Source organism: Chlamydotis macqueenii, chromosome 3, assembly GCF_036417535.1.
Source record: "Chlamydotis macqueenii isolate bChlMac1 chromosome 3, bChlMac1.mat, whole genome shotgun sequence".
Lineage (NCBI taxonomy): Eukaryota > Metazoa > Chordata > Aves > Otidiformes > Otididae > Chlamydotis > Chlamydotis macqueenii.
In genome coordinates, this window is record NC_141558.1 from 72,238,257 (window position 1) to 72,308,954 (window position 70,698).

At 46.4% G+C, this 70,698-nt stretch overlaps 2 protein-coding genes and 1 long non-coding RNA gene across 4 annotated transcripts; 1 reads left to right on the plus strand and 2 right to left on the minus strand.

Annotated features, from left to right (window-relative positions):
* Positions 1–9,529: 9,529 nt before the first annotated feature.
* On the plus strand, positions 9,530–28,210 carry ACBD3 (acyl-CoA binding domain containing 3). The gene is made up of 8 exons (XM_086744135.1): positions 9,530–9,828; positions 17,524–17,665; positions 18,702–18,842; positions 19,604–19,762; positions 21,745–21,919; positions 25,107–25,299; positions 26,321–26,605; positions 27,505–28,210. The coding sequence occupies exons 1-8, from the start codon at positions 9,567–9,569 to the stop codon at positions 27,714–27,716; spliced, it is 1,569 nt and encodes a 522-aa protein (XP_086600261.1). The 5' UTR covers positions 9,530–9,566; the 3' UTR covers positions 27,717–28,210.
* On the minus strand, positions 13,841–16,105 carry LOC147601306 (uncharacterized). Its single transcript, XR_015258092.1, has 2 exons — positions 15,973–16,105; positions 13,841–15,173 (listed from the first exon to the last, which is right to left on the minus strand). It is a non-coding gene; the product is annotated as an uncharacterized LOC147601306 (long non-coding RNA).
* Positions 28,211–61,326: 33,116 nt separating the features above from the next.
* On the minus strand, positions 61,327–67,305 carry H3-3A (H3.3 histone A). 2 transcript variants are annotated; one of them, XM_086743618.1, is made up of 4 exons: positions 67,150–67,304; positions 65,580–65,734; positions 63,982–64,135; positions 61,327–61,964 (listed from the first exon to the last, which is right to left on the minus strand). In XM_086743618.1, exons 2-4 carry the CDS (start codon positions 65,705–65,707, stop codon positions 61,836–61,838), a joined length of 411 nt encoding a protein of 136 aa, XP_086599744.1. In that variant the 5' UTR covers positions 65,708–65,734; positions 67,150–67,304; the 3' UTR covers positions 61,327–61,835. The 2 variants fall into 2 exon arrangements, with proteins under 2 accessions (XP_086599744.1, XP_086599745.1); XM_086743619.1 differs by lacking the exon at positions 61,327–61,964 and adding an exon at positions 62,118–62,374 and having other exon boundaries at positions 67,150–67,305.
* Positions 67,306–70,698: the final 3,393 nt, after the last annotated feature.

A 70,698-nucleotide genomic window follows, 5' to 3' on the forward strand; every position in this document is an offset into this window, starting at 1 on the left:
TGTTTCAAAAAAGAAAATTAATCGAAAACTTGGATCCTTTTGCAATGAACATGATGCTAAAGCTGACACCTTGTTTCTTTCACTTGTTGTTAGAGAAATTTTCTTCTTCGAATATTCAGGACTTCCCAGTCCTCCTGAAGGATTTTTCTCCTTACTGCTAGATGACTGTTAAAAAAATCAAAATTGTTAAATTATTAGATATTTTGTGATGCATTAAATTAATTGCCTCTAAATAAGTCCTAATCAGGACCAACCCCTTCCTGATATGACCGCTAAAGCCTGGGGACTGGATGATTCTGTTAAAGTGATCAACAGTGAGATAATTACATTTTGCACACAAAATGTAGTGAGGGGGTTGGAAGGAGTACCCACTGGCCTGAATGGCATTTTGCTCCACAGCAACAAGGTTCAACAGCAAAGATTGCTACTGCCCTCTTTTTGAATAGCGAGGATCAGCAAGAACCGGCTGTCTGTCATGGCTGACAGGTTACTGGGAGGTACTGGGCACACTGCTAGTGGGACTCTGTCTGGCAAGCAATTGCCTTTCCCAGGTTTTCATCTGGAAAGAAATGTCAGTTGCTGTTGCGAATATCAGAGCCTGTTCTCTGGCTGGAACTACTGTTGTTCTGCCGTTATATAAAGGCCACTCAGTGATTACAATGATGGGCACTCTATGGAGGCCTGTAATGAAAGCAACACACAAACGGAGATACTACACCCACATATTTCTGAGCCTAAGGGCTTGTCTGTACTAGAGATAATTTTTTTTTGCTGTGAGTATCTCAGTGAGGTTGAAGATGCACTCTTCCTGCCTATGTCCGTGTAGCTACATCTAAACGAGGGCTTTTATCAGCATAACTATGTCAGCGAAAGGCCCAGATCTTAACTCACGTAATTGCACTGGTAAGGCTCCGTAAGTGGAGGCCAGCTTATACGGATTCTGCAGACGGAAGGAAGCAAAAGAATTGCTCCTTTCATCATGATAGCGTTTTATCTCAGGGGCCTAGCGCTGACATTTTGAGTGTTGTTAACCTCTGCTATTTTAGGACTGGCATGTAGGAGCGCATCACCATTGAATCAGGCATTCAAATACTTCTCTCCTGGGAATATGATTCACAAATCTGGCTGGTAAGATGTAATCAGCTTGGTTAAGCTTTTCCTTTGAGAACTCTTGCCCTGTTTTTCCCCAATGAGACTCCCTTATGTGCCAGCCATGCCGGACCCTGTTTTACATGAGATACTTGATGAGGTCCCCGGTGGATGACTCCATCACTACTTTAAATTATATGTTAATCTGTCATCCCCCTCCTCATTCAAAGATTTCACTATCTTGCAGCAAAGCATGTGAAAAGAAGAGGATTCACGTCTCCCTGTATTGAAGAGGAAAACCATATGACCTGTTCAGCAGCAATTCCTCTCAAGCATCAGCAAGATATGGACCAGAAGGTGTGTTAATAAACTGTAAACATTTTAGGATAAATGTGCCTTGAACTCTGGCTTGATGAAGTGAGGGTCTGGCAGCTTAAGGAGATCCTGCCTGCCACTCCCTTTGCCATCTCCCTCATTCACCCTCCTCTCCTTGCAGCCCTCAATTGTTTATGGGGCTGGGCTGTGAAGCAGATCTGGGAATAAAGCCAGTTTAAAAAGAGAGACGGTGAGATAAAAGGAAGAAGGCTGCTTGCATTCCACTACAAGCCAGAATTGCCACTGAAACCCCATTGTACCAAAACACAGGCTTCTCCAGCGATGGGGAAAGGAGCCACAGTCTCTCCAAGAGGAACATCTGCAAGCCAAGAAAAGGCACAGTTACTCGTGCAACCCATACACACACTTAGATTTGTGACTCTGCCTTGCAACAAAGGATCTGGCATTACTTTTGTAAGAAAGGATGTTGCTGCTTATCTCCTTTGAGGACAGCCTACTTATGGATAAAGAGAATGGGAAGTCCTGTCTCAGTAATTTGTCCTGTGCTGTCCATTAGGAAACTGGAGTGAGGAGGTTTTAGCTCACCTCGCTCTGATTTTATTATCCTTGATGAGAAAGAAAAAAAAAAAAAAAGAAGAAAATGATGTCAAAACACTACTGCCAGTTTGAGGGGACCTGTGTGATTCTCAGCAGTTCTGCTGCGCAGTAGATTTCTGTCTATGGTTGTTGCTGCTGTGAACAACTTCCAAGGTCCACAAAAGCCACAAAGGAGTGGAAGTCAATAGATTTAGTCCCGCTGCGCAGGATCTGCCTCTCCACTAGCAGTCCACAAATCAGAAGAGGTTGAAATCACCTGCTGGAGTGCAATTCTGCTCACACAGAATAAGTGAGATAAAAATACACTTCCTGCACTGAAAATATGTTCATTAGAGCAGAAGAGCACAGGTAGGGAAGCAAACTATCTAGTGATCTGACTATTCCAGTAACAGTGGGGTGGCTGGATTGGTGCAGCTACTTCTTAGGGTGCAGGCTGCTATTATGCATGAGCTCATCTACAAGCTAGTTGCTGTCCATGTTTCCTGTTCGCGTTGCTTTCCTTACATTGCATCTAGTGGCTGGGTAGCCACAGGGCGAATCTGTTCATCTGGCTGATAACAGCAGCAAACTAACCATGCCATGCCATAAAAATGAGTAGTTTTCAGCCAGATCAGCCAGCTGAATCAACTCACCCTGACGCCACTCCATTGTTAGATTCATTGCAAAGGAAAGGCCAGGAGAATGCAGCTGGGAGCAGCAGTGGATTGCGACCACCGCTATTTGGCATCAGCTCATGGCTCTAACTGCAAGCTGCCCCAAAACAACAACCTGCTCCTGTCCTCTCTTCCCTGCTCCCAGCAGCGTGTTCCTGCTGCCGCCAGTGCTTTCCTGACCCCTCGGTGAACCAGGCCAGCTCTCTAAGCCAGCAGAGAACTAACCCATCACCTAGGAAGCAAATAGTTTTCTGCCTGCTTGATAAAGTGAAGGAGACTGCTGAGAGGTCCAACGAGCGTAAGAGCTGGCAACTAGGATGCTGATGGGAGTCTGCGGTGTGTTGCTGGGAGCAGACCAGGGCAGCTCGTTCTGACAGCACTCATTTCATGAAACCTCATTCTCAATTTAACCCAAAGCAGGAAAAAAAAACCCAAACAACAACATTAAAAAGTGAGCTGCAGCTGAGCAGATGGGAACCAGCTGTATGCTCTCCATTAAAAAGAGTGCATCACATAATTAGATGAAGAGAGACAGGTTTAATGCATGTTTTTGAAAGGTATGTTATACTTCTGTTTGCTGAATGGAAGGAGTGATGTGAATAGTGCCACGTATTGCGCACATAGCCTTGCTTTTCCCAAGAGACAGGCAGGAGGGTCAGCAAACAGTTTTGCAAAGACCTATTGTTTTCCATGCCATTGGGCAGCTTGGGGGCCCAAAGGCAGATATCATTCCTTTGAAAATAAAGCCAAAAGGAAAGGCCACAGGAGGGAAGAAGCTGTGTGTATGTAGCACAGCGCGGATAAGGATGCATCTGCAACATCAGAGCTCAGGGGCAGGGGTGTGCCATCTCTGTCCTCTTTGGGGACATGTGCTAGCCGGAGTCAAACTCTGACCCAGAGGTACCACTCCCTTCTGGAGGTGTTTTAAAAGAGCATCCATAGGTGCTCTGAATTTACATGGATGGAAATCATTCATCTGGTTGTTGATTCACAGTTGTTTCCTGGGCAGATAGCCAAAAATGCAAGTGCTGATTGCATCAATTTCCATGTTCTCTCTTCTGTAAAATCACTTTATTAGAGGAATTGGTTAAATTCCGGAAGTGCTCAAATTCCCGGCCGTGTCTTGTTCAGCAAAGACTTCTTGATAACAGTGCGGTACTACCTCTCTCAGCTCATGTGCCTGTAAAAGGCGTGATGGTTTGCAGAGGTACGCTGCTGCAGATGCAATCGTATCAGCATAAGATATATTAAACTGGTATCACTTATTTTATTAGACTGAACTGTTCTTTTATGATCACCGGTAGCTGGTACAGCTGTGTCCATGCTACAGGATGTTTGCTGTCTGTCAAAATGAGAATAGTGAAGATGGACTTTAGCACATGTATGTTTCCTCAGAAGTTGCTTTAGCACTCTGTCAATAAACCTGTTTTCAGTAGTGTTTGCTGACACGGCTAAAAAGGTATTGCCAGACGCTACATCCAATTAACTGTCATTCTACACCTCGTGTAATAATTTAGAGAAGTCAGTGTGAATGTCACCATAAATTACTACATAAATGCATGGCAGCAGCGCAGTGTTAGCTTCAAAGCAGAGACGACTCTTAGCCACCCCGCTGTAGAGAGGTCCCAGAATTTTGCAATTTTACAAAATTGCAACCGTACTGCCGTCTTTCAGCGTTTTCCAACAGGATGTGAAGCACACGACACTGTTTGCTCTTGGGTGCAAGGCATGATTAGTGCATGCTTTAAAGGAGACCTCTTGAAGGAAAAAGAAAATTGAATTGTGGTTATTTTCAGGCATTGACCAAAATTGCATACAATTTTCTTCTTGGAAACTTACCTTTATCTTTTTTTTTTCTCTCTCTCTCTATTTTTTTAAGCTTTCATTAGTTCTTAGCAAATCTTAAACTATTCAATCTAAAGGAGACCATGGTGGAGGTCTTGCAGAAGTGGACTCAAAGTGTTCTCTTGCTTAACTGAAAAGTAGAAACATAAAATCTTGAGTTGGCTTATTTTTCTCCACAGACATACGACATTTGAATAAACAAGTAGTAATGAAAAAGGAGATATTTAAATGGCTTAAGAGAATTTTCTCTCAATGAATGCTGTGGTGCAATTATACACTTTGTTGTCCCAGATCTGCCAACCCCAGTAAGTCCAAACCCAATTTCCTGTGCATGCACAAATGGTTGGAGTGTGATCCTTGAGTTTAATGTGTCCTGAACATCTAAGGAGTTACAGAGAAGATCCCCTGTTTGTTGCATGTACAATAGGGTCACCCTGGGCTCCTAAACTTCAGGCAAACCAATAAACAGCCACAAAAAAAAAAACCCAGCTTGGTGGTAGGTTAGGTTGAGTGGTCACCAAAATGGGCAACACTGGCAGATTCACTGTATCTCCTGTGACAAATATATTTTCCAGTAGGCTTCCAAAAAAAAAAAAATCAATTTCTATAAAATGACTATGATCAAGAGAACTATAAGGGGAAAACAAAAATATTTACATATACTCTTTAGTCTGGATTATGTCAGCCAGAGCAATGTAGAGACATAAGCACAAATCAAATTTGTTTTCCTTCGTGTTGCTAGCAGAACTGGGAGTCTACTGTACCATAACAGTGCCTCCATGGGCGGTTTTTACAGTGTAAGGTCAGCTCCTAACCAAACAGCTTGTATCCACCCTTTAAGGAAAAGCAGGCAGACAAAGAGAAAGCCTGCAATTTAAAGTAAAGGAACTTGAACACTTTCTTTCTTGAACACAGGTCCTAGTCTGTGCCAGGCAGTACAACTCCCATGAATGCAAAATGAATATAGTAAAAACAGGAACAGAACTGTCATGTTCTGGAAAAAGGTAAAGCCTGTCACTACTCACAACTGCGATTAAATTGCCAAACTTCAGGGAATTTAATTCCTCCATTAACCTGGTCACCCTCCCAGAGCCTTTCCTTCCAGGCACTCCACTCCTCTGTCCCAGCTACAGGAGCTCTGTAACACCAGGGCTGGGAGCGATGTTCACACCTAGTTTATTTAACATAGCCATTCCTGAGAAGCTGATAACAATATTTTCATAGTGAATGATTTGCATTTCTGAGGCCATAGCACAGTGCCAGACCCAGCTGCTCGGAGATGTTCATTTGAGATAATCAAATATTTAGCAGCTGTTGTTCCAGCAAACACCGCATTAAGCCACATCATACAAAGCAGGGCTCCTTCCTCTGTTAGCCAGCGCTGCGCCAGTGGAGCTCCTCCAAAGGGCAGCCCCCACCACAGGGAGCAGACGAGTTTCACCCATGGGTGCCTGGGAGGAAGGGCTGACGGTCTGGCACTAGCAAACACCAAGAAGAGTAACAGAGCTGTTTGTTTAAGTGAGACCAGTGCTCTATGAATGTTTTAGTGGTCCACTGTATAATTGCAATGAGTAGGTTGGTATTTTCAACTGTTAAACATTGACCAGCTTGAATTAAATAATTGATTTATTCTATATAAAGTTTCTCGATCTACATTTCTTAGTGGAGGGCACTGTTGCTGGACTAACCTACCTCTCTGGGACTTGTATTTCTTCTGTGTTTCTTTTTCCATGCAGAACCAGCTGCTACAAGAAATAAATGAATAATTTACTGGCTAAACTTAGCATTTTCATCTTATCTGTGAATTAAGCTAAATTCTTTCTCTTTTCTCAAATACATAAACTACTGGGAACTCTTTGTCATAATCCTTTGGGAAATACTTCTTCATTTACAGGATTCATGAGCAATTCACTGAAGGTGTTAGGAGTCATACCAGCTGCATGCCAGGCAACAGCCAGGGCCGGCTGCTCCCTGGGGGCCAGGGAGCCAAGGGGGCTGAGAGCGTAAGCCAGCAGGTCGAGGTGCAGGTGAGGATCTGGGGACCTGTGGCCATAGCTCAGGTGAGGGCCAAGGACAAGAGCCTCACCTGAGGCCGCTGCTGAGGGCCAGGGCTTGGTGCAGCAGTGGCCTCCCCGCTGCGCTGCCTGGGAGCGTTCCCCATGGCCGCGAGTGGGCCTTGAGCCCGGCAGCCAGACCTCCAGCAGCAGGGAGGATGTGCTTAGGGCCCAGTGGCTGCCTGGGCATGTAGCTCTGGTTAAATCTCTCTTTTATATCAGATAAGCCAGGATTCCACGCTGTAGCTCAAATAGCCATCTCTGCAAAGTCAACTTTTTCTTCTGGAAAAATATTTTGTCATTTGTTATTACATTATCCCAGATCAGCAATTTCTGACTCCTCTCAAAATCTGTGCCTTCATTTTTTTTTCTAATATATCGTCTCACAGTTGTTCCCTTTCCTCTACCAGATCACGCACTCAGCTTGTTGCACATCACGGCATTTACTGACACTGCAGTGTAACAGCAAGTTTCCCTGTTTATAGGTAAGACTTAAAAGCAGCATGAAACAGAGGAGGGTCGATGTAACATATCTGTTCTGCACCCACCAGACATCCATGCTACAGGGAGGGCAGGTGGAGAGCCACTAAGAGCAGCTGTGCACTGCCCACTGGCTCTCTGAACAGCGGCAAACCAGGCTGCAGCGCTGTGCCTTAACCATGCCTTGGTTGGACACAGTGCTACCAGAGATGTCTCGCTTGGACTCACCAGCTGGGACCTCTCCAAGAGACTACGCTGCACTTCATGGAGAAACCTGCTCTGCTGGCGCCAGCTCGCATGCCTGGTGCATGGTATAGCAAAGCTGCCAGGAGGAAAAGGAATAGCCTCACGTTTGCTAAATGTACCAGACATTTGATACAGGAGACAGCCTGTCAGGAGACAAATCTGTTTTCTGTAATTATTTCCAAAATCAGCTTGTCAAGCAAGATGCTTGTGGAGCATCTTGGATTTAGCTTGGCCTCCAAACACACAGGCAAACTAAGGGCTGCCTGGTTTCGGGCCAGTCTCCTGTCATGAAGCAGAAACATCTCTGGTTTTGCTAGTGTATAAAATGAAGTAAATATTTCCTTCAATTTGGATGAAACATAGCAAATCCAGGAGGGACCAGTCAGAACTTCCGTTTCTTTCACTCTAAGGATGCATTTTAGGATAAAGAATTTAGAGTTTCTTGAAGCAGAAACATTAAGATTAATCTCATGACAAATCAAACTGTAGAATTAATGCTGTAGAATAGAGAACAGCTATGAAGCACAAAGTCCGCAAGCCAAGCAGGAAATATGTCAGATCAAAACTTGGAAAACAGACGTTTTAATACAAGTGATTTTATAAATGAACTAACAAATCTTGAAGTGAAGCTGGATCTGATGCTGAAATGACAGACTTGTAAAGTAGGGTGCAGGCTTGTATGAGGAGATAGAATCATCCCTTCTGCTGTTAGTCTGGTCCATGATATAGCACCAAATAGACAGTACAGAAAACTGCGCACTGGAGAGCTCCAGCCATCAGGAGGGCGGTACACCCTTGTTCTGCAGTCTTTGGCAGGAAAAAGCAAACAATAGTGCTACATTTGATCCTCAATCAAAGAAAAAAAAAAACAACTAAACTAAACTAAAAAGCTAGTGAAGAAGCTACAAAGGATTTCCAATTGGTTGTAAAGCTTCTTTGGAAACTTAGATGACTCATCATCTGAATCAAATTCTGCCTCGTTTGTAGTAAAGTGCCCTGTGTGGCATTCACTCTCTCTTGAAATACTAACTGAAAATGAGCTACTTAAATTTAAAGCCTTGCATTTCTTCTCTCTCTCACCCAAAGGCTTCAAAGCACTTTATAAGTATGACTTAATAGGATCTCTTCAGCATTCCTGAGAGATCAGCAGACTGATGTAAAACTACTTCAACAGTAGGCGATGTGAGCGACTTCAGGGGATAACCCCAGAAATGGGCGGCAGGCTTCAAGCCCTGGGGACAGGGTAGGGTGGGGGCTCTCACATGCACCCCTGCGTTTCAGGAGGTTGCAGAGCTGTGTGGTTCTCTTCCTTTGCATCAGCTTCATGAAACACCAGATGCTTCCCAGGCGTGCAGTCTGCGTCTCGGTTTGGGTGAGAAAACATGACCAACAGCACTCCATGCTAATGTGTAAGTCCTGTGAGGTTGACTGCTTGTGCTGGCAATAAACCTCCTTAGCTGTGATGGGAGCAACTCTCTCCTCTTGTGTACCACATGGTAATAGTGTCACTGTGAACAGTGTTTCATGGTCACACAGGAGTGAGCTAGTTGCAGGTATCTTGGAAAGTAATTGGCTTGTAGTTTTTTCTTTCTCAGGCTCATTTCTTTCCTTTCCTGTGTGAGGCCTGAAACATGTTTCCTGAGAGAGGAGTGAGAGGTGAGTGGCAGACCCCACACTGGAGCAAACGGCTTTCAACCTGTGACATCAAGCTGCTGAAAAAATCATTATTCCCTTCTATAAAGCAACCACAGAGCGCATTAAGCGTTCAGCGGCAGTTCCCCCAAACGCTGATGTACCCTCCTGCGCCCTGGGAGTTTAGCCGAGGCTGCCCTACCTCCAGCCCGGGGGAAGGGGGCGAGTCTGTTTTCAGCCCCAGAACCAAGGGGCAGGAGCAGGCTGCCGCATGGCGGGGGGGGGTAACCCCTGCCCCGAGAGCCGGGTTTAAAGCCCCGGGAGGACAAGGGGTCTGCCAGGCACCTCACGGCCTCCGGCCGCCACGGCCGTGAGGCGAGCGGGCCCCGGCAGGGTCAGGGCGCCCCGTCCTCCGGGGGCCGGGCCGCTCGGGGCCGCCGCCGGCCCGAGGCGGGGGCCGGGTGTCCGCGACACGCGCCAACGGCCGTTGGCGAGGGGGCGGGGCCTCCAGTTGGCAGGGCGTCGTGGGCGGGGGCGCGGAGGGGGGCGGGCCCGGCGGGCGGGGCCGGAAGTTCCGGGTCGGAGGGAACAGGAAGTCGGGACGTGGCCGCCGCAGCGGAGCAGGAGGCGGAGGATGGCGGCGGTGCTGAGCTCGGACCGGCTGGAGGTCTCGGTGGACGGGCTGACGCTCAGCCCCAACGCCGAAGTGCCGCACTGTGAAGCGCGGTCGGGTCAAGGGGAGCCCGCGGCGGGGCGGAGCCGAGCGGGCCCCGGCTCCCCGGGCCAGGCGGAGGCCGGCGGCGAGGCGGCGGAGGAGGCGGCGGCGCTGAGCCCGGAGCGGCGCTGGGGCTTCGCGCTGGAGGAGCTGTACGGCCTGGCGCTGCGCTTCTTCAAAGGTGAGGCCGCCCGGCGACCCGGCCTGCATAGCCCCCGCTGGGACCGGGGCGGGGGGGCGGGAGCCGCCGCCTCCCGGGAAGCCCCGTGCGGCGGCATCGCCGGGCTCCGGGGCGCAGGCGGGGCCCCGGGTCCCCCGAGAGCGGCGGGGAGGCGGCGCCGTAGTGGGGCAGGCGGCTGTGCCCGCGGCCCCCGGGGCTCGGTGTGCTGGGGGTGGCGGCCGGTGGCGGCTTGTGGGGATGCGCTTTTCCCGGGGCTGGGGAGCGGGAGAGGAGCCGGGAGGCTGCCACGGCGCGATGTGCCTGCTCCGCGGGGCCGGGAAGGGCGTTTCCGAGGGTTTGTGCCACCCGACCGAAAAACGGAGTTAAAAAAAAAAGAAAATCCTTACTTATGACACGTGAAGAAAAACCTTGCAAATATAGGTGAAGAGCACTCACTTTGAGTGTTGTCGAGTCTGCTTGGCAGCCTGGGTACTGGCGTGAGGTGTTGTGCCGTCCCCGCAGGATGCGAACTTCAAGTCTGGCTTTGCCGCTTCGCTTCGTGTGCTGTCGTGACTCCACCTGGCAGCTGTGCGAGGGAGCCGTGAAACACCCAGGGTGCAGACCTGGAGCACTTGTCCTGGGATCCCCTGTAGCCAGGTTTGCTTCTGCAGTAAGCTGGAGGTACCTTGCCACACTTGCTTTCCTCAAGAGGAGGAAATTGACTCTGGTTTTGGATGAAGAGCTGCATTCACTGTAGTGTTACATTGCGCCACAGCGTTGGAGCACCTCGCCGTGATGTGTTGCTTTGCTGGCTTTCAGGCGGCTGCCGTTCAACGTGGGGCACAGAGCAGGGAGTCTAGTAAACTGCCTGTGCTGGGAAAGATACAACTCTGTGCTTGGAAAGGTCAGTCTTGTGGCAGTCAGTTATTAGATGGCCCCCCAGGAAAGCTGCCTCTTCTGAGGGCAAGCATGCTGGCAGGTAGAAATTGTACTAGAGAGAGAAGTTGTCTTCTTTTCTTTGCTCTGGCTGACTTGCACCCTGATAGTTGTTAGGAGCATGTAAGACTCTAAGCAGTCTTTTTGAGCCCTGGTTCTTTGACCCAGTTCTGATGCCCTTCCACAATGCGATGTTTTTGTTAGCATGCTAACATACAGAGATTTTTTTTTTAAAGCTGTAAGAACCATAAGGGATCATAAGTGTAATTTTTCTTTTTTTTTTATTGTTTTTCTCTTGTGTTGGAAGCTGGTGTGACCAGCTGTCAGGTTGGAAGCACTGTGATTTCTGTCTCCTTACCCTTTCTGTAAAACAAGCTGCTTGAAAGGGTTCTGGTTTGGTTTAATGAGTATTTGTTCTTAAAACATGATGATGCAGAAGGAAATGTCTCTGCAGTAGCAAATTCCTTGTCTCAAGTCAACTGTGTTCTTATTTTGTATTGGGTTTAATATTCTACTGGAACCAATATTGACAGTTTAAAACTTATAAGCTCATTCATAGCATATCTTATTTATAACATCTGTTATGTCTCATGTTTTAATGAGACTTGGACTCTACATTTATCTCCTCTTGGATGCTAAAAAGCGTCTAGGTTCCAGTTCATTGTGTTCTGTTGTCTCAACAGTGGGTTTGTTGTTGCTTTCCTTCTATTAAAACTTAATTTCAACGTTTCATCTTACTGCTGTTTTTTTTTTTTTTAACCTTCTGCAACTTCTTGTCATGCATGGTTTTGCTCATAAGAGGAAAATTTTTACACATTGTGTGGAGTTGTCAGACCTTCCAAATGAAAGCCTTGTTCCTCTATTCTTACAGCTGGAATAAAAGTCACATGAAGTCATTGCCCGTATTTTCATCTGGTAGTTTTTGCTGAAAGTGACATAACATGAGGGATTTTATTTATAGATGTGATGGTGAGTTACAGGAGCTTGTAATACTTGGATTACTGATTCTGCCAGCTTGCTCTATATCTGTATGGGTCTGAAAATAATTGGTCTAGTTTACAAATGATTTTTATACATCCACAGTCAAAACAACTGTGGGAGTAGTCATGCTTGTTTAGCAGCCTTGTAGATGCCAAGGGACACATACAAATTCCTCCTTTACCTTTACTTCAAAGAGCAACATATGAGGATCTGAAGGTTGACCCATGTTAGCAGGTCAATGCTGCGATCTTGTTTCTAATCATTCTTTTAAAAACTACTCTGATTTTGGAGGTGGGAGGTGTCTTTGAAAAACTTTGTCTTTCTTAAAGGTAGCTGATAACCATGCCACAGTGTGTATTAGCTACTCACACGGCTACCATGGAACAAGCAAGTGATTTGAGGCAGCACTTGTTTGGGAAAACAATGGTATCAGCATTAACTGTGGTTATTGGGATGGAGGAGGCTCAGGTCAGGATGCTAGAGGAGTCTCTGGGTGAGGTCAAAGGGTGATCACTAGTTAAGCAGCTTCCTTTCTGCTTCTGTGTGCAGACTGAGTTGTCTGGTTGTAACTCATGATGTATTTGCTTCCTAGAAGATTTGAATCTGATTAAAATACTTCGAATTTGCTTACTGCAATGACTGCTAACACTTGTCTGTGGTGGCGTATTGTATGTAACAGAATTGCTCTAAGACAAGATGAGGGGAGTGTGCATATAGACAATGTGAAAAACATAACTGAAACTAGGCTAGGATATTAATGAGATTCAAAAGCTATTTTATTCAGTTTCTGATAAAGACAGAAGCAGATCTAAAATGCTTGACCCTGGATCACTTCAATTGTCAGGCCTTAGGCCATGCAGGAGATGTGTGCTAGCTTTTTTTAGCATCCATAATGGCTTGTGAAGGAAGCTTTTCAGAATAATAGAGACATGGAAAATAGATGGTTAGTAGTGTTCCAGTCCATTTTTCTGTGAGAAACAAGAGCCTTCCTTCAATGCACGCTCTTTCCCTTACTGCTCTGTCGAGCCTAGTCCAGGTTGACTAGCATTTTGACTGCCATTAAGAAGCTGCTCTGCAGTGCTGGATCCAGCGTACACTGGAGAACAGTCATGTTGCTGAAGTGGGTGCATTTCTTCATTTCTTGGTCTGTCTGTAACTGTGTGCCCCAGGGCAACTGGCAGAGTAGATGTGTCTCTGACAGCTTGTTTTGCTTGTTGAGCTGCTACGAGCTCTGCTAGTGAAGGTAACTTGTTTAAGGTGTAAGTTGTGTCCTGCAGTAGGACGAGGTGGCTCGTGTAGCTCTGCCAGCAAATCTCTTCCAGTATCAACCTGGTTTTATGGTTTTCCACATCCTGTCACTGAAATACCATTGTACCCAACCTTCAATATATGACAGTCCCTGAAGTGTTCCTGTCTGCCTGAAGTGATTCGCAGTGCAGTGCATCTGGACAGTATACAAACTGTATCATTTTGCTATGTAAAAGCTCTCCTGGTATGTTAAGTACTATAGTTTTGTTTGGCTGCTCCGAGTCATTTCCTCTTATCCTAACAAGAATGCATCTTCAACCTCAGCATACATCATTCCAAATTAATTGTTTGACCTAATATTTTTTTCTTTTGGAGGCCTAATTTGATGGCATGATTGTAATTCCTAAGTTCAGCAAGCTGTTGTTTTCAAGACTAGGAAGATACCTAAAACATATCTACGTTTGATGTGAAGCTGAGCTTTGATCACAGTTAATTGGAAGGGCTGGTTGGTAACTCTTCTGTTGATGCAGAACATCTTCAGGAGAGGAGAATTACAAGTGTGAAAGTGTGTGCTGGGATCTGCAGGCACTGATTCAGTTCGTGTGCTTCTCAGTTTTGGTCTTGCTCATTAAAACTCTCTGCAAATTAATAGCACCAACATATGTGACTTCTGCTTTCAAAAGCTATGAGGTGAAAAATTGTACTTCCCAAACTGTGTTCCAGCTTCTTCTAGATGACTCGACTGGGTGCTCTCCCGTGGGAATTGGGCGTTTAGAGTGTGTGCAGTAGGTGGAGTGGAAGCTGCAGCATATTGTGCCATATTTCTTAGAGGGAAAAAATAATGTGAAGTTGCATGGGAGTAACAGTGTCTTGCATGATACAGTTTATTTGAAAGCATATTTCTTGAACCCCCTTGGGTCTGAATTTGCAGTTTTATACACATTCATTTCAGTGGTGCAGTGCTGTGTAGTGACATAAGCCTCTGTTACCTGCTTTTCATTACTAGTTATAGCTTCATCTTTCTGTTGTGTTTGCATGCCAACACAAACAGGGGTCTTCAAGCGTACAGTTAATTACTTGTAGTGCAAGGAGGGTCGTTGGTGTTCTAAGTATCGGTTTTCTGGAGTACTTAACTGAGTTGCCCTCAGTGTATCTCAGTTCTGCAGGCATCTAAACAAAGTAGCCACTGTCAAGGGGAGCAGTAGTCTGAGGAGCTGATACTGGGTGTGCAGGGATTTCCCTTCCAGGGGTGACAACACAGTAGTGGTGTGCTGTGGTTTCATTGCACACATTGAGGCCTGAGCTTCCTTAAGTGGGAGCCAGGCTTTTTATGTGTTCTGGGTGATCTGTTTCATGTAGTCAGTGAAGCACACATACATATGTGTGTTCATAGCGCTATATAAATATATATATATGGGCCCTTGCTGCAGAATGCCTGTAGCATTGTAGATCCATAGCCTGCCTTTTTTGTGTAACCATCCCTTTAACAACTACTTGATCTGTTAGTGTCTGCTGCTTAAGCACAGAGTTTAGCTGACTTGAGAAATTGCCATTTCAGGTGAATGATGGGTTGAAGTATTGTCAGGAAAAGTCTCTTAATCCTCTGTAAGAAAGCTGAGCCTTTCTCTGGCACTGTTGGGTCAGGCATACCAGTGGCATAGGGAGGGTTGTATAACTGCTGTACTACTGCTGTATGCATCTTTTGGATTTCTCAGTGTGTTCCCTAGAGTTCTTTGTTCTTCACCTTTCTGACAGCTGTGTTAGATGTGTGGCTAATACCTACTTAAGTGGTGCGTTCATGGATGCTTGAATAAATATTGCACTTCTACTTGTGTGGACTCACTAATGCTCTTTTTTTGGGCATATTTGACTCTGTAGATGGCTTCAGGTTCTGTGGTTCAGTTTAATGACAACAATTCCAAATCTTTGGGATAATTGTACAGTGGTTCATGCTGAAGAATTCAACTGAAAAACAGCTAGTATACAGCTTTGCTCTCTTCACCGGCTCCAAATACTTTGAGAGTTTGCTTCTAATCTGCATTATCTACAAGTCACTGAACACTTGTCACATATTTTTCTCATCTGTCTGTTTTCCTGTCTTATTTAGCTTGTTTGTTCTTCTTCCCTTGGGTCACCATTCTTCATAAATGCAGATTTTGTCTTCTCTTGATAGTTAGGGCTTGAGATTTGACTTCTCTGTTCTCTGAAAATGCAGGCATGCTGTGTATAGCATGGGAAATGATGTTTTTTTTTTCCCTTAACCCTCTTCAGGAGTGAGCTCAAATACTCACGATGTTAGCTGGCTTAGATAGCAGCCTAGTACAGCAAATAGCTATGGTTTTTGGCAGACAGCTGTAGGTATACAGGTTGTGCAAGGTAAACTATGCTGTAGGGACCCGCTTGAGAAATGTACTTTGCTCAGAAGCCTGGCAAAATTTCAGTATTGTGCCTTTATCAATTTACTTACTTTTAAGCATGCTACCTCAGGGTATTAAATATGACTTTAAAGTAGGTGCTGTTTATTAAGGCAAATGGAAGTGCTTGCTACTTAATAAGCAAATTATGAGTTAAATATGAAGTGTGAAGAATTGAGGAAAAGCCAAAGAGCTCTTTGGGTGGCCTGAGAGCAGGAGACCTGAGATCCAGGGAGAGCTTACCAGGATGTGGTGACTTGCATCTCTCAAGGATCACAGACTTGTTGGAGTGAGAAGGGACCTCTGAGGATTGTGAAGTTCAGCTCTCCCTATTTAGGTCAGGCTTCTCAGGACTGTGTCCATTTGAGTTCTGAATATCTCCAAGGGTGGACACTTAAAACCTCTCTGGGCATCCTGTTCCAGTGCTTGATCACTCTCACAGTATATTTAAAAAAAAAAGCCATCTCTTATGCTTAAGTGAAAGGTCCTATATTTCAGGTTGTGTTTGCTGCCTCTTGTCCTTTCACTGGATACTGCTGAGTAGATTCTGGTTCAGTCTTTACATCCCCCGACTTCTTCACCTCACCTGGTATTTTTGGCAGTACATATTTTGGTGGACTAAGGCTTCGGTTTTTTTGAAGATGGAAGAGAATTGCTGTAAACTTGTGGGACACTGGGAGAAGAGCAAAGATGTGAGATTCTGGAAGTGTGAAGTGGACCTGTAGTAATGGATAAGAAGTGATTAAATGTCTGTCTTCCTAATTCTTTGATTCTGCCTTCAAAATTAATGGCATGTGTGTAATAGTACCCTGTGTGTTTTAACTGAGTAAGTCCAGTAATGTGCTGAACTTCCTCTATCAAAAATACAGCTTCTTGTTGTGACCTGCAAACACTTTCCCTCTGGGGTTGTCTCTAATTCTCAGTTTTCAAAAGTATTTGCTTTTGCAGTTTCTCAATAAGCTATAGCAGAGGTACTCCCTCCCCTCTTCTGCTCTGAGATTTGCTTCTTTTCCTGTTAATAACTCTCTTTACAAGCATCAGCCAAGTAATTTTGCAATATGTAAATTGGACTGTTCAGTTTGGGGCTGTAAACAACTTGTTCCAAAGTGACTTTTACTGTAAAAGTGGAGCTGGAAACTAGCGGCAGGTCTGCCTGTGGTTCCTGACTACATGGAGAGCAGTTAGTAGTACAGTCATATGAAATGTCTGTTGTTTACATACGATAGTGGCTGTCTCATTTCAGCCCTTTCAAAAGGAGATGATGCCTATTTATTTGTTTTCCTGTTCCAGACAAAGGTCTCTTCTTAATAAGCAGTGTAATTGTGTATAGCAATGCCTGTTTCTTTGGTTTGTTTTGACAGTTTAAATGTGCTGAGGTAAGTCCTAGCTGACTGATTCATATACTGTTTTAAATCAATGCAAGTCTCCTCTTCCCAGTAAATGTGTGGTGGGATCTAACCTTCAGGAGGTGTTGGTGTGGAGCCATTGGAATTCTGATTATGTTCAGGCTTATGTTGTCTGCACCTTATGGCGAGAGCTCTCTGTTTGTGCTGATGAGGTCACCTCTAAGGCTTTTCATTGTGAGGGGTTATTCCAGCTGTCTTGGCAAAGTGCACCAATCAAATTCCTTCAAGGAAGACTTTCCCTTAACTCTAATTTTTCCTCTCTGCAGTTTTCATTGCCTTAAACCTTACTTGGTCTGCTTTCATCAATAAAAGTTAACATCACATCTTTCTTTGTGGAAAATCTTTCCTATCCACACTACAATAGACTTGACAGACACATTTGAATTCAAGTTAAGGTTTTTAAATATTTCAGAGATATAGATCCGTAGGTATGATGTTCAACTAATTAACATAAATATTTATATGATAACTTGCTAGCTAAGATTCACTCTAGATGGTGTGATGAAAACCACTTCACAATTAACTTTCAGCAGTTGAAGTAGATGTATTTCTTCTGGACAGATCTATACTTGAATAGAAATGACTTAATTTTGTCTAGCCTTTTGTGACTTACCTTATTCTCTTTTTTTTACAGAGGAAATAATGGTAGTGGTTGTACAAAATACTCTTTGCTGTTCTGTGCTTAATCGATGAATCACAACAGTGAAACTTTCTTTTTTTTTTTCCTACAGAAAAAGATGGCAAAGCCTTTCATCCAACATATGAAGAAAAACTCAAACTTGTGGCACTGCACAAGCAGGTTCTGTTGGGACCTTACAACCCTGACACTTGCCCTGAAGTTGGATTCTTTGATGTGCTGGGGAATGACAGAAGGTAAAAGGGCTGATGCTTTTGTTGATCTTAACTCTGCTTTTCCCGTCTGAAGAAAACATAATCCAATTTCTGCAATAAGAAGACAAGCGTGTGGGTTGCGTCAATGTGTGTGTATAGTAGTGGAGAATGAGAGTGGCCTCTTCAAATGTATCTTGGAAATCTGAGTCACAGTTCAGTAAAGTAGCTAACAAAGTTTTTTCAACCACGTTAGGTGTTGTGGTGACAGTCCAGTTTCTCATAGCAGTTTAAGACTAGGTTAGCTCTGCGTTAATGTGTAGGCCCATGTTTCATCCTAACTCCACACCAGCAGGCCAAGCCTTTTGCCAATGGTAGAAGCATTCGCTATAGCTTTTGTTAATATCAAAGATAACTTCTGAAATCAGATACCTGATACATTCAAACTCTGAGTAAACTTTGAGATCTCAGGCCTGTCTCTTGTATTGCTTGTTCAGGCTGCACTTCTAATGTTCCTTGTTGCTATTTCTAGTGTGAAGGCAATGTGCAATGAAGCACTGGCTTCTTGGAGGTGGACCTGGAGCACTGCTTTTGCCCAAACGGACATAGCCTTCTTTTAGGAAGAACAGACTGTTGCATTCAACTAACTCAAGTGCTATAATCAATGATTGTTACTATGTTTGTTCCTAGAAGAAAATATATGCATTTTTTTCCACAAACTACAGTGGAAGAGGGGTAAAAAAAAAATTAAGGTTAATTTGTATCTGGGAAATTTTTGGATGTAGTTCAGAATTTGAATTAGAGTCGAGGGTATGTATGATGCACTGAGTTATGTCTGTGAGTACTGAGTTATGTCTGTTTGAAAGAGTTACTCTGGTGCAGGTAGAAGAGAACTCTGAAACCTATAGGTTTAAGGTCTATCTTTGAATGGGAGAGAGTTGTTTGTTCTCTGAAACTGCTTATAATAAAGTTTTTTCCCTGGTCTCCCAGCGTTTTTTTTTTTCTTTGCTGGGTTCTGGGTTCACCATTGATTTGAAAAGAGTTGAGTCTTCCATTATTTCAGCTTATTTCTCTCTCTCAGGAAGGAATGGGCTGCCCTTGGAAACATGTCAAAGCAAAAAGCTATGACAGAATTTGTTAAGCTCCTGAATAGATGTTGCCACTTGTTTTCGACATATGTCACTTCCCACAAGATAGAGAAAGAAGAACAAGAAAAGAAAAGGTAATGTTTGAGTCCTTTGGTGTTGGAGTGCATCGAGTGTATAACTCTTGGCCTGTGGACAGTGTCATAGCTAGCTTAGGTTGAAGTTGTCTTGGGAAGAGAAATGCTTGAAGTTTAGATGGCTGTGGTACCATTTGATCTCTTTAAGCCTTTTTACTTTGCTGGTAATGAATGATTGTTTCTGAGGTGAAGACACCTAGAATGTAAGGGGTTTTTAAAATTTTGCTGATAATGTAATCTCTTTAAGAAACACATGCTTCACAGAGTCTGCCCTGATATGTCTGTGGACTAAGCGTGTATAGAACATAAAATTGTCAGGTGCTTTAAACTCCTCTTCTGCTATGGGTTAGCAACTTGACAAAGGCTGTCTTCTACTATAATTTACACATGTGATTATTAAAGTAGAATATCCATGTAATTATTGAACATATGTTAAGGCTTGAAAGACGTGTTTAAGGCTTCCAGGCAATTTTTCTACTGCTCTCTCCTAAGAATGGTATAGTAATAGTTCTATGTAGATTAGAATGAACACCATAATACAGAATTTACACTTCTCATACTGCACAGGGCATTAAAACTAAACAGTAATATGTTTTCTTGTGTCCAGTAAGACACTTCTCCAGACAAATTGGAAGTTGGAGGAGATGATACCAAATAAAAAGCTTTTATCAGACAGGCAAGAGGCAGGTTACAGCATGTTGAAAGTAACTCATCCTAGGATTGTAGAAATGCTGAAATAACTTGTTGAGTGGATGTTGCAGAAGAGAAGAGGAAGAACGAAGGCGACGTGAAGAGGAGGAGCGTGAGCGTTTACAAAAAGAAGAAGAAAAACGTAGACGGGAGGAAGAGGAAAGACTGAGAAGAGAAGAAGAAGAGAGGAGGAGAGTAGAGGAGGAACGACTTCGGATGGAACAACAGAAGTGAGTGGCTGAAACAAATAACACTTCAAAGAAAATAACTGCCTTGCACTTCAGACAGTTGTATCTAACTTCTTACATAATTATGCTAGAATTGAATACCTGAAGTTCAGAGCGCTCAGGTCTGGCAGTGACATTTGCATCCTTAGTTGAGAGTGACACAGTTTGCAGAGAATAATTATCCTAATGTATTATTGTATGCAGCCTTCTCCAATGAAAGTGCCAGAGAAACTTTGTTTAAAGAGAAGCTCTGGGGGTTTTGGGGTTCAAGGCCTGCAGCTCATGAGAACTTGTGACTCTGCTTCTTACATGACTAATGCTGCACTGAACTGAGCAGAGTGAAGTGTCCAGCTGGGAGTGTTTGAACTGTGACTTGAAAGCTTCTGTCCTTTGACAGAAGGAGTCTTGAGAAAGGGTAACTGCAGTTCCAGGGGGTGTTTTGGATGCATGACTGAAATTGTCTAACTTGGTAGTCTAACACTACCTCCTTAAAGGTGCTCTCTTCCTAGGAAGTGTAAAGTGTCTGCAGATCTCATTTATACGCTGATAATCGCTGGATTTTAGAACCCTGCTAAGGGGAGTACAAAATTTGTGCACTTAATCTCGGTTTGTAGCCCACATTAAATTGTTTACTTTAGAATATACAGCTCTGGTTGTATTTCACTGTTCCCATCACATCCAGATGCTGAAAACATAGATCTAGCTTTGCACACTTAAGAGAATAGTAAATCATCAAAGTTGTTCCACATCAGTCAGCAACCATTTTTCATAATTAAAATGTCTTTGCAGGAGATGTCTCTGAGATAGATCCTGTACTTGCTATGTAGTGTTTTTGAGAAGGGAGCAAATAATTAATCCACGAGTTTTACTGTTTATTTAACACTCTGAGAGCCAGAAGAGTATAAAATAAAGACATAAATTAACAGAGAGTACAATGGAAAAATGTCACACAGTGCTAAGTAACAAGTAGTGCGGTAAGCCTTGAAATTGAGATTACTTTTTTTTACATGAATAGCAGTGTTTATTAAGTGCTTGTTAACAGGTTATGGAGATAATTTAGGTAGAAAAGGAACGTGGATACATAAATATAGGCCAAGTGTATCTAAAGTCACATTTTTTCTGAAGGAGTAAATCTTGCCCTTTAGGATACAAACCAGTCTAATACTGGAGCTTGTAGAGGATGATTTTGGGGGAAGGAAGAAGAGCAGGAAGCAAAGTAGTATTACATAAATGCAGTAGTAATTCTTTCTTCCTCTGAATCATTAATAGCTGGTCACTGAATGTAATGTGAGACAAAATGAACTCTGGATCTAGTTAGGTTTTTACTGTATAGCTTCTGTTAGCCCCCTCTGAGAGAGGAGGAAAAGTGAGCTTGTGCATAAGTAATCCATGTGTTCCTCCTGAAGTTTCAGCAGTTGCGTTTATTGGAGGCACAGATGCCCTATGTGGCAGCATTTTTTTCATTCCTGAATTAAACCACAGTCAGTCATGCTTTTCATATGTTTGCCTGCTGTCTTGGGAAATTAAGACAGTAATGTGGTGTGCTACTCTTAGATTTACCAGAAAGCATTGCCGTGCTGCACCACAGCAGGTCTGCTCTTGTCAATATTTACAGAAGGGCTATAGAAGGATGGTTTATGCATATTTTTTGGAGGACCCAAATGTGGGGTTTTCCCCTTGCTTGTTTGAGAAAGTTAGTCATGTGTTTTTCTAGCACTACGTCTTTATCGGACTACAGATTGGGAATTATGTAAGAGCTCTTATTTTTTTAGCACTTGATGTTTTTAAACATTGGGTACAAATTGTTGCTCTCTTCTTTGTTCTCAGCATATTTTTAGGGCTCTGCTCTATTATATAGATTTGTTTTAATTGGTTTTCGAAGGAATTGAATTGACTGTCTTTGAGGCCACTTAAATCACTTACAGATATTTTCCCCAATACCCTCAACTGCTTGTAATCTTCATGCTCTCCTTCCACCAATCTAGGCAACAGATAATGGCAGCACTGAACTCCCAGACTGCCATTCAGTTCCAGCAGTATGCAGCCCAGCAGTATCCGGGCAACTATGAACAGCAGCAGATCCTCATTCGGCAGCTCCAGGAACAGCATTATCAACAATACATGCAGCAGTTGTATCAAGTCCAGCTTGCGCAGCAACAGGTATGGCTGACCAGCTGAGAAACTTAGATTTTTGTGTCCCAGGCTGTCTCTGGGAGATGTTAACTTGTCTGCTGTTATCTCCTTGAAAAGATAATCACTACAAGGAGAGATGGTCTCCTAGTGACTAATGCTGCTTCAGATTCAAACACCAAAGCCCCTTTATTTAATCTTTTTGACTGGTTTCCTGAAACAGCTGTTGGTTAAGAAAATTCTAAGCCTTTACTAATTACTTGGTTCGATATTATTCTTGGAGACCAGATGTCAAGTGCTCTGCTGCAGCATCTATTGTGTGTGTAATTTCATGGGGGTACATACCAGCACATCTGAGCACAAACAAACCATTCAAGTGACTCTCTGTGCAGGTATCACACCTGAGGATCTGTGCATTGCAGCAGGCTTTGGTCAGCCATGTGTTCCCAGCTGAACATGCCTGCAGCACTGTTACATCACTGCTGGGTTTGAGATTGCTCCTCCCTGTCAGCTTGAGCAGTACTGACTTCTCTCTCCTCTTGCATCTGTTGTTTGATATCAGTATCTAATTAAGTTGCTTGCCTGCAATAGACTGCTTGTGATCTGGGTGGGAGGACAGACTTCCATATTTCTGGTAGCAATGGATGGCAGTACTACATTACTACTTTGCCAGGGTTTTGTGCCTGGGCTCGAAAGGCTACTTCTCTGTTTAGGAGAATCTTGCATTTCTGGCAAGTGTGCTGTATTCACACCTCAAGCTGTTCTAAAGTTCAAGGATGCCCATCTGTAACTGTCTTAAACACATGTAAGTCAGACATCAGACTCTAGTATATCTGACCTCTCTGGGCGGAACCTGAATCTTGAAAGGCTTATAACTGCCACTCTGAGATCTGTTGTTCTTGAGCTAAAGACTTAAAGTTCGGTAACTAATTTCCTGTTAAGTCACTTGTGTTTTGGTGAGATTTATGCCCTCAGCAAAGAACTGTCTAAGGAAGGAAGCCATATGAACGTCATGAAGTTCAAGAAGGTCAAGTGCAAGGTCCTGCACCTGCATTGATGCGGTCCCCAATATCACTACAGATTGGGGGATGAATGAATTGAGAGCAGCCTTGTGGAGATGGATTTGGGGAACACTGGTGGATGAAAAACTGGATATGAGCTGGCAGTAGGCACTTGCAGCCCAGAAAGCCAATCATATCCTGGGCTGTGTGAAAAGAAGTGTCCAGAAGGCTGAGGAAGGGAGGTGATTCTCTGCTCCAGTAGGACCCCACGTGGAGTACTGTGTCCAGCTCTGAGGTCCCTAGTACAAGAAAGACCTGTTAGAGCAGGTCTGGAGGAGGGCCACAGAAATGGTCAGAGAGCTGGAGTCCCTCTCCTTGTGAAGAAAGGCTGAGAGAGTTGGGGCTGTTCAGCCTGGAGAAGAGAAGTCTCCAGGGAGACCTTATAGCAGCCTGTCAGTATTTAAAGGGGGCTTATAGGAAAGATGGAGAAAGACCTTTTTACCAGGGCCTGTAGTGGCTGGGCAAGGGGCAGTAGTTTTAGTCTGAGAGAGTGTAGGTTTGGAATGGACAGAAGGAAAACTTTTTTTTTTTCAGACAATGAGTATGGTCAGACACAGGATGAGGTTGCCCAGAGAAGTTGTGGATGCCCCATCATTGGAAGTGTTCAAGGTCAGGTTGGATAGAGCTTTGAGCAGCCTGATCTAGTGAAAGATGTCCCTGCCCATGACAGGCAGGTTGGACTAGATGATCTTAAAGGTCCCTTCCAAGCCAAACCATGGTTGGATGGAGTTGAAGTGGTACAGGAAAGTCAGAGTCTTCCTGCCCTGTTACCGTTACTCCTGAAGCTTAATGACACCTTGGTACCAATGTTTTGGTGTCATAGTGGTAAGCAAAAGCTACCTCATCAGTCTTGTCCTTGATGCCTTCTGTAATAGATACTACTCCCTTGAGACTGAGGTGTCAGAGATGCTGCTGCCAATTTTCTTCAATGCCATCGGCACTGCTCCTTTCAATCATGGCTGTCTGCCTTCTACATACAGAAGACTAATCCCCTCCAAGACCCAGGCAAAACAGCCTTTCCTTTATAGTGGCTTACAAAATAGTAAGTCTGCCAGGCAATGAAGCTGATCTTTGAAATCTCTGCTTGGACAACTCTTGTAGAGGAAAGGATGAAAAAGCAGTGTGTAACAGAGCTAAAACTATCTAATTCTGCTTTGGACTTTCCTGAAAGCTGAGGTAGCCTCCATAACACTTCTGAGGAATCTTTCCTTTCTAATGCCTGTAATTTAGCCACCTTAGGATCTATTAGGGTGGTTTAAAAGTGCTGTTCTGTCATAGTTGCTTACAGATCAGCTTGTGATACAATTAATTTTGGGAAGGGTGTATGCAATAGTTTTCTAAAAAAGTTCTCACCACTTTATGTTGTCTCAGTGCATGGAACTGCTGTAATAGAAAGTGGATCTGGGCAGCATCTGTACAATTGCTCACAGAGGAAATTTAACTGATGTTTGACTATATTATCTTCATACTCCTTCAGGAAGCCTGTATTCCATTCATTCATTAAAATCATGTGCTTATTAGGTTATTCTTTAAAGAATGGTACTGTCAATTATGTCTTTTCCCTGCCCCAACAAGAAAAGCCTCTGTAATCTCTCTGTACTGATAACTAGGGGCAGGGGAATAAGCCTTGATGCTAAAGGGGTAATGCATCCTGCTTAAATCCAAAAGGATGGGTTTACCTTGTATAATCTCAGTTTAGGTGTATTTAAACCTTTGCACAGGGACAGTATGGTAAATTCTATCTAAAGAGTTTCAATGTACATAAGTAGTGTTCTAAAAGCAGCACCTCTGAGCTTTAATTCCTCCCAGACCACTCGCAGTCCTTGTGGCTCTTACGCTTCCTGCTTTCATATTAAATAACTGCCCTTGTCGGGCGTTTTGGATTTGATAGAGAGCCCCGTTGGGCGAGTTAACTCTCAAATTGGCAAGTACTTAATAGACCTTAAGTACTTCCAGCCCTTTTTAGACCTAGAGCAGCTCAGGCCAGAACCCTTTCCAGCCCACTGGTAAAAACCACCAAACAAATAATCACTAAGCCTCCTTGTAGGGTGCAGGGGGAGACTTTTTTTCTTTAAAGTGTCTTTATACCTTCTGCTGGAAGAGGGAGACACCTTGGGAGGTTTTGATTTTACCTGACTTAATTTCTGTCATTTTAGGCAGCCTTACAAAAACAACAGGAGGCGGTTGTGGCAGCCACAGGGACACCTCTGACTGCTGCATCAAAGGTGAATGCACCTGCCCAAGGGGACACCCCAGCTATTAATGGGCAGGCCAGTGCACATGCAGACAGCCCTGAAAAAGAGCTGGATCCTGAGGCTTTGGAAGAAGCACTGGAGAATGGACCAAAAGGTAGGACTGCTAGATTCCTTAATTGAAAATAAGTCGTGGAAGTCTTTCTTAGGATTCAGGTGTCTTAAGTTTGGTTATTATGACTCTCTCTGCTTGGCTTCATTGGGCTATGCAAGAGCCAGGTTTGATTCCCGAGTCCAGTTTCTTTCAAGGGAGATCAACATTGCACAGACAAAACTCAGCTTTAGAGGAGGGAAAGAGGAAGCAGCAAAAGCATTTCAGGCAAAGTGGATGGGATCCAGAACCTCCTTTAACTCTTAACTTGAAGGAAAGAAGCGTAAAAGTTCTGGCAGAAAGCTGTTCTGTGCAGAAATATGTTTAATCTTATTTGAACTCAGGTCAAAACGAAGTTATTTAGCTTTGCAGATTAAAATAAAGCCAAATCTTTCTTAATGTCTGCTGAGTGCTACCTGTGCTGGACTGCTGTCGCCTCACATTTCCCACCTTCCTCAGACAGCTTCTAGGAAGCTGTGGAAGTGGAGCAGGAAGAGTAGCCTCCCAGCAGCTCTCTCGTCACTGGTATTTCTGGGTGTTACCTCTACGTTTTCATCCATAACCAGTAGTCTCAAAAGGCTTGCTTGAATCTCAGTATGGAACCAACACTAGCACGGTCTCGGTCTGCATAATGAGATCTTCAGTTATTTTAGTCAATATATGGTGATTTCTAGACAAATCTACAACCTCTGGTTCTGTCACATTAAATATCTTTTCAGTGAAGGGTTCTGTGCAATGTAACCCCATCACCTGTAGCAGGTGACCTGAGTCTTTTCTGTGTAAGCACTGACTTAAATGTGATGGATGGGTGAACTGGCAGGATTTAAATGTGCAGAATTTTATGTAAACTTGCACAGTTGACACTCGCATGAAATGTAGTGTAAAGATGTTTTTTCAGTTAAAAAAAAAGTTACTTGAAAGTAACACTGATGCTTGTGGTCCTCACGAGTCCCGAAGGCACACTTAAGTCCGCAGCATGAATAACGGAAGCAAAGCTTAACTGGAGTATTTCCTCCCCTCTCTCCAGATTCTGTTCCAGTGATAGCTGCCCCATCAATGTGGACACGACCCCAGATAAAAGACTTCAAGGAAAAAATCCGGCAGGATGCAGACTCTGTGATCACAGTGGGCCGCGGAGAAGTGGTTACAGTTAGAGTACCAACTCATGAAGAGGGGTCTTACCTCTTTTGGGAGTTTGCTACAGACAATTATGACATTGGTTTTGGGGTGTATTTTGAATGGACAGACTCCCCTAATACTGCAGTCAGTGTGCATGTCAGCGAATCCAGTGATGATGAGGATGAAGAAGAAGGTAAGCATGCTTGTTTATATGAACTGCCAATCCTGCAGAGCTTGCCATGTGGGAAAACTCAACTGACTGTCTTGTGTAATCTCCTAGTTCCCCCAGCTTCCATCTAGCTGGAATCTTTTTTTCAATTTTGAATAGTAAGTGCAATTCTGAAAGTAACTTCAGTCAGCTCATTTGGTCACAGATAGGTTAAAGCAGTTGAGAGTGGAGAAATCCTTTTCTTAAGTTTTACTTACTCTTGTCCAAGTCAGGTATTCAGTACGCTAGATTGAAACCTGTGCCATAATAGAGCATAGTGGATATGCACACTGAAAACCTTAAGAAAAAGTCTTGCCTCGCTGTTCATGAACTTTTTTAGGGGAAAAAGTTTCCCTGAGGCTTCAAGAAAACAGCTTAAAAGAGCAATTCCTGATAGTGGCCAGGACACAGATCACAGCCTTTACCTACAGAGGTGTCTAGCATACCATCAGGAAAAAAATGGTTTGAGTTGATCATATGGTTTGCTTTGGAGGAAATGCTCTGACATAAGAAGCAGTGGCCTTCTGGATATTACTACTAAGTAATCAGTAGTAGTGAGTAGGTCAGATCAGTAGCAGTCAGTTACTGTGAGGTAATAGCAATGAAAATCAGAGCTTGGCATCTGTACAAACTGACCCAGCTGTGCTGGGGGGATTAGTATGGTGAGTTTTAATACCAAACTGTAAAAGTTAATGATTAAGTGAGCATGCTTACTGTTCCTTCTGCTTTTGAACGCTTTAGCCGCAGCCTTGGTATGAACCCCTTCAGTCCATCTGATTTCTAAACTAACAAAGAGTGCCTTGTCCACTACCGATCAGTCTGACTTTCTCTTGTAAAGAATCCACCCATGTTAACTGACACCTTTTTTTTTTTTTTCCTTGCAGAAAATACTAGCAGTGAAGAAAAAGCCAAAAAGAATGCCAACAAGCCTCAGCTAGATGAAATAGTGCCTGTGTACAGACGAGACTGTCATGAAGAAGTGTATGCTGGCAGCCACCAGTACCCAGGGAGAGGAGTTTATCTCCTTAAATTTGACAACTCCTACTCTCTATGGAGGTCAAAAACAGTTTACTACAGAGTTTACTATACTAGATAAAGGTGTGGCTGTGTCTGAGGCTGGGCTGTGCAGAAGATGTCATTTTATTTGGAATTTTCTTCAAGCATAATGGATCCTTTTGAGTCTGTTTTATCCTGTCTGTATCTGTATGGTTTGTGTGAACTTTAACAAGTAGACACTGGGATCTTCCGGCTCCGTGACACTAATGCATATTGCATTGGGCTTAACACAGGATCTCCCTAGCTCTTTTGGGTATTGGAGTTTAACCAATGGAAGTCATTGGCTCCAGTGCTAAGGTCACATCAGTTGCATTTGTTAAAGCCTCATGAAAAAGGGGGAGGGAGTTATTGGCTCACTGGCTGGGTGATCTGATGTTTCCAGGTCTGGATGCTTTGAATAACTTGTTAACGGTTAATTTAAAGGTCCCATCAATAACTGGTAGGTTTGGATGCAGTTTGCTGTGTAGCAAGTTTCTCTTAAATGTAACTGAATGTCAGATTTTTACACCATTAAAACTTGAAATTTTAAGTTGATGCAGTTTAGAAACAAGTTGTCTTGCTTCTGTCCTCATCGAAGAAGAAACATTCAGTTCCTTAAACCAGTGCAGTGGCTAAGACAAGGATGAAGAGCATCCTGAAAGTACAGCAAATAACCTCTTCTGAAGATGTAAACTGAATGGCGGTTAAAAGTATATGTAACAAGAATCTTAATCTTTCTGCCCTGCTACTAACCCTAGGATAAAAAAAAAGTCATTTTTTGAGGTAATTGACTTTGAACCAGGGCACAAACTATTTCTAAGTTTGGGTTTTTAATAGGGTAGACTTAAAAAAAAATGTACAAACCTGAAACTAGTTTTCTGCACAATGTTTGGTTTGTCTGTTTTTGTAAAACCTGAATAAGCACGTTGTGCATCTGAAGAACAGTAAGTCACTTTGATAAAGTATAGGAGTTAATGTTGCACTAATTATGGAAATCACTGCCAGTCCATTTTAGTCTGAACTGGTGATACTTGTGTGCAAGCTTTCTGCTTTAACCTGAAACCATGGAAAGCCAGAGTGCACATACAGATGCTTAATAATGTAGCTTTAATCTCAACTTCATATGATTTGGCTGGGGCATTTCATGTTTTGTGTAGTGGAAAAATGCAGGTGGCTACTTGACTTGAGGCTGCAGTAAGAATCTGCTCTCCTTGGAGCCCTGCACCCCAGGGGTGATGTCTCGCAATGATGACTTGTGTAAGTGCTCTCTGCATGGGTAACGCACTTTGTTACTGAAAGAAAATGGTTACTTTGAGTCTCTCAGATGAGTTCTTGCAGTGAGATTTCCATTGATTAGCTGCAGCATGTACAGTTCCATGGCAAATGATGTTGAGTTTGTGGGGTTTGTTTGAATAATCGGTTTGTACATACATGATAATTTACTTTTCTCATACCAACCATGGAGATATTTCTCCTAGAGTGCTTAACTTGTCATCTTGCATTTGGTTCAGCAACACCGTACCAGCTTATAGCTAGTTAGTGCTGCTTTATCCAAAAACACTGTACAATGTTCTGCTCTTGTGTACATACAGTATATAAACCATTAATTTAGAAAGTACCTTGCTTTTAAAGAAAACTGTATTTAATGTAAAAAAAAAACCCAACCTTTTAAAAAGGCAGGCACTAATATATTTCTTCCAGTCTTCAATTTAAATTTTTTGTTCATACAAAAATGTTATGACTTTTTCCTCTAAGAATATCTGTTCTTGGGAGTGGTGTTTGTCGCTTTAAATGGCAACACTTACTGTCATGTGTTGGATGTTAGAACTTCTACGTTTTCAGACTTTTTTTTTTATTGCCTCTGGCTGTTGATTAGTACAGTATAAGTGCGATTTCAAGATACCTTGAGATAGTATTTAATCCTAATTAAAATACATTTATCTGTAATGCTGTTGACTTTTTATTAATTTGGAAACCATGGAATTGCTGTGTATGGCTATTCAGCTAAGATAAGCTTGTCATTTTCCCTCTCATTTTAAAAAGTTCAGTATCATGCTAATACTGTGGTTTTAGCAGCCAAATCACTTGGGCCAGAGGCTCTGCACAATAATGTTACTAGCTCAGTGGAAGAGGCCGTCTGTCAATATGGAAGAGCCCAGCTTGAACAGCATAATCACTTTGTTTTTTGAAAGTGATCTTCTGTAGCAGAAAGGGTTGGATGTGGGCAGCCAAAAGTTACAAGCCATTTTCTGCCTAGGAGAAAGGTGCCTGCCTTTGCCCCTGCGGCTTGATGAACCCAGCCCCAAGGAGCAGTAGGGGCTGGCTGCATTGTCCTGAAGAGCCCTTGGCGCAAAGGCCAAGGGACAGGCACAACCATGCATGGTTTAGACTGAACAAGAAGAAAACCAAGAACCTAGAGGCAAAAAGGCAAGTTATGCTAAGGTTTCTGTTAGCCAGAATCACTTTTTACTGCTTCCCCACTACTACGAAGTAGCTTATCCTGGAGCTGAGGCCAGAAGAGGGTTTTGCACTAGTTTGATCTGTGGTCCAGGTCCCATTGGCCTAATCTGTTTGCATAGACAACGGCCTCTCAAGCTGGTGCTTCCAGATCCCATTGGGGGAGCAGAAGTCTCTTCAGTGAGAACAAAACAAGTGCTGTGCTGTTAGAAGCAAGATGCTGAGAAGTTTCACATGAAATGTGCAAGTGTGTTGAAAACCAGAGTAATTACACCAGCAAGCCTACCCCAACTCGACCTATTTTACCTGTCTCACACATGTATTAAATTCCTCTTTCTCCAGCTAACAGTGGAGGACTGTACTTCTCACAGCTCACTTAAGGCAACTCTCTTGAGGAAGAGAGTTATTGTAAAAGCTTTCTGAAATGAACTGAGTCACTGACAGTAAATCTAGGTGATGCAACATAAATGAGTTGACAAAGCTTGGTTCCAAAAATATAGATCCTTTGAGAAAAGGTAAATAATCAGAGGGACAAACCGTTGCTAGAAATGATGATGTTTTCAGAAGCACTGTCAACATGGCTGTTGCTTGTGCAGCCTCCTCTTCGAGGTGGTTGTGTGGGAGACACCAAGGCAAGGGTTTCCTTGACTGCTGTCCCAGAAGAATAAGCAGTGCAATTGAAACAACTCGCTAAGTGGCTGGTGTATGAAATTATCCTTGCCTGCCTTCTTTGCTCTCCTTCCTCACTCCTTGGCTTTCAGTACTTTCTGCCTCGTACTTGCTTTGTAATTCACAGATTAAATACTGATTTAGAGCAGCTGGGGGCAGAGTCCTACTGTAATGGGCAGGGTTATAAAAATCAGTTGTTTCTTGTCAAAGGGGGTCTAAGGGACAGTTTGGCCATTTAACCTCCTGTTTATGCAGTTACTTTAGAAGTTGTAAGAGTAGGCTGCGTAGACCTGTTAAGTACAAAGAAGCAAAGTAGCCATCCTTCACCCAAGTGCTAACCGCTTCTGCAGACTGGAGAGAGGGCAGTTGTTAGCATTACGAGCCTCACAGCAACGTGAAGGCTGCTCTCTGACAGCTCGGTGCTCTCTTCTTTCTAGCACCAGATCCTGTGGTTCCCTATCCTTTCCACACTCTGGTACATTTGCAGTCAAAAGACTGCAAGGGGAAGCTGCAAAGAGCCTGCTCAAGACCCCACTCAAGACCTATAATCCTTCCCAACCTCTTTGACTCATGTTCTCGGCCTCTGGGTTCAGGGCCTGCAGCTCCTGCCCTTCCTTGAGCTCCTCTGCCGCGTTTGGCTGCCTCATCTGCACACTACGGGGGCTGCGCCAGGGCCTTCTGTACACGTGGTGCTGCTCAGAGGTGCCAGCTAGAGCAAGAGCCCAGCTAAAATGCAGGGCTCCAGGATTCGTGGCAATTACAGTTTCTCTCTTGCAAGCTCTACTTCCCAGCTATTTCTGCTTTGATCTTGCCGGTTCCACCTTCCCCCAAAACAGTTCAAATTAATAAGCCCAGCTCCTGCTGTCAGTTCATTTGCAGATCGAGCTCAGTGGCAGGAGCTTTCAGCTTTCGCTGCCAGCCTGTCTGTGCTTTCACCCCTGTGAAAGCTGTACGGGGAGGCAGCGTAGGAAAGGGAAAGCTTTTGGAGTGGGGTCCCTGCTTTGCTCTGTGCTGGTGGGAAGAGATTTGTTTGAGAGATGTGCAAGTGCCTGTGGTAACAGTGGTCCCATGCTCTGCAGCAGCAGCTTGCTTGTGTTGGGCTCAGGTGTGCCAGCGGTGTTTGCACCAGCAGCTGGTTTGATAGGGGAGGTTACGAACATGAGTACGTGCTTTTGGGTCCATTGCTTAAAAAAATAAAACTTCTCACACCACAGCTACATCCAGCACCACGTACTGGAAAATGAAGCAAAGTGTGAAACAATATTGCAGATCTTTTGCAAATACTGCTCATCTAACACCTGCTAATTGCACATCAAAGGCCTTTCAAAGGTGTTTCATTGAAACAATGTCAGATTGGCTTAAAGAAGTGTATTAAACCACTGGGATTGGTATTGATACAGATATTGGAATCCAATGTAGATATTCCATATGCACAGTTATTGTTTGGTGTCCTAAAAATAAAAAACTTGCATGGAATGAGGAAAAACAAGGTGACATTTGTTCTCTATAACAAGTTCTCCTTGTGGCCTCTATTGTATTCATCTTGTACCATCTCCATTAGAAAGCTGGTGAGAAACCACCTCCTTTTAATTGGGCTCAAGACTGGCACACCTAACTGGTGGTCAGATTTGGGGAAGTAATCCCTTATTTCAGCCTACACTTATCTTAAGTTTAGTGTTTTCCTCAGTGTTGGACTCCAGGTTTCATAGCTTTTTGTTTTAAGGGAGCAGCTGCTCAGTGACAGTCAAATGCTCTTGCCTGATGTGGTGGCTGCTCTGTGCCGGGGCCCAGGAGGAGGTTTGGTGTTATCCCTTGCAGCGCAACTGAGCAAAAATACCCCTTGGCTGTGCTCTCCTGATGTAGTAGCTGCTCCGAATGAAAAAAAAAAGCCAATTCCCTTGACCCAGCCAGTTCACCGCTCCCCTTCACCAGGGTTATTTCAGCTCCAGTGCCACCCTGCCATGTGGGCTTGCAGCTCCTCTCCTGCCATGGCTGCGTCCCCGGTGCAACAGGGATGCACTGGGGAAGCATCACCAGGGTTGCTGGCATCTCATGTATCCAGGGAAGCTCAAACGCAGACTGTCCCCTGAGACTTGATGAACTGTGGGCAGGAGGCCTGCCGCTGCTCACCCAGCAGAGAAAACGCTCAGCTTTCTGCCACCATTTTGTTAGTAAAACGCCTGTACCGCCATTAGTCTACGGCACAGGACGCAGGGGACAGAGTTTAGGGGATTTGGGAAGAGGCTCTGCAGTGTGGACTGAGGCACAGCTCTGCCCACACAGCTTTGGGGAGCCCAGTGGAGCTCACCTCTTCTCCGAGGTTGGGCACAGACCTGTTCAGCTGCAGCTGCTCTTGAAACTGACTTAACCATGGCCTTCAAACCCTGCACCCCATGAGCAGTCAGCTGTGACCAAGGCTTACTTTCTAGACCTGCCTGGATAGACCTCATGCACCACCTCACTAGGGAAAAGTAACTCCCAAAGTGATCACAGATTAAAATTAGCACCTCCAGCACCCTGGCACGGCACAGAGACCATCCCCACAAATGCTCCCCTTCGGCCCGGTGCGTCCCTCAGTGGGGAGTGAGGACCCTCAAGCCTGCACCAACCTGAGGCGAGGTGAGCTGGGTGGCAGGAGGGACCTCTGAGGAAAAGCACCAGCCTTTCACAGGCACCCCACTGTCAGTGGGAGATAAAGCTGCACCGAACAAATCCACACAGGTTGCTCAACCCAGCTTGGTTATTTCCCCCTAGATGAGCAACGCTGTTTTCCCGGAGCCTGTCGACAATATTTTTCCTTGGCAGATCTCCCTCCGGGATGCTTGTGCCAAAACTAATTTTTTACAGGTAGTCTTTTGTAGCCAGCCTGCCAGTGCCGGAAAAAACAGGGGACTGGGGCAGCAAGCTCCTCTTCCCAGCAGACGGGACCCCACAAAGAGCCACTTTCTGCTCCCCCCGAAAACAGCCAGCCACCGGGGGATGGGCTGAGTTTCCCTCCCCAGCCTCCCTGGTCATGCTTGCAGCAACCACGAAGCAAAAGAAAACTGCAGGGAAGTGGGGAGCCGCCTGCACACCCAGCCCAGCCGGGGCCAATTGGCTCTGTGGGTGCCAGCCCAGCAAGCCACAGCCACGCCAGAACAGCCTGGTCTGGCCCCAGCTGCAGGAGGAGCCCCTTTCCAAGGGAAGGGCAAAGGCCAAAAACAATGAGGAAAAAAGAAAAAAAAAATAGCAGATGGCTGTTGCTATTGGTTTGCTAGATTTATGTGTTTTTGTGGGCTGGTGTGTAACTTGGAGCTGGGCTTGGGCCACAGGAGAGATGGAGCTTGCTTTCACCATGGTGCATGGCCTGGAGCTAAAGGGACGATGCCCAGTGATGCCACCTCCTTCCTAGTGCCCATGTGCCCTCAGCGCTCTTCAAGAGCCCCAGCACCACCATGCCCGCTCAGACTCAGTCAGACCAGCAGAGCAGCTGGTCTTTCCAGCCTGCTTTTAGATCATGTCAACACCACAATTTGGCTCCAGATGACAAGGTCAACTGTGTCTGGCTCCAGGGGCCAGGCTTCAGCCACCACCAACATTTCAAGATAAGTGCAAATGCAGCTCCAGAAAAAAAAAAAAAACACCCCACAACCCACTCTAAACCAGCTAGTAACCTGCCTGGCATGAAACTCCTCCAAAAGCAGCAGCAACAGCCACCACAGGCTCAGGACAGTCCTACCAGTACCCCCATACCCAGCACCAGTACCGCCCATATCCCTGCCTGCAGAAGCAGGGAGAGGGATTCTTCAGCCAGCAAGGCACAAAGCAGGTGCAGGATCCCGTCTTCCAGGCAGCAGCGGTCTTCGCAAAAGAAGCCCCATCGCCCTCATTTCTCATGGCCTTTCATACCATAACACTAGCTTGAGCTTAAAGTCAATTAAAATCACTATTCCGTTAGTTTTCTGTTACCATTAGGACAGTAGTGCATAGCTGCACATGGCTATAGGGATTCAGCTCAGGAGCAGGCAACCCGGGGAGGCAGGTGGTTGTACAGACTGTATGCCCTGAGGTCCACTCCATGAGTTTGCTGCCCATTTTCCTTGCTGGAAAGGGCTGGGAGGCAGCTGAGCTCTGCCTGGGATGCAGGCAGCACCTCGGCCCTTGTCATGGGATGGGATGGTGTGTCCCATGTGCTGATGTGTGTGCGTGCTCCTGCGCGTGTGCCAGGGACCCTCCAGTCAAGGGATCGCAGAGAGTGGCAGGGCGGTATGTTAAACGTGCTCCATTAATCACCGTGCCACTCACATGCATGCAGCAGCACCTAATGCCTGCGGCGCCAGGCACCCTGCACCTTCCCCACAGCCTGGGCGGGAGCACCAGGGGCATCAAGCTGCTCATGCCCTCGGCCGTACGTGGCTCTGGTATGGGCGCCCATCAGAAGACGTGCCAGATGCCAGCCTGAGCACAGCAGAGGCCCTTGGAGGAGCCTTCACCAGCGCGAGGCATCATCCCACAGCACAAATCCTGCTGCTCCCAGCATCTGGCCGCTCTGGCTCCGGAGCATCCCGTGGGCAGCGCGAGCCAGCACCCAGCACGCCTTGTCGAAGTGGCCATGGCGCTGCTGCTGTTTTACACCAGCAAAAAGGGAGGGGAGAGGAGAACCATACTGGGGCTGCAAGGAGCAGGCTGGGGCACGGCCAGAGTTGCCACTGTGATGTCCCTGACCAGAAACTTTTGGCAAGCTTGATTTCGCCCAGCAGTGCTGCTGGCATGCCAGGCCAGCTCTGGAGGAGGATTTGCATCCACCCAAACACCAGCGTTGTTCAGGGAGCAGCTGGGAGCGTACCATTAGATGGGGCTATAGTTAAAGAATTAGGATTTGTGAATTATATTTCCGACTCTGGGTGGGATTTGTCCAGGGACAGCAGGTAAGCACTGGCCATCCCTGCCTCTATCTCCCCATCCACTGCGGGGCAGGCGAAAGCTCGTGGGATGCGCAGGCACGGCAGGAGGGACAGGAGTCCCACAGAGCCTGTGGGAAGCTGTGAGTGGGACAAGTTACCAAATTACCTGTGTCCACTCCTGTTGTTGCAGAGTTTATCCGTCCTAATTCCCCTGCAATACCCTCTGTTTTTCCCTGGTGCGGTACACAGAGCATAGAAATGGGAAAGATCCCTGGCAAAGGCAAATGCTGGGTGGTCTTTTGCCCATGGGCTCCTTTTGGCTTACAGAAAGAGACAGCCACACCGATTTCTGGCCTAAACCAGGTAACTGTCAAAGCTTCAGGTACTGGCTAAATACATTAGAAAAAAAAAAAAATCCAGCTGAAGACTTTGAAGCTCCAAAATGATACCAAGTCGAGTGACTCCGGAGCCATCAGCATCTCCACTGCACTGATGGAGAGGATGAGACACGGAGCAGAGCTTGCCTAGGGTTCACCAAGCCACAGTGAGACCCTTTTGCTATGAGACCACCCCATTTCTGTTCACACAGAAGCTCGGGTGACTTCACAGTGCACAAAGCGGTGCTGGAGGCAAAGTCCCTTGCCCCAGCACCATTACCATCTCCGCTGCCACAGTATGGTAACTACTGGATTGTACACCATAAAACCAGACTGCTCCATGCCATCAGGCTGCCGCACTTTTCATAAATATTTTATTTTGTTCCCAAGCAGGTTCCCAGTGAATTGTAACATTTTGCCCACAAGGAAGGGGGCAGGTCACACCTGACAAACCACGCTGGTGCTGCAGCTTGGTGCCATGATCCTGGCTTCGTGGGACGGGACCGATGTACTAGCCTATCTTTTCCCAGCCCAGAGCTGCACTTACCTGATTGCCATCAAGGCAGGCACCGCCACCCCCGTCCTGCCTGCACAGACGCATTCTGCATCACAGAAACCCACTTTCTAGCACTGCAAATTACTGCCTAACAAGTTGTTTAGTTCCAGCCCTTTCCCAATCTGAGGACACAAGTGCCCAGCAATAGCTGCTGGCTTTCTGCTGCCACAACTGCTGCTTCTGGGCAAAAGAAAAATCAATTTCTTTCTTATATATTATATGTTATATGTTATATATTTGTCTTACCCACTCCGTCCTATCTTCTCCCCTCCGATCTCCGAGCTGGAGACACCAGCAGCAGCTGTTGTAAAGGCAATAGAGACAAGCGGCAAGCGCAATGCCTGGGCTCCAGGTCACAGGCAAGGGTGGCATCTGCAGGAGAAAAAATTAAGTCCCTGCCTTACCTTAAGCAACAAGAAAGAAATTTTCTTTAAAAGTTGCCTTACCTGCAAGGGAACTTGCTCTTACTCTGCTGAGGTGACTATTGAACAGTCTTGAGAAGCTGCTGCCCTCCCAGCTCATGGAAACAAACCTCACATTTCCCCAGGAATTTTGTGCTTAAAAAAATGCCAAGCCTAATACCGTATTGTTGAGGCCGAACCTTCGTTTCTTTTTACAGCAGAAGAAGGAACCCAGAAGCAGCATCAGCTTTAGCCAGGGTGATAGGAAGAGGGTCCCTCCTGGGGCATCTTCCCTTGGTGGGGGCAAGTAGAGACCTGGACAGGCACCCAGGATGCATGAGTCAACAGCCTGGAAAGTGCGTAGCGGTTTTAAAGGTTAATTTGAGACACTGAGGGATCCCAGTTTTCAAGGCTTTTTATTTTTTTTAGCTCACTAAAGCATAGTGCTTACCATGCAAGTCAGGTCAAGCAGGGCAGGCCACTGCCAAAACCAGGTCACCATGTGAAAATGTTGGCTATGGCTTTTTCTCTGTGGCTCCAGACTCGCCACATGTACCTGGGCATGTGGGGGTGTTTCTAGAGCATGAGCTAGTCCAGAAAGCTATTTTATTTCTTTTTAAAAATATAATTTACCATCTAATCCTAAACAAAGGAAACCAGAGGAAAAGCCACAATGCTGTCAGAAACCGACAGGATTTTGGCGGTGCTGGCAGCGTGCCGCCTCCCGCTATTTGTGGGAATAAAGCCATTTAGCCCTGTAGACAAAGGAGCCAGGCCCTCAGCCTGCACCCAAACCCACCCTGCACCCCAGGACATCTTGCAGGGCAAGGGCCACCCTGGTCTCTGGGAAGGACGGAGCAGCCTGGCCAAAAGCCACCACATTTCGCCGGGGGCAGCCACACTAGTGCCATGGTATCGCCCAGGCCAGCACCAGCTATTAGAAAACCAGCCCTTTCCACTTTTATAAAGTATAAATGACCAGATGTGGACCAAAACAAGGAGCACAGGGCTGCCTGAGCCAGCACCGCACACGCCTGGCTCGGGGGGGGGGCAAGCAGGAAAAGAAATAGGAAGCGGAGACAAAGAATTTCCGTAACATCCCCCAAAACCGCTTCCTGCGTGTGGGGAGCCAGGAAACATTTATGGGAGAGATGCCCAGCCTGGGCTGAGCAGGGCCAGGGCCCCAGACAGCCTCCAGGGATGCAGATTAAAGCAGGAGGAATAGATGGAAACTCACAGCCCACATCCAATCCCACCTGACGTGTCCAGAGCCCTGGATTTGGGGCTGGCAAATGCATATGTGCTACACCCTAGAAAAGAGTTGGACCAAGCTCTCCAGGACCCGTATCTACATCCCACCCCCAGCAACAAAACCCATCCCAACTGCCCGATGAAGAGTCAGCCACCGGCAACACCATCCATACCCTCTGAGCCCACAGGGACCCTCATTTCGACACCCCCGCTTTGCTCCAGGAGGAACACAGAGAGGTAGGTTACTTATGGGCTGAAAAACACCATGCACGGATAAATAACTCAGCCCAAGGGGCAGAAGGGCTGGACCCCCAGAAGATGCTTTTCAATTGCTTGTAGAAAGCCAGGAGGAGCTGTTGGCCACTCAGTGCGGTTCCCCACATCCGACTACACCAGGTGACATTTCGCGTGCCCCAAAAGCGCTCCTGACAGATGCACAGGTTTTGGACAAATCATAGCTAGTGTTTTTCTTGCTTCTATGGAAACTTTTGGATTTACTCGCACTATTAGGAAGCAGCACTTCCCAGCACATTGGTTTCCTGGCCCCGCAGCCCCCGTTTGCTGCGGGCTGTGCCTGTGACTGGGGAGCCCTGCCACAGAGACAAGGCCTAGCTTTCCAAATATTTGACCCTTACATATTGAAAAGGTGTGTTGTCAGAGTATCTTTTTGAAAGCCTCTGTTTAGTACATGCAACTATGAAAAATTGTGACTGTTTTTTAATTATATTAAATTTATGCTCATTTTGTGGGCTATTTGTTTTAGATTGCTTCTGGTTTGCATGGCTGGCAACGCATGCTCAAGGCTGCTAAATTAAAGATTTCATTGGGGTTTGTTAAGTAAGCCTCTTCCTATCAGACTATAATGTTTTTTTTTAGTTTATTCCTACTACTCACCAGCTCGCTGCCAACCAAGTTTGCTTCACTTGGGGCCCTTATGTTTCTCTGGTGGTGGAATGCATTGAACACTGATGTGATGTTGGGAGCATCTCTTACAAACAGGGTGGGACCAGTTGCCACCATCAAAGACAGTGGGAAACCATAGGAAACTTTGACATTAGATTATGCCTTTTTTTCCCCTCTGCTCTGTTTGAAGTAGATGGTTAATGCCTGTAGACGAAAGCACTTCGTTAGACAGCTTATTTGTTAAGCGTGCTTGATTTCTCCTGTCCCCATGCATGTGACAAGGGAAGCTGATGAATCTGTAGGAATTATTGAAATCACCCGCATCCCCGACCTAAGCCTTAAGTACCCTGACAAGCAAAGAACTGTTAATACCTACAACTTCCTGGCATTTTCCCCGTGCTGCTACTGTACACCAAAATATTAATAAGCCCTAAGGCAATAATGGTTAATGTTTTAGCTAGTTAAAAAGGGAGGGGTTTTAAGCATTAATTTGTCAGGAAGATGACAAGATTATATGCACTATCAGAAAACCAGCTCATGAAAGCTGCCATCATGCAAATACTTGGCCATGCCTTACCTTAACAGCGTAAAGCAAGGGGGCTGCTCTGGGTGGTGACTTACTGCAGCATGGCAGCAGGAGGGTCTCACACTTGCAGCTTGCTGAGCTGGAATGAACGTATGGCATGGGGATGGGATCTTCTGTAAAAAAATCTAGGCTCAAGTGAGAACGACGACATTTCAGCTGTTTGGTTTTGCTCAACTGTGAACTGGCAAGATTTGTCGCCTTTTAAATGTTCCCCTTTTCCTTCATGCAAAGAAGATCAGCACATTTAAGTCTCATTTCTAAGTATAAAGATGTGACTGACCCTAAATGTATGAATCCTCACTAGCATATGGCCACCCCAACGTTACCCCTAAGGCATCCAGCCATGCACACAAGTGAGACAAGAAGAGGTGAACTACTACTGAAAGTCCCCCCCACAAGGCTTTACCCAGTGCCCAGAAAGGTGGTGGGTGCCCCATCCCTGGAAACATTCAGGGCCAGGTTGGATGAGGCTCTGAGCAACCTGATCTGGTGGGAGGTGTCACTGCTCCTTGCAGGAGGGTTGGACTAGATGGCTTTTAAAGGTCCCTTCCAACCCAAACCATTCTATGATTCTATGACTGAAGGATACCTCAAAGTCTCAGCTGTAAGAGTAACCTCTAACAGTTTATTTTAAACCCTTCTTGTTGTCGTACATAGTGCTCTGATGTCAGGTTTGTGCAGACTTTCAGCAATCACATTGCACTCTGCTTACACACTGTGCACCCAAGGAACACATTTATTTTTGAAGAAGCACCCACTGCATCTTTAGTGTTCAGTGAAAGGGCTCCGAGGTCCTCAGGGAAAAGAAATCTGGAAATGTGAACTTTCAGATGTGAACTGCTCTGCCATGCTCCCCATGCACGTGTGTGAGGAAGAGGAGGAGCCCCACACAGCGGCTATGTGAAGATCCAGCAGGTGCCGCAACTTGGATACCTGTCATGTGGAGAGGTCTGATCGCTGCTACTGGTCCCAGTGGCGCTGGGGGGGTGGGGGGGGGGGCTGCGTGCAGATGAGCACTTCCTTGCTTGGTCACTTGAGGGGGGGGATTCGGGCATTTACCATTTTTTAAAAAACTGAAAGTTGACCTTTCAACTCCCCTTCCAAGTTGCCAGGGCCATCAGCAGGGTCTTTGGTTCTCTCCATGGGTGTGCTGGGGCTCAGACTGGATGGAGATGGGCTGCCCCAGTGTCAGCCAGGCACCCTCATTGTTCCATCTCTCCCCAAGATTCACATTGTCCAGAGGGTTTGGCACAGGGCAGCGCCTTCCACTGGGCAGGCACTGAATGCCTTTGCTTGATGAGGGCAGCAAAGGTGCTCCTCACACACAAGGAATGCTAAGTCCCTGAAAATGAGCCCATAGCTTGCACCGCAGCTCACATCTCAGGGCTGGGCTCCCCACGGGGCACCACAATGTGGTGGCAGAGTGATCATCCCAGGAGGACAAATCTGAATAAACAGTGGTTTTATCTTCATGACTGCAGAGCTGGGTCCTGGGAGGGCTGCCCAGGACCACACAAAACACACCCAAGCCCCCTCCCACCCATCTCCTGAATTCTCATGTGGCTCCATCACCATTGCCATCCACTTTGTGCCCAGCATCCCACTTCCTCCCAAAGACCCAACCACGCATGCCACCAGGGCTGGGATGCTGGAACCCTGAGATTCTGGGATGCGGGATGCTGGGAAACCACCTGGTTTCACTGAGCGCTATTCAGTACCCAGGAGGAAAAAAGAGGGGGGGACTAGACTCCTGGAGAAAAATATGATGGTGGCAAAGTGTCGTTACAACCACACCACCTGGTTATTAAGGAGAGGCAGGGAGAGGTAACATCATTTATAGGGACAATTTATAGTCTTGGGAAAACAGGCGCACAGGCACAGGCACCCTCTCGCAGGAGAATGTATGTGCTTCCTCGCAGGCAACATCCATTAAAGGGCTGTATTTGGACAGGATGGTGAGGAGCAGCAGCATAAAATCCTAAAATAGACACCACAATGCTTCTTTCTGTCTGGCTCAGCTTGTGCGGGAGTTTCTGCTGCTCCTCTAGCAACTTGCCCAAGGAGAGACGTTTTCCTCCAGCCCCGCACCCATCTGCATCCCAAAACTGGCCCAGCACGGTGGGATCAGGCTGCAGAGCCATCCCTGCCATCCAGCTCAGTGCTCTGCTGTCATTCCTGGAAGATTTATTAAAAAAAAAAACCCCTCGCACAGCTGCCATGATTCTCATCTCCCCTTGTCAGCCTTTGCATCATGTGTGTAAAGTCAAGTGAGGACGATAACAGGAAAGTCACAGCCCAGGGAGCAGGAAAATGCCCAGGAAAAGCCCAGATTGCACGGCAAGGAAATTACAGGGGGGAGGAGGTGATAGGTGCTAAAACCTGACTTAGGAAGTCAGACAGACAACTGAGTGAGCTGGAACACAGATGGAAGAAAGTAAAGGCCTGTTTTCTTCTCGTCTCCACAATCCTGTCCTTTTATACAGCCAGCTCCTGCCACAGGAGGGAGGCAGGATGGGGAAGGGGGGAGGGCAGGAGATAAGCAGCACAGTACAACTGGAGGTCCCTGAAGGGAACCGCAGACCCCTGGGGTGACATCCAGCTTCCCTTTCCCAGCCTTGTCTCACTGAGCTATAGAGTTTATTCTACAGGTTTTTTTTAAACTCCAGTCCAACATCTGTGATTCCTGGTCCATCCCTTGCTGCCACCATCAATCCCTGCCCACCAGGACCTGGCACCCCTGATGCAGCATGTGGCAAAACCTTGGCCATGCTCCTACACGAAACACTTGGCACATTTGCTGCCATGCTTGGGCAAGCCAAATATTCTTCAATTCGATTTGTTTCGGACATACTAGTGATAAACCTCAGCCTCTGACCTCTTTTCATTTGATGAAACCAGCTCAGAAGAAGGAAGGGATCGATCTTCCATAGTGCTGGGCAGCCTCAGCACATCTGCTGAGCAAACACCCCCAGTTTCTCCCACCACTACCCAAAAGCACCTCCCCGTGCCTTCACCTCCTCTTTTTCAGGCACAGTTGCCAGTTTCTCCAGGCAAGTGGTCAGTGCTGGGTGCTCTGGTAAAGCTGCAAAGGCCTTTGCCACCGCTCGGTGCCTGGCATCATGGTGGCTGGAGCCCAGCCAGGCGGGTACCGGGACGGCCACTGCCCTCAAGAGCACTGCCAAAGTGGCAAGCTGCTGTGAAAAACTCCCCGTGGGCTCGAGGTATTCCACACTTTTGGAAATGGAGCCTTATATTCTGTTAAATTAGGTTTTTTTCCTGCGGGTAGCCACCCTATTACCTCTCTGAATTGACCCTGGGCAGCTTTCTTCACAAATGAGTCCTTTACCCCCAGTTCTTATTGTCTTATTGCTAAAAGAACAGAAAACTGCCCTAAATGCCCCTGTGCACATTGAACAGGCAACTTCAACTCCTTGTTACATTCCTCAGTATCACTGCTCTCACAATAGACACACAACAGGAGGGAGCAATTTTCAACTATTTTATCAAAGTAATCGATCAAAGAGTTTTTTTTTTATTTTCCTTCTTCCTCAACTCGTAAAATGTTTATTCTTTTCTGAACCAGAGAGATGGGGGAATAAACTGAAGCTAAGAGACCTTTCAGTGAGGTCTGGATTCAGTCCCTTACACCCAGTGAAGCTGCATAGCCCCATTGACTGTGAGACATCAATCATGCATAAAATGTACGGCACTTTAGTTTGGCTCGGAAGGGACCTTAAAGACCATCCAGTTCCAAGCCCCCTGCCATGGGCAGAGACACCTTGCACTAGACCAGGTCACTCAAAGCCCCATCCAACCTGGCCTTAAACACTTCCAGGGATCACCTCCCTTGACCTACTGGCCACACTTCTTTGGATGCAGCCCAGAATGCATTTGGCTTTCTGGGCTGCAAGTGGGCATTGCCAGCTCATGTTGAGCTTCTTGTCCACTAGGACCCTCAAGTCCTTCTCCTCAGGGCTGCAGTCCTTCATGTCTTCCTTTTTTCACTTTTAAAAATGAGGGGTATGTTTCCTCTTTTCCAGTTAGTGGGAACATCACCAGACTGCCATGACTTCTCAAATACAATGGATAATGGCTTGGCAACTTCATCTGCCAGTTCCCTCAGGACCCACAGACGCATCTCATCAGGTCCCATGGATTTGTGCACCTTCCGGTTCCACAGATGGTCTTGCACCTGCTCTTCTGCTACAGTGGGCAGTTCTTCATTCTCCCAGTCCCTGCTTTTGCCTTCTATGACTTGGGCAAGGTCACTAGAGCCCTCGCCGGTCAAGACTGAAGCAAAAAAGCCATTGAGTACATTCTCCAGCCTTCTCCATGTCCTGGGTAACCAGGTCTTCCATTCCCTTCTGGAGAGGGCTTACATTTTCCCTGGTCTTCCTTTTATCCCTGACATACCTAAAGCAGCACTTGTTGTTGCCCTTGACATCCCTGGCCAGATTTAATTCTGTCAGAGCTTTAGCTTTCCTAACCTGATCCATGGCTGCTCAGACAGTCTCTCTGTATTCCTCCCAGGCTGCATGTCCTAGCTTCCACCCTCTGTAGGCTTCCTTTTTGTGTTTGAGTTTGTCCAGGAGCTCTTTGTTCATCCATGCAGGACTCCTGGCGCTTTTGCCCAACTTCCTCTTTGCTGGGATGCACTGCTCCTGAGCTTGGAGGAGGTGATCCTTGAATATTAAACAGTGTTCTCGGGCCCCTCTTCCCTGATGATTATAATCTTTTACTTTCTTGTAAGACCCACTGAAGTCGAGGCAAAGCGAGCACTGGCTGGAGAGCAGGACTTGGCCAGGTCCCCACCGGCACGCTGCCCGCATCGTTGCCTTGCTGGTAAGAGAAGTAGCTGCTGTATTAGCTGACAGAGAGTTTTTTCTCACCATGGCTGTGCCTCCATCAGGACTCCAGTGGCACTCTTCCTGGTGGATGTAAGACCAAGGAGAAACCTTTTATTATGCTGGGAAGTTGAAGTATTTACCCAAAACAGATTCCACCATTGTCACCACAATTGATGCTCTTTGATTTTTTCAGCAGCCGAGTGGAGGAAACCAGCCTGGTGACTGTCACTCCCATGGCATCCTGTGAAACGCAGACCCTTTGCCTGGCAAAGCCCTCAGATGGTTTTTTGCTACAAGCATCCCATTGTGGTGACCACTGTGCTGCTGCTGAAATTTTTCCTTAGGAAGCACACGGATTAAAGCGGTTCTGCTCAGTGATGGATATATTCTGGAACAGCTTGAAAAGGGCACCACTGCCCTTCCATTTTCTTCCATGAAATGCGCAGAGTTTAACAGCGCTGCTGCACAGACGCTCCACTCTCCAGATAGCCATCGGCTATAATTTTGACTGCTGTCTTTCTTGTACCTACGTAGATGTCATTTGTGCAGTTAAAGCAGCTTAAACACAAACATGAGGGGTTATTTTAACAACTATCTGCACAGATGAAGGTGGGAAAGGGGGGATTAACCTGGCAAGGGGGAGGTTGACCTCTTAGCTGGAACACAGGGCTGAGAGCTTCCCGTTCTGCTCCTCATCCCTCAGATGAAGTGGAGCCAGCCACCTCACCTTAACTGCAGCTAGCCCAGGTAGGGTGGTATTTATAGTCTTGCCAATTAACTAGAGCACATTTACACATTAATTAGCTCTTGCTTCGTACCTAGAAATCCTTGTTACATTAGTAACACTTACTAAAACCCTCTGTCAATGGGACATTCTGACGCCTGCGCGTGAGGGCAAAGGTCTCTGGATGGATGCAAAAATGTGACCAAGAGCCAAGATGGCTCAGCTCATTCTTAGAGCTCTTTTTCTACCACAGAGATGCTGTGTAAGCTTGGAGAATAACAACAACAACAACAACAACAGATAATAACAAGCCTATCACACAGGTAAGTTACGAAAAATTGAGCTGCTTCTGTAAGAAATAAATATAAAGGAGAGCAGCTCAAAGGAGGGTTAAAGTGGTCAGCCCACGTGTGACACAGCCTGATAACCCCCAAGATTCCAGCATGTTCTTTCAGCATTTCTTCAGTGGCTTTAAAGCATCCTTTTAGCCCGTTCCATCCCTGCAGCTGGAGCCAGCTTCACACACACTCAAATATCCTGGGAGGGAGCATCCCCGCAATCCAGGCAGCAGCTCCAGAACAGCTGTTAACGCTGAATTTGCAGGCTGGCGTCGCAAACGCAGAAGGTTTGTGAGGGCATCATTGGCTGTTAGGGAGGAGAGCAAATCATCCTCTTCTCCTTCCTTCTCTTTTCTGCCTGCCTGAAATGAGATCTAGACACTGAACATCTGCTTAATGTACCAGTCAAACAGGGACACGCTCTCCTCCTTGTTTATTGCAGAGCCACGGTCGCAGAAAGCCTGGTTTTTGATGTATAGCCTGGAGACACGCACATGGCCCCAGCTTCCCAGGCGCAGCCGCAGCAGGGCAGGAAAAGGAAAGATGCAGTAAGAAATACGGGGATGCAGCGTATGGCGCAGCATCCATGGAATAATTGAAACCATCCGGCAGTGTTTGCCTTTCCAGTTGCATCCGCAGAGCCAGGTGCCTGCTGCCTGCCCCAGCTGGGGTTAGCCTCTGTCTTCCAAAATCAAAGCCCAGCACCATGGAGGTACGAGGAGATTCACCAATCACAGCAGAGATACAGTAACAGACAGCAGTGCTGGCGTTGTTCAGCAAAGTGTAGCGATAAATAGAGCGTAAGCGGCCCATTGCATACGAATTTCCCAAGAGAATCAATTAACTGTAGTTAAAAAATATATTTTGATGTCATAATTTTCAACCATCACTGGCTGATTGCAGTCACAAAGTAGAGCCAAAGTCCTCAGCCAAAGATGTTGGTTCCTCATCAAAAAAAAAAAAAAACAAAATAAAACCAACCCATTTTGGATGCTGATGTTGGCACCACATCTGGCACCCTTTACTCAACAGAGACACCAGAAGTGACACGGGTGACACCGAGGACAGGTCTAGCACCAAAAGAACATTACGAGATTTTAATTAAATAAAATATGTTTACTTAGCTGCCTTTAAATAAGGTGGATGTATTTCCTGCTGTTTGAATCTGCTCAGCAATGTAATAACATCATTGTTAAAAATCTAGGCTAGCATTTAAAGCAACAGGGATTTGCACGTTGCAGACAGCAACAGTCGTACCAGCCCTGCTGCAAAGGCATAAAAGCAGCAACCTTCAGGAGGTAAAAAGTAAAAGGGAAGTCTAAAAGTGATGTAACTTGCCCAAAGCTGCTGAGAAAGTCGTTCTCAGGGCAAGAGTGGGAAGGGGGAGGCTGCGCCCGGGCTCACAGGGTGAGTTTGGGTGCCTGCCTCCCTGCCGCTAACTGCCTCTCAGGGCAGCTATTTCTCCATCCTCATCTTCTGCTTGTTTGCATCTCCACCACACTTCTGCTCCACCCTGTGGTTTGTTGTACTTGGTTCTGGGCTTATTTGATACAGAAACGCTTCCAACATGCTCGTCCTCAATCCATGAAGCACTAGTCACAACTGTGGCACTGTGTAAGTACCCACAGGTAGAGCCTTGCTTAATTTTATTTTGGCTGCCTTCACACCAAAGCTGTAGCTCAGCATCTTACTAAGTTTCACCCAGAAGCCGAGGTTTGGCACCAGGGTCCAGCATCTCCCAGCACCCATGGGATCTAGCAGCAAGTACCATGTGAATCTTCCAAATATATTAAAAGCAGCAGCATCTCAGGACCAAGATATTGTAATTAAACCAACTGGAGGAGCATTTAGTGCCAGGCTGCCTCCTGAGGATGACAGTAGCACCGTGGTGCTAAATAAAGGCAGTTCTAGGCGGTGCCAAACGGCTTACTGTGAACCTGGTCTGCTCCCTCTTTGCCTTGCTTAAAGCAAGCTCCAGACAGCATCCAATATTTCTCCCTCCTGGCAGAGCGCACCTAAGCTGTTCATGGGAAGAAGAACAGTATGGATGCGATGGGGAGAGAGGTATAAAGAAAAATGAGTGAGGTAACACTGATGTAAAACAGGATTTCAGAGTTCAGGAATCACAAATGTGGTCCGCACCATCCCTCCCACACTACTACCCAGTAGATGACATTTTATATCGTACAAGGAATGGGTGGGCTTGCCTTGGTCACCTGCAGTTGTTGCAGATGCTGTGTTGCAGCATGTCGCCGCATTCCCTAAAGAAAGTGCCTGGGCTGTCCCTGGTGGCTGTGGCCTGGGCAATAGCAATGAGCTCCGTGGTTTTGTTAACGCCATTTTAATAGCCATACTTCTGTAAACATGTCTCTTCTTTCTGAAGAATCCACTTAACTTTTGCTTCGTTAAAAAAAAAAAAAAATATATATATATATATATATATATATATATATATACACAGAAAAGGCAACATTAACAAGCAACCTAAGGCAACCTACCTTTACCAGCCCTCCAAGGGGGGAAAAAAAAAATTTATAAAGTAGCAGCCTTCTGTCTAGTACTCTATTCCTCTTAACTTCTAACTTTGGTATGAGGTTGGAGAGATGCTTTTTAATATACTTAAATACATACTTATAATAAATAATATATTATTATTTAAGCGTATAAAAAGCATCTCTCCAACCTCATGATTAAATAATAATATGGATTATTACTAAATATGCTTACATGTATAAATATATAGAAATTATATATATTATGTGTAATAATATAGTTACAATAGATGTTTAAATAATATGTACTGTTTAATTTATATATAAATAACAACACATTGTTTATAACATATTTATAATAAATAAATTATGTATTAAAGCATACAGAAAAGCATCTTCCCAACCTCACACCAAAGTCAGAAAGTGAGGGGGAATCTCATATTATGAGGGAAGGATGCTGCCACCTTCAGAGGACATGGCCTTAGCCAGCCAAGTTGCTGCAGCAGCTGTGCCACCTGCAGAAATAAGCTGTACCTTCCTGCCGCACAAAAAGCTGGGTGGATGCGGTGGCAGGAGAGGGAGGGGAGGGAGTCTGTGCTTGGGGAAAGACATACGTGCTGCTCCTTTCAGACAGGGCGTGCAGCAGCATTTCTGTTTTACGGTGGGTGGGGAGCAGGAATGCTATGGACATGGCAGAGAGGGGCAGGGTGACATAGCAGGGAAGGGAAGAAGCTTTACAGCAAGAATGTAATTACACCTTTCTTACTTGTAGAAAGAGCACACAGGTCACATCGACGCAGAGCCTAGGACAGAGCTTGAGTGACCCAGGTTTCCTCAGTATTCAGGGACACAAGCTCACCGCTTTCTATGCCTGGAGCGTGTGCCCTGCCCGCACGACAGCCGGGCAGGAGGGAGGTCAGGGCAGCTTCAGGAACAAGGTGCCAAGGTCAACGGCCCCCAGGTATTAGCATCATATTTTACAGGATCTCCTGTAGTTCAGGTAACTGATACCAGAGGGACAAATTCAGTGCCGGCGGCAGCAGGCAGCGGAACCAGAGCAGCCCCTCACCAGCCGGGCAGGGAACAGATGTGTTCCTATGGAGCTGTTAGGCCCCGGCTCCACGATGCTCACGGGTGCAGTATAACCCCTATCTGCACCCGTAGCCAGATTTTTTACATTACAGAGAGCGGCTGCTGCGTGGTGTGCTCTGCTAGCAATAGCCACAATGGCCTCAAAATAGATTACGGTACTGTTGTGCACTTGAATGCTACCCTATTAGTGTTTATTTTATTAATTTATTGAATAAACACTAGCGAGGTTAGATACTGTCTGTGGCTTTGGCTTCATTTTTCCACAGCATTCAAAGCAATTACTTTCATGAAAGCAAATGGTCCATTTAGTTGGAGAATCTATAAGGCAGAAATGAGATCAGATTCCTGAACAGATGTGCCCTCCTCTAGAGGGATTCGGTGTCTGCGAGGCTTCAGGCTGACACTAGACAGAAAACATCTCCCAACTTCACTACGTCTCAGCTGTGCAGCGTAGCTGGCGGTTATATCAAAGAACTGGCTCCATAACTTCAAAATAAGGGCAAGTACTCCTCAATTTAAAGCATTTTATGTACCAGGGGATGAAAGGGAGAAAGGATCCCTTTGCCATGGGAATGCGGGTGGCTCCACCAAAAAAAAAAACAAAACAAAAACCCTCAAAAAAAACCAAGCAAACAAAAAAACCAACCCACCAAAAAAACCTACCCTGAATTCACTAAAAGAAAATGAGTTGTTCTTCCTCAACAACTCAGGCAAAGAAAAATGCTTTTGCTCATTTTTTTTTTTGCACATGTAGACCTGAAGACAGGAGCTGGAGGGAGCCAGCAACAACTATGCAGGCCAACAGATCATGTAATGCTTTCCTTTGGCTGGTGCTATGCACCTGAGCCTGCCCCCCAGCCCAGTCCCAGGTGAGGTCAGGTCAGCAGCAAGGCACAACTTCCTGGTGTCAGCAATACTTAGCACTGCTAACTACAGCTCAGATCACACTCTGGGAATTCAGCAAAGTCCTGCCAACACAACTGGCCTCAACTGTGCCAGTTATCCCCTGGAAGACAGCACGTGCATCCACAGCAGCATCACCCAAACCAACACCCTGGACTTCCCTTGTTGCTCATATTCAGCTGGTGAAGTCCCAGCTTTCACCCTGTCCTCCTGGGAGAGCAGTGCTGGCATCAGCCTGGCATGTCCTGTGCTCCGTATGCCTGCCCAAGTGCCTGGGCCAGCCCAGCTACAGAGGTTCCCCCCTCCTCTGCACATCTTCTCCAGCCCATGCCTGCAGCCTCTGCAGGGTGCAGATGAAAGGAGTCACAAAGAGAAAGCCATCATCCACTCTCCCGTGGAGACAGCCCCTCTGGGTAAAGTACATCGGCAAGCCAGCACAAGGAAGCTTGTGTTGCTGCTGCCAATTCCCTACCTGCTCCGCAGCTAAGCCAAAGCCTGAGGTCTCAGGGCTGTGCACGCCTCAGTCTGGCAACTCTCCTGTGCCCTGAATTAGCAGGCACGAACGCCGTTTGAAGTCACTCCAGCCTTTAGATGTAGGGACACGCAGCTCCTCAGCAGTAACCGGTCCTAGGGATGCACCCAGCTGGGACGCCCATCCTGCCATCCACAATTCACGCTCGTGCTCCTCGTGGCTGGTATCCATGCCCATGTGTTCACCTGGCAGCCTTCCCACCCATGGGCTGCTTGACAAGGTCTCAGCTGCCAGGCAGCCAGACAATGATGCTTTTAGAGAGGACGCCTGAGCAGGACTGTAAATATCATTTCTTTGGCCTGCCTCCTCCTTCAGTACAGTGGAAAGAACGGAGCATCTCTCACCCAATGACTGCCTGTCCTCTCCTCAAAGCAGTCCATCCACAAAGTAAAAAAACAGATCAAATAATTATGCTCCTCACCAACTTCAACAGACACTAAGGAAAACTCAAAAACTGAACATGCAAAATCTCTCACAAATCTAGGTTGGCAGGAGAGGAGATGAACTATCGTAATTATTCATGAGCAAATGGTGATGGAGGCAAAACCAAGGGTTAACAGTTATCACTGAGGCACATGGAGTTAGCTCGCAGTCACTGCAGGATGTACATGCACTAGATGTTTTCCAGTTGGGTTTTACTTGGGACACTTCAATGAAACAGCATCTACATAAATGCAAACGTAATGCAATGAGGAGGTGAGGATAGGCTCTTGTCAAGGTAGGGGGACAAAAATGCTCAGTCCTAACGCTGGCAGGAGATATAAGTGGTTTCCAGAGCCGTAGGGATTTTTTTTTTTTCTTTTTGAGGCTTTTCTTTTTTTTTTTCCTCCCTTAAATCTTTCTGACTTCACAGGTGCTTCTACTAACATAAAGCACTCCTGCTGTTAGAGATCCTGCTGTGTGTAATGGCGTGCCTACACAAGGAGATGGGGGGGATGCGGTTGGCAGGGGACCATACAGCAGAGAAGACGTGCGCACGTCTCAAACCGCAAGCTCCATGCAAACCTACAAATATGTTATCAAGAGAGATGGACAGAAATCTAGGCTTGTTTTCCACTCAACAGCGACCATCACATTGACTTGTAGAGTGCACGCCATACCTGCCTTTGACCCTAACCTCATCTTTTAGGGGATTTTACCCAAGCGTCTGGATCTTCAGTGTTCCTGCTGGAAATGGACAGTAAGCATTACCATCAAAGAAAAAGCAGAAAGCTTCTGTCTAGGCATGTTGCAACCAAGAGCATTCCTAAGCCTCAGTATTTTGCAGCCATTTCTCACAATTAGACAATACTCTTCATCTTAAATAAGTAATGTATTGTATATTTATTTAGTTGCGATCATATAACAGGTAATATTCCCAGGATGACAGGTAGGAGGCAACCAAAAAGCTCCTCACGCTTACAGCTACAATTCATGCTGCCCTTGTCCATTTATTCAGAAGTATTCCATCACTGCCAGACATACAGAGAAAATTCTTGAATAAAGAAAAGGCGGTACCTATCTCCTATAAAGACTGGATTTGTTGTTGTTGGGGTTTTTCTGATTTTTAAAAGTTATTATTTTTAAAAATTTTATTTAAATCCCCATGTATGGACCATAAAGATGGGAAAGGGTGGTATGAATCAGAAAAAAAAGCCAGCTATAACAGATGCCTCTTGGACAACACCCAGAAAACAACTTTTGAAGCAGAAAGTACCTCTAAAGCAGGTGAGAAGTGAGAAAGTCAGCTACAAGGGCAAGAGAAGAGAGAGACATGTCCTTACCTGCGTGTCCCTCCTTGATCCTACTTCTCCATTCGTAGCCCCTGAAATGTCACGAACTTGTCTCATCTGGAGTAGATACTTGGCCATACACCAGAATTCTTCTGGCCCAACTTACTTTATTCTTACACAGGCAGCAGGGGCAGGATGCATTTTGAGTAACAGTTGTCCAACAATATGAGATCAGGCAGTAAGGGCGGGGGCGTCTTCTCCCCCAACCAGGCAATCACTGCTTGAAATAGAACCCTCAAAAGAGGGCTCATGCAATGCTGAGGCACCCTTCCAAAACATGGAACACGTAATAATTTTTTACAGTTTGTGGGTTTTTTTCTGAGAGCGATTTCTTGCCTTAATCAACTATGTGAGAGTAGCTCTCCCAAACAGAAACCAGACAGTCCCTTCACATTCACTGGAAATGGTTTTGGTGCACACACTGTCTTATAGAGCAAGTCTTTAGCCTCTGCTACATGCAATGCTAAGCATCATATGTTTTAAATTCAAAAAGACAATATGAACTGGATTAGGTACCATCTCATGAAATTAAGCAACTTACATCAAGCAGTTCAGGCTATGCAGTCGTAATGGTCCCTTTTTAATTCTACTATTGGTAGATGCAGTTTTTCACACACTGAGCTAGCTTTTTTCACATCATATTATCCAGGTCAGAAGATAACAAAGCTTCCTCAGATTAAAAGAAAAACACCAAACAAAAAAACATAAACAGTGGCTTTTTGTTTAGCAAAATACTCATCTGTTTGTAGGCAAACCTGCCATAAACAAGTCTGCAACATCCACTTAGTGAAAAAAAAAAATCTCATCGCTGAGGATGACTCATTATACATGGTGATGGGAATAATACACAAGTTAAAGTCAAGCAAACAGCTCCCCAATATCAACAGGCTGAGCTGGACAAGGGAAAAGTTTTCCTGATACTAGAGTTCATCCTCTGAATTTAAGCCTTCAAAACCAAGTTACGAGAAAAGTGTTAACTCCTTACTCATTATGAAGACCACGATAAGTTACATGTGTTTGCTTGCTGTAGTAAGAAACAACATCGCAGTAAACGATCCAATCAACATCTTTCACCTGAACACTGCCTACACTTCATTAAACCTTGAATTTAAAATTAAGCTCTGGAAGATAAACTGAAGTAACTGAGTCTCAAGAGAGGCAAGCATGGCAGGAAAAGCTGGTATTAGAATGGTAGCACAGACATAAGTCTGGATTAAGCATATTGTGAAACAGAACTTAAAGTGCACACTGCTAGGGAAATGCGCAGCCCTACTCTCTCGCCTGCTCTATTGCTTCAGATCAAGCAGATACGCAGAGACAAATTATTTGGCTAATTGACCAAAAAAAATGGTGGCACAGGATGCATGTGAGAGAGGCTGGTTTCAATCACATCAAAAAGTGGATTCAAACCACTAAGTGGTCACAAAACCCCATGAAAGTCAGAGGGCAAGAATGCAAGTCCTGGGACAGTAATCCCAAATTACAAACCACCACCACCGCAGAAAAAAAAATGCATCCTCAAATCCAGTGTAAGAGACTGTCAGTGAGCAGTTATTTTAGCTGAAATAGTCGCATTTACTTTTCTTCCTGAACAAGATGGCATTGCTGATTTCAAGTAGGTGCTACAACCCGTCGTAGAGCAGGCATTAATGAATCTGGTTCCTGGGCAGTGACACCACCTAATAGCCGCCACCAGATGGGATAAAGGGCTGGATGAACCCAGCTCAGCAACGCAGCACATCAGCGTAGGTGCACTAGTATTAACTACTTTATGTTCAGCAAGTTACTTTTCCGAACAAAATCTGAAGTGCTGGGTTTAAGCTCCAAGCTCTTAAGAACTAACAGTTGAATTTGATACAGCCACACAAGAGAGGCTGATCTCAAGTCTGAGGTTATTTCCCAGTACATTTCATTTTTAGCTCTGGTAGGCAAGCTTGATTTTTGTGTTCGTAATACAACGCATCCGACTTAAGAAAAAATAGGGGTTTGTATTTACTCTTGAGAAAACAGCAAGTAAATACAGCTGTTAACACACAAATCTAAAGCAAAGATCTAAAAACCAGCTTATCATCTACAAGTGGGTGACTCCCTCCTGAGAGGTACAGAGGCACTCATCTGCCGACCCAGGTGTGCTGTCTCCTGGGGGCTCGTATCAGGGATGTCACCGAGAGACTACCTAACCTCATACGGCCCACGGACTGTTAGCCACTACTGGTGTTTCATGTGGGGGCCAGCGACACAGCCGGCAGCAGCCTGAGAAACATCAAAAGGGATTTCAGGGCCCTGGGTACAACAGTCAAAGACTCTGGGGCGCAGGTGGTTTTCTCATCAATCCTCCCGGTCAAAGGGCAGGGACCGGAAAGGGCCAGACGTATCTGGCAGGTTAACTCTTGGCTCAGGGAGTGGTGCTACAGCCAGGGCTTTAGGTATCTAGATCACGGGGCGTGCTTTGAGAAGCCCGGGCTGCTAGGGGCAGATGGCGTGCACCTAACCAAGAGGGGGAAGAGTGTGCTTGGACAAAGACTTGCCAGGCTCGTCCAGAGGGCTTTAAACTAGTGTTGCTGGGGGAGGGGGAGCACAGTTCAGCCCACCCTGACATCTGTTGGAGAGACAACACGGCAGGGCACAGGCAGTCCAGGAGGTTCCTGGAATGCGTGGATGATAACTTCCTCCTGCAGGCGACAGAGGAGCTGACAAGGAGGGGTGCCATGCTCGACCTTGTGCTCACCAACAGGGAGGGACTGGTGGGGGATGTGAAACTGAAGGACAGCCTTGGCTGCAGCGACCATGACACGGTGGAGTTCAAGATCCACGGGGCAGTGAGGAAACTACACAGCAACCTCTCAGCCCTAGACTCCAAGAAGGCAGACTTCGGCCTCTTCAGGGACCTGGTGGGCAAAGTGCCATGGGAGGCGGCCCTGGAGAGAAGAGGGGCCCAGGAAAGTTGGTCCACATTCAAGGAGCACCTCCTCCAAGCTCAGCAGAGGAAGAAGAAGTCAGGCAAAAAAGCCAGGACGCCTGCGTGGATGAGCAAGGAGCTCCTGGACCAACTGAAAGTGAAGAGGAAAGCCTACAGAGGGTGGAAGTGGAGACAGGTAGTCTGGGAGGACTACAAAGAGGCTGTGCAAGTGGCCAGGGATCGGGTGAGGAAGGCTAAAGCCCTGACGGAATTGAATCTGGCTAGGGATATAAAAAGCAACAAGAAAGGCTTCTATTGGTATGTAGGGGACAAAAGAAAGTCCAAGGAGAATGTAGGCCCCCTCCGAAAGGAAACTGGTGTCCTGGTAACCCGGGACGTAGAGAAGGCTGAGGTACTCAATGACTTTTTTGCCTTTTACTGATAAGGGCTCTTCTCTCACCACCCAAGCTGTGGAAGGTACAAGCGGGGACTGCGAGGATGAAGAACTGCCCATTGTACTCGAAGAGCAGGTTCGGGATCATCTGAGGAACTTAAAGGTGCACAAGTCCATGGGACCTGATGAGATCCATCCGTGGGTCCTGAGGGAACTGGCGGATGAAGTTGCCAAGCCACTGGCCATCATATTTGAGAAATTGTGGCAGTCTGGTGAGGTCCCCGATGACTGGAAGAGAGGGAACATAACCCCAATTTTTAAAAAGGGGAACAAGGAGGACCCAGGCAACTACAGGCCGGTCAGCCTTACCTCTGTGCCTGGCAAGGTCATGGAGCAGATTCTCCTGGAAACCATGCTAAGGCACATGGAGAGCAAGGAGGTGGTAGGTGACAGCCAACATGGCTTCAGCAAGGGCAGATCGTGCCTGACCAACTTGGTGGCCTTCTATGATGGGGTGACAGCATCAGCGGACAAGGGACGAGCAAGGGATATAATCTACCTGGACTCGTGCAAAGCTTTTGACACTGTCCCACACGACATCCTTCTCTCTAAACTAGAGAGGCATGGGTTTGATGGACAGACGACTCAGTGGATAAGGAGTTGGCTGGATGGCTGCACTCAGAGAGTGGTGGTCAACGGCTCTATGTCCATGTGGAGACTGGTCACGAGTGGCGTCCCTCAGGGGTCCGTGTTGGGCCTGGCCCTGTTCAACATCTTTGTCGGTGACATGGACACTGGGATAGAGTGCACCCTCAGCAAGTTCGCCAATGACACCAAGCTATGTGGTGTGGTTGACATGCTGGAGGGGAGGGATGCTATCCAGAGGGACCTTGACAGGCTGGAGAGGTGGGCCCATGCCAACCTCATGAAGTTCAACCAGGCCAAGTGTAAGGTCCCACACCTGGGTCACAGCAATCCCAGGCACAAATACAGGCTGGGTGGGGAATGGATTGAGAGCAGCCCTGAGGAGAAGGACTTGGGAGTGCTGGTGGACAAGAAGCTCAACATGAGCTGGCAATGCACCCTTGTGGCCCAGAAAGCCAACCGCATCCTGGGCTGCATCAAGAGAAGCGTGGCCAGCAGGTCGAGGGAGGTGATTCTCCCCCTCTACTCTGCCCTGGTGAGACCCCACCTGGAGTACTGTGTCCAGTTCTGTAGTCCCCAACACAAGAAGGACATGGACCAGTTGGAGAAGGTCCAGAGGAGGGCCACAAAGATGATCAGAGGGCTGGAGCACCTTTCCTACGAGGACAGGCTGAGAGAGTTGGGGCTGTTCAGCCTGGAGAAGAGGAGGCTCTGGGGAGACCTTATAGCAGTCTTCCAGTACCTCAAGGGGGCCTACAAGAAAGATGGGGAGATGTTGTTCAGTAGGGCCTGTTGTGATAAGACAAGGGGTAATGGTTTTAAAATAGAGGGGGGTAGATTTAGATTGGATATTAGGAAAAAATTTTTTACAATGAGGGTTGTAGAACACTGGAACAGGTTGCCCAGAGAGGTGGTGGAAGCCCCATCCCTGGAAACGTTCAAGGCCAGGCTGGATGAGGCTCTGAGCAACCTGATCTAGTTGGGGATATCCCTGCTCCTTGCAGGGGGGTTGGACTAGATGGCCTTTGAAGGTCCCTTCCAACTCTAACCATTCTATAATTCTATGAAGTTATAACGGACTTCACAAAATAATTCAGAAATTGAAATGTGGACATACATGCAATTATATGCCTTAAACAGATGTTCAACCTCTGAATGTGTTTGTCACTAAGAAAGAAGGAGCCAAGTCACATCCATCCCTCCACCCAATACAGTTAAACTCCTCCCCAGGAGGATGTCCACATGACCACAGCTTGTTACAAGTATCCAAGATCTCCACTGCAACTGATTGCCAGGAAATAGCAGAATTGCTGTGGGGAAAAAGAGGTAAACTATTTTAGAAACTGAAGTTCAGCCTACTTTTGGGGTTTTTTTTCTGTTTTTCAGTGTCAAACAAGAACCTGAATCCACTTCTTCCACAGAATGAGAATGTTTTAAGTCAGTATTAAATCTCTCTTGTGTATAAATCTTTTTCTTTTCAGATAATGCAGTATGTGTGACTTAAGTAGATTTATCTTTCTATCAGTGTTAAATTAGTCCACATTCAAGTTCAATTAAGTTCCCTTTACCCTCAACTCCCAAACACTACAAGTCAATAGGAATTTACATTTTTAAGTATTACAATTTATTTGACATATGGCAACTGTAGATACTAAGAATCTTGTAAGATTTTAAATGATGCTTGCAAAACTGGCTGAGGAAACATGTGCTTTCCTGGAAAGAAAAAAAAAAATTAAATCCAACAAACACCAAACTTTTAAGTTACTCTAAACCAATTAATATTTGTTTGTCAATAGTTTCCTCAAAAATTATCTGACCCAACAAGCAGGCATATACAGCCCTGTGAGGATCACCCCTTGTTTTATCAAAAGAACGTTCAGGACACTCAAAAGCAATACAATGTTTTAATGGATTATCATCCTGTAGGTCAGCTAACTCCCTGCGTGACTCACTTCCCACCTGTCAGCTTCAGAGGAAGCAGCCCAGCTAACAGAGAGTAAGATGACAAGCTGCAATACCTATCTGGTAAACGCCTGCAGACTTTGGATTATTTAGATGATGCCCAAACCTGCATATGCAGACAGCTAACAGGGCCACCAGCAGCTACTGCTCACTCCAGACAGCACAAAGGACACGTGACAACACGTGAAATGGGGAAATTGCATTGATCAAAACACAATTTTCAGTTATTTTTAAACCACACCACTGCACATAACTGGATCTGAACCATTTTATCCAATCCTCGTCTTCACCCCAGAGAGCAGGAACCTGTAATCCTGAAGTGACAGAAGGAAGGGAATGCCAGCATCACAACATCAGCAGCTTAAAATTAATTCTGAATAACTAGCTATATCCTGCCTTCTCTAACGATCCATGTGTGCCCTAACTGCGGATCTTGAGTGCTACATAGTCCTCCTGTCCCTCTACGACTTTCCAGAAATGCTTTTGTAGAAATCCTACTACACAAGGAAAAAAGTTGATTACACAGAAACTGTAGACAGGCTTGTTCCTCCTCCTCTGCAGCTTTTGTATTAACACCAATTTCACCTTTTTGTTTTACTCTTTCTGTACTGCAGAGCACGTCTTTGATAGACTCCCAGGTACAAGTGAACTGTCAACTCTGGACAAGTTATGTCAACAACACTTAGAAGCTATCTGTCTAAAATCTGCTGGAAAAATACAACCCCAAATAACTAAACTCTCAGCATTAAAAACTAAGAAAAAAAGCAATGTCACTTTTTGTACTCTCCTTCCTTCATTAACATTAAACAGCATCAACTAGAAGATCCATTCAAAATTGGACAGACACCTGACCATTCTGGCAAAATATTAATTTCAAAAAAGCAGTTCTTATTGAAAGCTAATTATTTAATTGCTTTTATTTACATGCTGCTGCACATTAAAGACAAAAATACAGTGTACGCAGGGCAGAGGGTGAGAAAGCTACAGATTAAGTAATTCATTCAGCAATACAGTGGAAATATCTGTTAAGGAAAATCCATCATACTTGAAAAAACAAATAAGGAGCAGAGAGGTGGTGCCCTAAGATTCCCCAGAAATAAAAACAAGACAGTACTCTGTATCAACACATAGACAGCTAATCACTAACAGGATTCACATGGCATCTCTAGGATCACAACCACCATGAGCAACACTTCCAAGGAGGCAAAAGTTTATCCCCAAGCTGTAGGGTAGCACTGCCCACCACTTAAATGACAACTGCACAGACTCCTGATCCCTCACCTTCCATTATGAATTATTCAGCTTTGAACAGTTTAACTGCATTGTCATGGTATTCATCACCCCAATTCTCTTTTAAGAGAAGGAACTTGGCATTTCATGTGAGTACCAAAATCGTCAGATTTGGTTTTCTAAATAATAGTAAGTTCCTTTATCAATACTTCAGTTCCAGGTTACTAAAAAAACCTATCAAAAACAGTAATTACTTTTTTGTGTAGGTGGCTGCAGAATTGTTGACTGATGCATGAAACCGAGTTCTGAAGTACAGGGCAAAATAAGTAGTTAATTATATTGAAATGCATTTATAGCAAGTTTGACAGAAGTGACATCTCAAATCGGCTAAGTGTCTCAGTTGCTCACCTTTTATATTTCTGTTGTTCTGGATCCTCCAAAACAAGTCTTCCTTAATTTTTAGTTGATAGCTATGAAATTCCTGGCATCAAAAGGATATAATCACATTTTGTCTAGCATTAGTTTTCTCTGTGACAAGCTACTCCACTTAAATAGACTTTACTCTGCACAACCCTGGCAGACAGCATTCATTACTAGAGCCAAGCAAGTTATGAATAATGTGATTTATTCTGTAACTTTTGGCTCTCTGTTCAAGATACCAAAGCAGATAATACATCTCTATTAATCCTCTTTGGAAATCTCCAAATTCATTCATGTGTTTAAAGCTCACTCAGTACCTCTCCAAAAAAGTTAGCAGCATATAAGCTCTGTAGGGGTCTTAGCACAGAGGTGAAATCTGTTCACTGCCTACATATTTCCTTCTCTGTAACTCATTTCATTATCTGCAAGAGCTTCCAAAAAGTACACCAGATAACTCATTTCCAGGGTGGTCCATCAGAATCTTTAACCAAGTTTCAGGTGAAAAACTAAACCAAAGTTTTTATAGAATATAATTTCAGCAGTAAATTTTTTTTTTACAGAAACTTTCATCAGCAATTGAGTGGGGAATACAAAAAATCAGTAAGTTTCAAATGTGAGTTCCTGTCCAAGTATTGGCTCTATGAAGTATGGTAAACAAAAATGGTACAAAAGTGTCTTTTTGACTGGAGTGTACAAACTGAAACTAATCACAAGTGGACTAAGCTCTCAACCATGCCAGAGGGTGTGACTGAAACAGAACGGCAATCATCCAGAGAGTGAACACCTACAAACCAAGAAACCAGATAAGAGTGGGGAAAAAAAAAAAAATAATAATAATCCATAAGCAAAATCCAAACCCAAACTCAACCCCCAAATCACTGGGGGAAAAAAAAAAAAGAAAAAAAAAAAAAAGAAAAAAAACCCCAAACAGCCCAAACCACCACACCCCATCATTTATACTGTACTAACAAACCATTAAAATCAGAAACGCTTCCAAACTCAGGATTAAGTCAAGCAAGAAAGGAACCTAATCAGAAACAAAATTGTTTTTTCTTAGCACTAAAACTTAGTTAGAGAGCTCAGTTCAGCTCGAGACTTCTATCAGGTAGTATACTCACCAAACTTGCATTCACATGGAACGGACAGAAATTTTACACTCTTAAAAAACCCTCACCTAAACACTGCCTCAGCCAAGGTACTATCCCCAGTGTTTGCTTCCTAGATCTGCTCTAAGTATTTAGGTCACACATTGACAAGAAAAAGGGAAAGAAGGCTGATTATTTTTTAATCAAATATAACCTACATGTAATATTTAAAAATCAAGACTGAAAGCAGGCATCATTTAATGTATTTTAATAGCAAACTTACAGGAACAGCACAGAAGACAGACAACATTAAAAACATGTACTTGCATGTAGGACAACTCAGTTAGAAAAGTATAGTGAATGGATGGAATCTACTGTATGATAAAAATGCTACAAACACCATTTAGTTGCAATCTGATAAGAAATTTACTTGTTTAAAAAAATCCAAATGCTGGCATTGTCCAGAAAAATTTGACAGGCTTATTTATTTTTTTTTTTATAAAGTTGAATTGTTGAAACTTGTTCACCGAAACATTTTTTGACCGCATTGATGTTTTATGTCCCCTCGTTTATATTAAAAATCCACACACAAATGAAAATGGAAAAAACCTTGCCAACACCCAATTCTGTCCCCTATTTTTCCATTTGCAACCATATACTTAGGTACCTTTTAACCCCATGGAAAAAATATCTAACGTTCATTACTACCAATAACAGGAAGAAGATTTTGCTTCGAGAACGACAAACCCATCATAGTGAAGTTTAGGCACGCTCTCCACGTATGCGGCGTGCTAGCTGGATATCTTTTGGCATGATTGTGACACGTTTGGCATGGATAGCACACAGGTTGGTATCTTCAAACAGGCCAACCAAGTAGGCTTCACTTGCCTCCTAGTGTAGGAAAAAAAGAGTTAAGAATGCTCTCATTCTCTGAGCACTAGGAAAAAATAACAATTCAAAGTACTACATAATACAGCATTAAGTTTAGGCTTCTATCTTTATTACTCACAAACATCAAAAGTTTCAGATTCTCAAAAAATAAAAGCCTCCACTTTCTTATAAACCACCAAATAATATTCTATGCTAAAGTCACGTACTACTACCACTCAGTGAATACATCGTCCACAACATAACCGAACCAATACTATGATGAGACTCTCAAAGGTAAGGGGTTATCCTATCAAAAGGTTAGTTTGTTTAGGAACTTCTCTTTTTCAAGGCTGGGTTACACTATTTGAGTGACTTGTCTGCTCCCTCTTCCAGAGTAAGAGCCATTGAGCATCAAGTGAAATTGGCAGGTGCTAGGGAAGAGAAGAGCAGGTATTCCTTCACAACATACAGTTGGGGCACGTGGCTCCTTGCCATAGCATACTGAAGAGTTGGCTTAATTCAAAAGTAAAAGATTAGCAGGAAAAAAAATGTACTGAGAATTATTAGACACAGGATGATAATACCTTTCTCTCAGGAACTCCCTGAATCACCACAAATGGGACAGCAGTCTGAGAATTACCATCAGATACTTGTCCTATCCCTATACTTTCTTCCTGCCTAAGCACTTCACCAAATAAGCCATGCCAGCACAGACAACATGGTACTGAAGGAGTTAAAAGGGTTTTTTTTGTAAATACGCAAGCAGGAAGCACTAGGAAGAGTATGTGAACAAGTTCTATACCAACAACTCCTTAAAGCAAAACCAGGCTTCTGAAAACGTATTAACTACTCACTAAATTTTAAGAGGCAGTTCCTGATAAAAAGACACATAGGTAAATATGAGGATTTAAGAACTACCACATTCACTCACAGCAGGGAACACAGAATAAAGACTAAAAGCAAAAGTAACAACTTTGCAAATGCACACAGCCACCTTTTGTAGATAAGCATGCGCTCAAATTTATAGCATCTCACAGCCTATGAGATGGCTCCTTATCAAGTGGAAGTCATTAAGCAGAAAAAAGACAATTTCACCTGCATATCAGATATTCTACAATCGCAGACAGGTTCTGGAACAATCTTTCAACAGCAAAGACCTATCTTTAACCAAGAGTGTATTTCTATCATGAGAAGGAAACGTTCCTGTGACAAGAACACAGTCTTGGGAGGTACCTAACTTAGGTGTAGGAATTTGGGGCAGAAAGAGCAATTAGTATTTCACCCTCAATATGCTGTAAATAAGTTATTTAACTAATAAATTTTAAAATGTGTTTAGCATCAACTACACCACACAAAAGCACTTATTTCCCTAACTGTGTTTAGATGTGGCTTATAAAGCTGTTTTTCTTTAACGAGCATTTGAGGATATCACAACTGCCATTTGGAGACACCAGAATAAGCTTTACACAACAACGCTTTCCTCTCCGACTGCACAGCTTTCAAAAGGCAAAACCTCTAACAAAGCTTGAGGACAGAGGAAACAGGTTTACGCTAAGTGTCTTAACAAGATGCACTGTTCTGCCAAGTGCAACTACTTGGGGATGGGTGCTATTAAAAAAAAAAAAAAAAACAAAACAACACAAAAACCAAACCACCACACCAACACCCCCACAGCATTAAAAAATCCCCCCAAAACCACATTTACAGCCTTTGTAAGGACTTGTGGGCCTGTCACCGCGTTATTTCAGACTGTGGTAACCTGCAGGGCATCCCGAAGCCCACGCTAAGCACGGGAAGGCTGGGGGGCACAACCCCCTATGTCAGCCCCGCCCAAGGAGGGGTCACGCCCACCACGGCAGCCCACCAATCAGACAGAGCTGTGGCTAAACCTAGAAACAGCCTGGCCAATGGGGGCGGGGGGCAGAGCCCTCCCTTACCTTCCTTCTCCAGGTTTTGGGAGAGGGGGACACTTACAGCACCGACCCCGCCTGCAGACAGGCAGCCCTCCCCCAGGACCCCCGGCCGGGGTAAGGCTCACCTGCAAAGCACCGATGGCTGCGCTCTGGAAGCGCAGATCTGTTTTGAAGTCCTGAGCAATTTCACGCACCAGACGCTGGAAGGGAAGTTTGCGGATCAGAAGTTCGGTCGACTTTTGATAGCGCCTGATTTCACGGAGAGCCACAGTACCTGGTCTTTTAAAATTAAATAATAAAAAACAAAATACAAAGAATTAGTACTCTAAATGTACTCTACACCTTAAATATACGGGTTCATCATTAAACTAAACCAAGCACTGTATACGTGCTGTTTTCACTAGAAGAGTCCCAGCATTTAGAACACAAAACCAATTTCACTGGCAAAGGGTCACCGTTGTCTCACCATGGATCTGTCCAAACTTCCACTGGCCTGAACAGGGATCCCTTGGGCAGATGTGAGAGGCCCTTGGGGCCCCGACTTCACTGAGAGAAGCGTTGGACAGCACACGTTGGCTAATGGGCGCTAACAAGTCCCAGCTCCAACACTGCTGAGAGCGAGCTGGTTCAACCATACCAGAGGTACCCAGTGAGCAATTGGCCTGAAGAGCGAATCCAGTTTTAAGGGGAATTTGGCTCTTCTTCCCTACTGACATAAGATGCTGTGAAAACTCCCAGAACTAACAATTTATAGTCTGTACTATATTATCAGCACAAACTACCTGGCATATTTCCTTGTGTTAGTTATGGTGTCAGAACTACAAATTCAGATTAACAACGTACTTTTGCAGACACAAAGTCCCATTAAATTAATACCACATTTATTCCTGCAGAAACTTTATATTTTCCACCTCCAGCTTCATCACCTTTTTCCTAGACTACTGATTATTCCACCTCACACCTACAGCAACAGACTTTTAGGTTAAGTTCTCTATTTCAAAGCCACTTCTCCAGCCCAATCCACTTCCACCTCCCCGCCCCCCTCAAGGAACACGCACACCTAGCCCGAAATCATCCTCCAAAGTGAAGCACGACTGTCACCATCCTGGGCAGAGGAAGGACTGGAAAACTTCGTTATTACGAGCCTGTCAAAAAGATCTACCGCTGGCTCTAGCCGATCTCCGCCCCTCGCCCGGGGAGGCCCTGCCCACGCGTGGGCACGTGGCGCCCTCCCGCGGCAGATCGCCTCCCCTGCACGGCTACCGCGGACGGATCAAAAATCTACTACAACTAAATTAACATGCACCGGTAACGATTAAACTTCGTGGCGGCAACACCCTGCTGCAGCACCCAAATAACCAGAAGTTAAAAAAAAAAAAAAAATTAAAAATTCGCAGCGCCCCGTTCACCGTAGCGGTGGGAGAGTGTTGATTTTTTTTTTTAGGCGCCGGAACTGAAACGCCCGAAAAGGGGCTAACGGTAAATACCGGGTCGGTGCCCGCGCTGCGAATTAACGAGTTTGTTTTGCGGCGGAGTGGGGGGAGGACCCGCGCCCCGCCGCGGCGGAGCGGCCCCGGGGAGCGCGCGGGCGCGGAGGGGAGAAGCGCCCCCCCAGTCCCCGGCGCTCCGCCCCGCCAGGGAGGGAGGGGGGAGTTGGGGGGGGGGGAGTTGGGGGGGTGCTCCCGGTGCCGGCCCGGTACCGCCGGTGCGCGGCGCTGCGTACCGGTAACGATGCGGCTTCTTCACCCCGCCAGTAGAGGGCGCGCTCTTGCGGGCGGCTTTGGTGGCGAGCTGCTTGCGGGGCGCCTTGCCCCCGGTGGACTTGCGGGCCGTCTGCTTGGTGCGGGCCATGCTCCTGCCGACGTCACTGCCTTACACCTGCCGGAGGGAAGGAGGGAGGGAGAGGGGCCGGCCGCCCCGCTCAGCGCGCGCCCCCACCGACGCCTGCCCCCTCCAGCGCGCGGGCGGTCCCCCGGCCCCGCGCCCCTGACCGCTCAACGGCGGGGCGAGCCGCTAACGCCGGAGCTCGCGGCCGCTTAACGCCTCCGACCGCCAGAGACAGAAGAAGGGGGAAGAAAAAAAAAACCAAACAAACAAAAAAAAAAAAACGAAATTAAACGCCTGCCGGTCGCGGAATACTAAAATACAATTTTTTTAGCCCACGAATTCAACAGCGAGGCAGCGGCGACCGAAACCCGGCGAGCTGCCCGGCAGCAAGCGCGGAACGGCGGCGGCTGCCGCCTCCCCCCTCGCCGGCCGCCCGCCACCTGCCAAGTGTTTGCAAACAACGCCCAGCAAACACCGGGGGGCCGGCCCGCCGCCCCCCTGCCCGCCGCCAACCTCCTTCCGAACCGGGGAGAGGGTGACAGGGGAGCGGCAGCCCCCCGCCGCCGAGCTGCCCGGCTCTCGCCGCCGCCCGCTCGCGCTCCCCGGCCCGCCGGCAACCGCAGGCAAACCGGCGTTTATCGTGCAAAAAAAAAAAAAGGGAGAGGGCCCGAGTAAAGTGCGAGAAAGCAACAAACTTTTCTTTGGGGGGTGTGGGGGGTGTTTTTTGGGTGCCGTCCTGCTCTTTCTGTGTAACTGCTTCCCCGAAGCCGCCTCGCTCCCAAGCGCCTCTCACAGGCAAACTCATCTCCCAGAGCCAGAACAAAATGGAAACAATCACGAAATGCAGCCCTAGTCCTTTCGCAAAGGAGGAAAAAATAAATTGCGAAAAATAACGCCAAAAAATCGCAAGGAACTCCAAACCATGTGGGTGTGGATGAAGGGGGAGGCAGCGGAAAAGTTTGCAGTCGAAAACCGAAAAATTGCGTTGGGTTTGGGTCGTTCCTTCGGCGAATTTCTTTCCCTTTTTATTGTTTTTTATGCAATAGGAAAAAAAATATGGTCGGTGACCAGAGAAAAGAGACAAGATGGTGAAGCTGAGCAACAACTGTGGGGAGCAGGGGAAGGAAGGCAGGAGAGTTACCCTGGGCTGGCGAGCGGCTCCTCTTTGCGGCCGCTTCCCAGCCCCGATCCGGGGGATGTCGGGCTGAGGAGGCAGCTAAGGGGCTGGGGAGGCGACTGGTGGGGGTCTGGAGCGGGGGCGAGGGGAGCAGAGGGGGGCAACGACGGCGCGAAGCGGGGGCCGGGGGTGCCGGCGGAGGGAGCCGCTCGGGCTGCGCCGAGAAGGCGGCGTGGGTGAAGGGGAACGCGAGCTGCCGCCGACCTCCCGAGCCCCCAAAAGTTTGTGGGGAGGGTCGGGGGAAGGGCGGTGGGGCTCGGGGGGGCGGCGGGCACGGTGCCAGACTTACCCCGTCCGCTGGGCGAGCGCGGCTGCCGGGCGGGAGGGAAGGAGGGAGGGCGGCGGGCGGGCGCGAGGAGGAGCCGGAGCTGCTGCGGCGGTTGCTGCTGCTGCTGCTAGCGGCGGCGGCGGCCGGGAGCACAATTGAAAGATGGCTGACTCAGGAGGGCCGGCCCCGCGCTCGGCCCCGCCCCCGCCCGCCGCGCCCCGCCCCGGCCCCGCCCGCCCGCCAATCGAGCACAATGGAGGGAAGGCGCGGCCCTGCCCCCCGCCCGGCCCCCTTTCCCTCGGCGCCGTGTGTACAAACACAAAAGACACGCCGCGCGCGCGAGGGGGATTCCCTCACCCTCCCCCCCCCCCGTCCCCCAAATCCCATCCCATCTCATCTCATCCCATCCCCGCGGCGGGCCGGGGTCACGCGAGGCCACGGCGGAGCCAGCGGCCTCCACCCCCGCCGAGCCCGAGCCTGAGCCCGGCACCCTGGCCCAGCAGCCCCCAGCGGCAGGCGCGCCCGGTCCCCCCGCCGGGTGGGCGGCAGGCAGAGCAGGGACCCGGAAAACCAGCCCGCGGGCAGGGCGGCTGCCGACACCCCGGGCGGGAGGCGGGCAGGCGCCGCAGGAAGTACAGGGCCTAGCTCTTACCCCTGCCAAAGCACAAGGCACCCCCTCACCCCCCAGAGTCCATCTTACTGCTTTGGGTGGGTTTTTGGGGAGGAGGGGGGTGTTCAGGTTTAGTTTTTCTTTACATAGAAGCAAGGCCAAAATCCTCGCTGTGAGCAGGCCCGTCAGAGCTGACCCAGCCAGGATCTGCTGTGGAAGCGCCATTTCCCTCATTCTGCTAAACAAGAGCCGAGCGGCAGGAGGGGACTGCCAGGGTCGCTTCCGACTCGGAAACAAACTGCAGGCACAGTGGGTCACAAGGAAAAGCAGAGGTTTGGGAAGGAAGAGGAGTCTCAGCTTCTGTGCCACCGCTGTCAAACTGTTTCAAGTTTGAACGCAGCTAGCAGGAAAGCAGACGGAAGCTTAGCACTGCCATCACCAACGGATCCCGTCCAGTTGTACCAGATGCCATGTTGTTTAAGCAGAAAATTCACCCTTTATTTTCTGCTAACGACAGAAACAAAGCGCCCTACGGGAAAGTAAGCTCTGGTGCGACCGAACGGTCACTTGCCATTTGCTTTACATTTCAACCAGAGTCAAATCCTGCACTCGCGCAAACCGGTGCCACCATCTTGTCCGTCACTTAGGCGCAAGAAGGAGCTGTGTCTGATTTACAAAATCTTTATTGCGGGCGAGAAGGCAAAGGCGGCTCCGCGCAGAGCCGCCCCAGTTTGGCCGCGGGGAGCGGAGCGGTTCTCCGGGCGCCAGCCGAGCCCGCGCGCTGCGGCGGGCGGATCGCCCCGCTACAACGGTTACGGGGCCGCTTCGCCACGCAAAGTAACCCCAACCGGCCGCGCGCGCGCCCCGCTCGAGCGCCCGGCTGAGTTGGCGCGGCGCCCTCTGCCGCCGGCCCGCCGCCGCCATTGGCGGGAGCGCCCTGGAATTCCGTGACGCGACGGCGAGGGGCGGAGCGAGGGGCGGGCACTGGGGGGTGTGGCTGTCCCGGCCCCGGTGCTGCCGCTCGGCCCCTTCCCCCGCGGAAAGCCCAGCCCGGCCGACAGCGTTCTCCTCCAGGAAACGCGGGACCAAGCAAGCCTTCGCCTCTCCTCTCGGGCTCCACCGCCCGTCCCCTGCCCGGCCGCTGGCGGCCCCGGCTGAATTAAAATGCCTAAGAAACACCGCGGGCAGCGCTCAGGTGTTAACTGCCTGCGCTGAAACCGCCGAAAAGCCCAGATAAGGAAAAGCTATTCCAAAATTATCAACTTTTTCATCCTCGCTGATTAATGCCGTTAAAAACCTGTTTTTCCTTTAAGCTTTACCACGCTGGAGCAGAAATGCTGTTTGTGTGCCAACAGGACACTGCGGAAGGAGCTGGCCCGACACTAAAAAGATTCCAGACGTTCTTCTTCCACTGGCAGTGCCGATAAGCATTCGCTCCTCCTTTCCAAAGGCCTTTATCTCTGCAAACCACAGGGATCTTCCACCCTTCAGCGTCTGTAAGCGACCGTGAAGAAATCTAACCTAAGGAGATTCCACCGGTTTAACAGACAATAACATGCCAAGGACGACTGCAGTACTTCACCCTCACCCAGCGTAACCACCGCCACTGCAAACATGTCCAGATTGCTACGGGAAACAAGATTAGGATGGAAAACAGCTGGTCCGGATCAGAGCCAAAGACGACTCAAGAGATACCGGACAGAAAAGAGGAACATTCAGATCAGAAGTTGTCTGAGATGTTTTTAGCACCTTTTGCAGGACATGCACAGCCCTCATCCAGCAAAGACAGGCAGACTCCCACAGCCCATACCCATTCTGACTGTCAGAGTAGTGTACATTTTCCAAAATACTCTCTTTCCCCTTCACCTTTTTGGGAAACTCTCATCTTGCCTAGGAGACTCTGGGCAGAGGAAAACAGGCCTTTTTCCTATCAGGCTGGATTAGTTGCAACTCACTGTATCGAGCTGAAAATACTGTTTCAAAATTGTTACTGAAAAAACGGTTGCTATACAACAAAGGCTTCAAGCTCAAGTCCTTCAGTAACTCCTAGTCAGCTTGAAACGCCAGTGTAAGGCACCGGCCCTGCCGGCCAAAAAGCTAACAGATCAACCCCAGTAACACCACAGACTGCATGAAGTTCTACAAACAACTGCAGCAGCTGCTTACCCTTGCAACAGCACAGCTTACAAGCCCCGGAACAAAACACAGCAGAGCAGATGAAGTGTGCCTTTTTTTGAGGCTAAGCAGAATAAGTGAGTCTGGAGCGTGACTGTTTTTACGCAACCTTGCAGGTATCTTTCAGAAACATTTGAAAAATATTTTCCACTACAAAAGACATTCACAGTTTATTACCAAACTCCAAATGGTGTCTGATCAAAGAAGAGATACTTCTTTGCTATCCCCCTCAAAAGCACAAACTAAACATCCAACTCAACAAATAGAGAAAGGTCCCCTCCTATTACCCAGGGAAAGTTGGGGTTGTCACTCATTTTATGCAAAAAGCTATTCAGACATTTCAGAGATGGAAGGAGTATAAAAGACTAGCTTTATTTATCTACAACACCCACTTGACTCCTACTGCCACGTATCTCCTCCCAGAACCACTTCTCCCTTTCTGTTCTTCAGATCAGTCTCTCTTCTCTCACTCATTGAACCTCGGACCACCCACTCAAGCTCTGCGTCCTCACTGCTAGTCCCTGTCCCAGCTCCTAGCCTGCCAGCAATTTTATGATTTCCTATTCCCTGCATACTCTCCTTGATTCAACATATTTGCTCAGGCAGCTTCATTTTTCACCATCTTTCTCCTTGACCATATCCCCATCTTTCATTCTCTTGATTTTAATGCCAAACCATTCCCACCTTCCCCTAGTTTTTCAGCCAGTCCCTCTCCCATACCTGCTGTGTCTCCTTCTGCAGCTCCCAGGCTGGACAGCCTTTCCTAGCCAATTCCAACTCCGATC

Excerpts from the sequence above, each read along its gene's own strand:
- ACBD3 (XM_086744135.1), top strand. The coding sequence starts at position 9,567 with ATGGCGGCGGTGCTGAGCTCGGACCGGCTGGAGGTCTCGGTGGACGGG. Across the intron at positions 19,763-21,744 it reads CTTCGGATGGAACAACAGAA|GCAACAGATAATGGCAGCAC; the intron begins GTGAGTGGCTGA and ends CCACCAATCTAG. Across the intron at positions 25,300-26,320 it reads ACTGGAGAATGGACCAAAAG|ATTCTGTTCCAGTGATAGCT; the intron begins GTAGGACTGCTA and ends CCCTCTCTCCAG.
- H3-3A (XM_086743618.1), bottom strand. The coding sequence starts at position 65,707 with ATGGCCCGCACCAAGCAGACGGCCCGCAAGTCCACCGGGGGCAAGGCG. Across the intron at positions 64,136-65,579 it reads AAGAAGCCGCATCGTTACCG|ACCAGGTACTGTGGCTCTCC; the intron begins GTACGCAGCGCC and ends TAATTTTAAAAG. Across the intron at positions 61,965-63,981 it reads CAGCCATCGGTGCTTTGCAG|GAGGCAAGTGAAGCCTACTT; the intron begins GTGAGCCTTACC and ends TTCCTACACTAG.